Raw genomic sequence first — 72,089 nt, 5'->3', positions numbered from 1 at the left:
GCCTACGGTCAACATCCACGAATTTCTCTTCCTGTTCCTGCTACATCTCAGGTACCTGCAACTAACTCTGCATTCAGGCACTTTCTTGACATTTGGCAACAGACCAGGTCCTCTATTCTACTGGCAGTTGATTGCATGAAGAGAAAAGCTGATACACAAAGAAGAGAGGTGCCTCAGTTTCTTCCTGGAACCAAAGTTTGGCTGTCCTCAAGGAACATTCGTTTGAATGTGCCCTCATACAAATTTGCTCCCAGGTTCCTCTGACCTTTTGAGATCCTGCAACAGATAAACCTTGTCTCCTATAAGCTTCGGCTGCCTCCTACCCTCAGAATCCCCAACTCCTTTCATGTGTCCCTCCTGAAACCTGTGGTTCTGAATCGCTACAGTAAAGCTCCTAGTCCTGCAGTTGTTCCCAGCGGTTCTTCTGATGTGTTCGAGGTGAAGGAGATCCTAGACTATAAGAGAGTAGGAGGAAGGACTTTCTATTTGGTGGACTGGAGAGGGTTTAGTCCTGAGAGGTCCTGGGAATCAGAAGAGAACCTTAATTCCCCTACCCTGATTATAAAATTCCTCTCTCGTTCTGGATCCAATTAAGCAAGGGGAGGGGGTACTGTAGCGGCTGCGGACGCGGAACGCCGCCTCGCCGTACCTGCTGATGGCCCCGACCGCAGACCCCTCCCCCTTGCAGCCTAGTGGGTCCACATACCCACAGATCGTGACAGCGATAAACTCTATTGTACGTTAATGTCCTTGTTTGAGTGACGCATGTGCGGCATGTATTCTACAGGGTGGGCCATTTATATGGATACACCTAAATAAAATGGGAATAGTTGGTGATATTAACTTCCTGTTTGTGGCACATTAGTATATGGGAGGGGGGAAACATTTCAAGCTGGGTGTTGACCATGGCGGCCATTTTGAAGTCGGCCATTTTGTATCCAACTTTAGTTTTTTCAATGGGAAGAGGGTCATGTGACACATCAAACTTATCGAGAATTTCACAAGAAAAACAATGGTGTGCTTGGTTTTAACGTTGCTTTATTCTTTCATGAGTTATTTACAAGTTATGGGTGACATTATGGGTGTCAGGTCCGAGCATTCCTAGATGAACAGTTTCCTGGAAAGTGGATTGGTCGTCGTGGGCCAGTTGAATGGCCCCCTAGGTCTCCCAATCTGAACCCCTTAGACTTTTATCTTTGGGGTCATCTGAAGGCAAATGTCTATGCTGTGAAGATACGAGATGTGCAGCAACTGAAACTACGGATACTGGAAGCCTGTGCTAGCATTTCTTCTGCAGTGTTGCTATCAGTGTGTGAAGAGTGGGAGAAGAGGGTTGCATTGACAATCCAACACAATGTGCAGCACTTTGAACACATTTTATAAGTGGTCAGAAACTTGTAAATAACTCATGAAAGAATAAAGTAACATTAAAACCAAGCACACCACTGTTTTTCTTGTGAAATTCTCGATGAGTTTGATGTGTCACATGACCCTCTTCCCGTTGAAAAAACTAAAGTTGGATACAAAATGGCCGACTTCAAAATGGCCGCCATGGTCAACACCCAGCTTGAAAAGTTTCCCCCCTCCCATATACTAATGTGCCACAAACAGGAAGTTAATATCACCAACCATTCCCATTTGATTTAGGTGTATCCATATAAATGGCCCACCCTGTAGGTGTGAGGGACACATTTGCGGCTTCTATCCCAGGGTATTCATGTTTACAGTATATATGGCAGTATTATTCATGTGTACATTATATATATGGTGGCATTATTCATGGGTATAGTATATATAGAGGCCTTATTTATGTGTACAGTATATATTAGTGTTATTCATGTGTACCGTATATATGATGACAATATTCATGTGTATGGTATATACTATGCCATTATTCATTTAGTCCGTAATTGCGGACCATAATTACGATCCGCAATTACGGACCCATTCACTTCTATTGTCCACGGACACCTTCAAGTTTATTTACGGGAAGGTGTCCGGGCCGTAGAAGTGTACCGCAAAAGATAGAACATGTCCAATCTTTTGTGTTTTACATTCCGTGCTTCCATACTATGTGTGGGAGCACGGGTCGAGAATGCGGGCCGCTGAACGCAGGCATTTGCGGCTGGCTGTGCCATCAATCGCAGCTGTGTGCATGGGGCCTTAGTATGGGGCCACATTATATAGCGCCACTATAGAGAATTGATTAATTTGGTCAGTGAGGATCACTAAAATAATAATTTCATCCACCTAATAATTAAACCGATATCTCATTTATCCTTACTGCCCAAAATTATTTTACTAAACAAATTACGGACCCATGTAATATATCCTGGAATTGTAAATTGCATTTTGTTTAGTGCCCAGATATATTTTCAAATATTTCTGCAATATTTTATTTATTACCATAAATGATTGAAGAGAGTCCATTTTTGGGTGTTGTCACCATCTCCCAGTGGCGTAACTACCGCGGTAGCAGCTATAGCGACTGCTACGGGGCCCGCAGCTTGAGGGGACCTGTGCCGCCAGCCGACACGCCCCCCCATATGCCCAGTAGCGCCGCTAGCAGCCGTTGTGGCTGCTACAGTGGTAGCACCGCTACTACGGGGCCTGCACCGCCAAGTCTCTAACATGTATGGGCCGGGCGACACAGGCCCTCTCATGCCCGTAGGCCTCGCTAACACCGGAGGGGGCCCCGGTGCTAGCGACAGTCACCCCGTCTTGCAGTAATTGCACCTGCGTCTATAGTACGCAGGTACAAATGCATGCATTAGCGCTGAATGGCCAGGCATGTTCCGTGCCCGACCATTCAGCGCCTTACAAAGACGCTGATTGGCGGGGCAAAATTACTTGCCCCGCCAATCAGTGCCTTTCAACGATGCTAACGGCGCCGCTTCCGTGCTTGAAAGGCGCTGATTGACTGGGCAAGCTATTCTGCCTTGCCAATCAGCGCCTTTGAACGATGCGTCGTTCAGCTCCAGAAGACCTGGATGCATTGCCATCGTACGGCGCAGGAACGGGATCAGTTGAATATGTAAAGTTTTTAGTTTTTTTTTAAATAAAACTGTGAGTGGCATGATCTACAGGGGGGCTCTACACCGCATTCCAAATTATTAAGCAAATGTTATTTTTCGCTGATTTTCCTAAATAGTCGATGCAAATGACAGTTAGTATAATCTTCAAGCCATCAACCGTTGGAGTATAATGCTAATTTTATTGAACAAATCTCCTAATGATAACAGATTTTTTTTTAGAAGTAAAAAAACTCAAATTATTATGCACATCAGAGATCAAAACATTTTAAAAGTTGTAAAGAGAACTAAAATGGTAATTTGTTGAATTTGCAGCATCAGGAGGTCATATTTACAGAAATCAAAAGCTCTTTCAATCAAAAAAAACTTAGCAGGCCAAGTTACATGTTAACATAGGACCCCTTCTTTGATATCACCTTCACAATTCTTGCATCCATTGAATTTGTGAGTATTTGGACATTTATGCTTGAATATCTTTGCAGGATGTCAGAATAGCCTCATAAAGCTTCTGTTTTGATGTGAACTGCCTCCCACCCTCATAGATATTTTGCTTGAGGATGCTCCAAAGGTTCTCAATAGGCTTGAGGTCAGGGGAACATGAGTTTCTCTCCTTTTATGCCCATAGCAGCCAATGACACAGAGGTATTCTTTGCAGCATGAGATCGTGCATTGTCATGCATGAAGATAATTTTGCTATGGAAGGCACGGTTCTGCTTTTTGTACCACGGAAGAAAGTGGTGAGTCATAAACTATACGTACTTTGCAGAGGTCATTTTCACACCGTCAGGGACCCTAAAAGGGCCTACCAGCTCTATCGCCATGAATCCAACCCAAAACATGAGTCCGCCACCTCCTTGCTGACGTTGCAGCCTTGTTGGGACATGGTGGCCATTCACCAACCATCCACTACTCCATCCATCTGGACCATTCAGGGTTGCACGGCACTCATCAGTAAACAACACGGTTTGAAAATTAGTCTTCATGTATTTCTGAGCCCACTGCAACCGTTTCTGATTGTGAGCATTGTTTAGGGGGTGGCCGAATAATAGCTTTATGCACACTTGCAAACCTCTGGAGGATCCTACACCTTGAGGTTCGCAGTACTCCAAAGGCACCAGCGGCTTCAAATACCTGTTTGCTGCTTTGCAATGGCATTTTAGCAGCTGCTCTCCTAATCCTATTAATTTGTCTGGCAGAAACCTTCCTCATTATGCCTTTATCTGAATAAACTCGTCTGTGCTCTGAATCAGCCACAAATCTTTTCACAGTACGATGATCACGCTTAAGTTTTCTTGAAATATCCAATGTTTTCATACCTCGTCCAAGGTTTTGCACTATTTCACGCTTTTCGGCAGCAGAGAGATCCTTTTTCTGTCCCATATTGCTTGAAACCTGTGGCCTGCTTAATAATGTGGAACGTCCTTCTTAAGTAGTTTTCCTTTGATTGGGCACACCTGGAAAACTAATTATCACAGGTGTCTGAGATTGATTACAATCATCCAAAGAGCCCTAAGACACAATACCATCCATGAGTTTAATTGAAAAACTAATAATTAAATGTTTATGACACTTAAATTCAATGTGCATAATAATTTGGAACATGGTGTATCTACAGGGGGGGTCGTCTATATGTGGGTATGTGGGTCATTGTATACAGGGTGGTCTCTATGTGGGGATGTGGGGCACTATCTACGGGGGGTCTATATGTGGGGATGTGGGGCACTATATACAGGGGGTCTATATGTTGGGATGTGGGCCACTATATAAAGGGGGTCTATATGTGGAGGTGTGGGGCACTATCTACAGAGGGGGGTCTATATGTGGGGATGTGGGCCACTATATATAGGGGTGTCTATATGTGGGGATGTGGGCCACTATATACAGGGGGGTCTGTATGTGGGGATATGGGCCACTATCTACAGGGGGCTCTATATGTGGGGATGTGGGCCACTATATACAGGGGGGTCTATGTGTGGGGAAGTGGGCCACTATCTACAGGGGGGTCTATATGTGGGAATGCACTGTCTACAGGAGGGGTGGGCTATATGTGGGACACTATATACAGTGGGAGCTATATGTGAGACACTATCTACAGAGGTGGGCTATACGTGGAGCACTATCTATAGGGGAAGCTATATGTTGGGAAGTACGGTGGCTCAGTGGTTAGCACTATGGTCTTGCAGCTCTAGAGTCTATATGTGGCACACTATCTACAGGGGCTTCTATGTAGGGTACTATCTACAGAGGCTCTATGGGGGTCACTATCTACAGGGGGCTATGGGAGCACAATCTACAGGGTGCACGGTGTGTGTGTGTGTGTGTGTGTGTGTGTGTGTGCGTGTGTGTGTGTGTGTGTGTGTGTGTGGGACACAGTGTATGGTACTATTATAATCAGGGACACGTGTATGCCGTTATTATAGTTAGTGGTGCAGTGTGTGGCGCTTTATTATATTTAGAGGTGTTGAGAATTTTAACTTGGTTTATAGGTGCAGAAACGTTTTAAAAGTGAGAAGCTGAAGACATCTGAGTGGAAAACTGCAGAAATGGATCATAGATGTCTGGACCAGAGGGAGAAGAAAAGAACTGGAATTTGAGATGTCACCGATGAGTCACTGTTTATTCTGCCTCTAATTGTAATGAGGGGGGTAAGGAAACAGACAAGTGAGCCCTAATCTACCCGCCACTCAGTCCCTGCCTACTTGCAACGACCCGCCCTAGGCGACGGGGTACAACTGGGTGACAGTCCCTACGCTCAATAAGTGCACGACAGACAAACAGACAAGGGTACACAGAAGCAAGGGAAAAGGGGCAGTTGCCCACGGCAACACCGAGAGCAACAAGAGTGGTGAACGAGCCGAGTAAAACCAGGAGTGAACGAGGTATCAAACCTACCCCGTCATTACACTTGGTTCTAGAGACGTATTTATGTACTGAGCATGGTTGTGGGGCTGTATATATGTACTGAGCTTGATTCCGGGGATGTATATATGTACTGAGCTTTGTTCTGGTATTGTATATATGTACTGAGCTTGGCTCTAGTGCTGTATTTATGTACTGAGGTTGGTTCTGGTGCTTTATTTATGTACTGAGGTTTGTTCTGGTGCTGTATATATGTATGGGCTTGGTTCTAGTGCTGTATTTATGTACTGAGCTTGGTTCTACTGCTGTATATATGTACTGAGCTTGGTTCTGGTGCTGTATATATGTCAGAGCTTGGTTCTAGCGCTGTATTTATGTACTGGGCTTGGTTGTGGTACTGTATATATGTATTGAGCTTGGTTCTGGAGCCGTATATGTCAGAGCTTGGTTCTGGATCTGTAATTATATATGATATATTTATAATAACAAAATTGCAGGGCAGATGGAATTGTTCTCAATTCATTGTATATTTCATGGGAACCTGTCTGGTAGTTTTAACCCCTTGAACCGCCATCATGCGGTAATACATGACCTGACAATATTTACAAACATTCCCTTGTATGTTTTTTTCAGATGCAGCAAAATCTTTAAAATTCACTTTTGAAATGGCGCACACTATATGCTAATTACTCATTAAAGGGTAATGCGGCAATGCCGCTATCCTGAAGAGTCACATAGTCCTACCTCCAAACCCACCTTTCCATCTTTGATTGACATGGCTGATACAGGGGGACTGTGTGGCACTATACACAAGGGGGGGCTGTGTGGCACTATACACAAGGGGAAGCTGTGTGGCACTATACACAAGGGGAAGCTGTGTGGCACTATACACATGGGGGAACTGTATGGCACTATGTACAAGGGGGAGGGCTGTGGTTCTATATACAGTGAAGGAAATAAGTATTTGATCCCTTGCTGATTTTGTAAGTTTGCCCCCTGTCAAAGTCATGAACAGTCTAGAATTTTTAGGCTAGGTTAATTTTACCAGTGAGAGATAGATTATATATAAAAAAAAAAAAAAAAATCACATAGTCAAAATTATATATATTTATTTACATTGTGCACAGAGAAATAAGTATTTGATCCCCTACCAACCATTAAGAGTTCAGCCTCCTCCAGACCATTTACACGCTCCATATCAACTTGGTGCCTGCATTAAAGACAGCTGTCTTAAATGGTCCCTGTATAAAAGACTCCTGTCCACAGACTCAATTAATCAGTCTGACTCTAACCTCTACAACATGGGCAAGACCAAAGAGCTTTCTAAGGATGTCAGGGACAAGATCATAGACCTGCACAAGGCTGGAATGGGCTACAAAACCATAAGTAAGACGCTGGGTGAGAAGGAGACAACTGTTGGTGCAATAGTAAGAAAATGGAAGACATACAAAATGACTGTCAATCGACATCGATCTGGGGCTCCATGCAAAATCTCACCTTGTGGGGTATCCTTGATCCTGAGGAAGGTGAGAGCTCAGCCAAAAACTACACGGGGGGAACTTGTTAATGATGTCAAGGCAGCTGGGACCACAGTCACCAAGTAAACCATTGGTAACACATTACGTCGTAATGGATTAAAATCCTGCAGTGCCCGCAAGGTCCCCCTGCTCAAGAAGGCACATGTACAGGCCCGTCTGAAGTTTGCAAATGAACATCTGGATGATTCTGAGAGTGATTGGGAGAAGGTGCTGTGGTCAGATGAGACTAAAATTGAGCTCTTTGGCATTAACTCAACTCGCCGTGTTTGGAGGAAGAGAAATGCTGCCTATGACCCAAAGAACACCGTCCCCACTGTCAAGCATGGAGGTGGAAACATTATGTTTTGGGGGTGTTTCTCTGCTAAGGGCACAGGACTACTTCACCGCATCAATGGGAGAATGGATGGAGCCATGTACCATCAAATCCTGAGTGACAACCTCCTTCCCTCCACCAGGATATTAAAAATGGCTCGTGGCTGGGTCTTCCAGCACGACAATGACCTGAAACATACAGCCAAGGCAACAAAGGAGTGGCTCAAAAAGAAGCACATTAAGGTCATGGAGTGGCCTAGCCAGTCTCCAGACCTTAATCCCATTGAAAACTTATGGTGGGAGCTGAAGATCCGAGTTGCCAAGCGACAGCCTCGAAATCTTAATGATTTACAGATGATCTGCAAAGAGGAGTGGGCCAAAATTCCATCTAACATGTGTGCAAACATCATCATCAACTACAAAAAACGTCTGACTGCTGTGCTTGCCAACAAGGGTTTTGCCACCAAGTATTAAGTCTTGTTTGCCAAAGGGATCAAATACTTATTTCTCTGTGCACTATTTATATAATCTATCTCTCACCGGTAAAATTAACCTAGCCTAAAAATTCTAGACTGTTCATGTCTTTGACAGTCGGCAAACTTACAAAATCAGCAAGGGATCAAGTACTTATTTCCTTCACTGTACAGGGGCTGAGTGTGGCACAATCTACAGGGGTCTGTTTGCGGCACTATCTAGTAAGGGGGGGCTGTGCTGCACTATCTACTAAGGGGGGCTGGGCTGTGTGGCACTATATACAAGGGAGGAGGGCGGTGTGGCACTATATACAGTGGGAGCTGTATCACGCTATATACAGTGGGGGCTTTATGGCGATATCTACAGGGGGCTGTATGGCACTATCTACAAGGGGGAGGTGGGGGCGCCATCTACAAATGGGGTGTTACACTGTCTATAGGCGGGGCTATATAGCACTGTCTGCAGGGGGGCTGTATGGCACATTCTACAGGGGGCACTATTTATAAGGGGGGCTGCTTGTGGCACCCAGAGGGGGCCCTGGTCAAGAGTTTGCTACGGAGCCCAGTCTTTTCTAGTTACGCCCCTGCAATCTCCAATAGGTCCCATTCCTCCTGCTTTCCTTATATACTGCTCAAACATTTTGTAATGAATAATCAGACACCGTTCCTGTATGTGAGTTTAGACCAGTGTACACATTCCGTCCATCACATGCTGCTCACATTTAGTAGATTTGTGGGATATACTGATTTATGAAATATCTGAATAGCACAAATGGAAGGCAAGAAGGAGCATCAGAAACAATGTACAATGTTTTTGTGCAGCTGGTGGGTGCACCCGCAACCGCTCTAACATATTGCATGGATAGCAGGTGGGCCTGCTTGCTTTAACCCTTTCAGGACACAGCCTGTTTTGGCCTTAAAGAGGCTCTGTCACCACATTATAAGTGGCCTATATTGTACATGATGTGATCGGCGCTGTAATGCAGATTACAGCAGTGTTTTTTATTTAGAAAATCAATCATTTTTGACGGAGTTATGACCTATATTAGCTTTATGCTAATGAGTTTCTCAATGGACAGAAGTAAAGCAGTTTTTAAGGGGAAAAAGTGGGTTTTCCATTTTTTTCACATTTTTTTTTATTAACTTTATTAAACTTTTTTTTAAACTTTTTTACTAGTCCCACTAGGGGACTTTAATATGCGATTCTGCGATTGCTATTATAATACACTGCAATACTTCTGTATTGCAGTGTATTATGCCTGTCCGTTTAAAACGGACAGGCATCTGCTAGGTCATGCCTGCGGCATGATCTAGCAGGCATTCGCTCCAGGCAGACCTGGGGGCCTTTATTAGGCCCCCGGCTGCCATCTTATCGCCGGGTGTCGGTGGGATGAGAGGGAGCTCCCTCCCTCTCTCCAAAACCACTCAGATGCGGTGCTCGCTATTGAGCACCGCATCTGAGAGGTTAAACAGGTGAGATCGATACTAATATCGATCTCACCCGGCAGAGCAGGGACGCCCCCAGCCCTCAGCTGCCTCTGGCAGCTGAGAGCAGGGAGATTTGACAGCTCCCTGCTCTGTTTACTTATTCCGATGCCGCGACGTAAAAAGTCTATGGCATCGGAATAAGGCCCGTTAGTGACCGACGTAAAAACACTATGGGCCGGTCACTAACGGGTTAAAGACAAAGCCGATTTTTTTTAAATTTGACTTGTGTCACTTTATGTGATAATAACTCTGCAATGCTTTCACCAATCCAAACGATTCTGAGATTGTTTTCTTGAGACATATTGCACTTTATTTTAGTAAAAAAATGTGGTCGATAAATTCAATACTTATTTGTGAAAAACAGAAACATTTAGAGAAAATTTGCAAAAATTAGCGCTTTTCTCAATTTTAATGTATCTGCTTGTGAAACAGATAGTAATACCACACAAAATAGTTACTATTTCACATATCCCATATGTCTACTTTATGTTTGCATAATTTATTGAACATTCTTTTCTTTTTCTAGGATTTTACAAGGCTTAGAACTTTAGCAGCAATTTCTCACATTTCAAGGAAATTTCAAAAGGCTATTTTTTCAGGGACCAGTTCAGTTGTGAAGTGGCTTTGAGGGGTCTATATAATACAAACCCCATAAGTCACCCGATTTTAAAAAATGCACACCTCAAAGTATTCAAAACAGCAATTAGAAAGTTTATTAACCCTTTAGGCGTTTCACAGGAATGAAAGCAATGTAGGGGTGAAATTTACGAATTTCACTTTTTTTGCAGAAATTCATAGTTAATACTTTTTTTTTTTTCTATAACACAGAGGGTTTTACCAGAGAAACACAACTCAATATTTATTGCCCAAATACTGCAGTTTTTAGAAATATCCCATGTGTTGCCCTAGTGTGCTACTGGACTGAAACACAGGCCTCAGAAGAGAAGGAGCACCTAGTGGATTTTGGGGCCTCCTTTTTCTTAGAGTATATTTTAGGAACCATGTCAGGTTTGAAGAGGTCTTGTGGTGCCAAAACAATAGAAACCCACAAAAAATGACCCCATTTTGTAAACTACACCCCTCAAGGAATTTTTCTAGGGGTATAGTGGGCATTTTGACCCCACAGGTTTTTTGCTGAATTCAGTGGAATAAGGCCGTGAAAATAAAAATGTAAATCTTTTCCAATAAAATGTAGAATTTTTCAATCTTTACAAGGCATAAAGGACAAAAAACACCCCAACATATGTAAAGCAATTTCTCCCGATTACGGCAATACCCGATATGTGGTGATAAACTGCTGTTTGGACACACGGCAGAGCTCAGAAGGGAAGGAGCGGCATTTGGCTTTTGGAGCTTAAAGAGCTTAAAAACGCCCAGTTGTCCATAAGAAAGGCTCATTTGCATAAATATAAAAATGCTCATAACTTGGCCAAAAATGCTCGTTTTTGAAAAAGAAAAACATTGCTGTTATCTACATTGCAGCGCCGATCAGCTGCAATAGGAGATAGGGGTTTAAAATTCTGGTGACAGAGCCTCTTTAAGTTTTGTTGCAATGGTTTTTGGTTGTCATGTCACATTTACAAAGCCCCTCTAGGACCAAAACAGTGGAAAACCCCGTAAAGTGACGCCATTTGGGAAACTATACCCCTGAAGGAATTCATCTAGTGGTATAATGAGCATATTGACCACACAGGTTTTTTTGCCGAATTTAGTGGAATTAGGCCATGAAATTGAAAAGCTACATTTTTTTCTAATAAAATGTAGATTTAGCTCAGATTTTTCCATTTTCACAATAAATAAAGGAGTAAAAGCACCCCAAAATTTGTAAAGCAACCTCTTCTGAGCACAGCAATACCCCATATGTGGCAATAAACTGGTGTTTGGAACCACGGTAGGGCTTAGATGGGAAGGAGCACCATTTGGCGTTTGGAGCTCAAATTTAGCTGGAATGGTTTGCGGCACCATGCCACATTTGCAAAGCCCGTGCGAGACAAAATCAATGGAAACCCCCAAAGTGACCCCATTTAGGAAACTACACCCCTAAAGGAATTTATCTAGGGGTATAGGGAGCATTTTGACCCTGCATGTTTTTTGCCGAATTTAGTGGAATTAGGCCATGAAATTGAAAAGCTAAATTTTTTCTGATAAAACGTGGATATTTTCAATTTTTACTAGGCATAAAGGACAAAAAACAATCCAACATTTGAAAAGCAATTTCTCCCGATTACAGCAATAGCCCATATGTGGTAATAAACTGCTGTTTAGACACACTGCAGGGCTCAGAAGGGAAGGAGCGCCATTTGGAGCTCAAATTTTGCTGGAATGGTTTTCGAGTACCATGTCAGATTTCAAAAGCCCCTGCGGGGCCAAAACAGTAGAAGCCCCCCCAAAAGTGACCCCATTTGGGAAACTACACACCTTAAGGAATCTATCTAGGGGTATAGTGAGCATTTAGACCCCACAGGTCTTTTCAGAATTTATTGGAATTAGGCCATTCAACATTTTTTCCACTAAAAAGTTTCATTTTTTCATTTTCACAAGGGATAAAGGAGAAAAAGCACCCCAACATTTGTAAAGCAATCTCTCCCGAGTTTGGCAATACCCCATGTGGTCATAAACTGCTATTTGGACACACAGCAAGGCTCTAAAGGGAAGGAGTGCAATTTGGTTTTTGGAGTGGAGATTTTACAAAATTTGTTTTCTGACACCATGCTGCATTGAGCTAAGGTACCGGTACATTGGAAAGCTCCGAAAAATTAACCCATTTCTGAAACTACATTCCCCAAGAAATGAATCTAAAGGTATCGTCAGCATTTTGACCCCGCAAGTGTTTTGCAGAAATTAGTGCACAGTGGATGCTGCAGATTGAAAATTGCCATTTTTCCACTGATATGTCATTTCAGTGACCAATATGTTGTGCCCAGCTTGTGCTACTGGAGATACACCCCGTAAATTGTTAAACGGCTTCTCCAGAATAAAGTAATGCCCCATATGTGGTCATAAACTGCTGTTTGGGCACACGGTCAGGCTCAGAAAGACCGCCATTTTGCTTTTGGAGCGCAGATTGTGCTTGGTAGTAGTTTTGTTTGGGGTTTTACTGGTATTTCAGTTTATAATGTGGGGGCGTATGTAATCTGTGAGGAGTACTTCAGGGTATATGTAAACTGTGCGTAGTACATCAGGGTATATGTAAGCTGTGCGGAGTACATCAGGGTATATGTAAGCTGGGCGGAGTACATGAGGGTATATGTAAACTGGGCGGAGTACATCAGGGTATATGTAAGCTGTGCAGAGTACATCAGGGTATATGTAGGCTGTGTGGAGTACATCGGGCTATATGTAAACTGTATGGAGTACATCAAGGTATATGTAAGCTCGGCGTAGTACATCAGGATACATGTAAGCTCGGCGGAGTGCACCAGGGCATATTAGGATGATGTAATAATGGGGTGAATTAATAAAATTAATAATCCATGGATTGGTGTGGTTTGCTTTGAACCAATCCTTCATGCACAGGCCGGGTTTTTTTGGTGCATTGTACAAAATATCTGCTCTCGAGTATTGCTTAATCTTTGACTTCTTCACTAGCCCTATAAGGCCCTAAAGTTTCCTCATCTCTGCTGTATCTATGGGGTCCACCTGTGGAGTCTAGCAAATGATGATGTGGGGGTTTTAGTGAAAAACTACTGGACCTCAAATATTAGTCTGGGCCGTCATTTAGCATCATTTTGCATCATTAAGGCCCCAAGCACACGACAGCAAAAAACCTCAGTTTTTGCGGACCGCAATTGCGGTCCGCAAAAACGGAGCCATTCACTTTCATTGAACACTGACACCTTTCCGTAGCACAACGGAAGGGTGTCAGTGCCGTGGAAATGTTCCGGGAATAATGGAACATGTCCGTTCTTTCGCATTTTGCGGGCCGTGCTCCCATACTTTGCAATCGCGGGCCGTGCTTGCGGGCACGGTCGTGTGCATGGGGCCTAAGTTCTGAGAGTTATAAAGTTTTATTTTTCCGTTGACGGAGCTGTGTGAGACCCCATGCACACGACAATATTTTTCATTAGTAATTACGGACAGTAATTACTGACAGTAATTACGGACCCATTAATTTCTATTGGCCACGGATACCTTTCAGCATTTTTACTGATGGGTGTCCGTGCTGAAAAAAATCATAGAACCTGTCCTATTCTTGTCAGTAATTACGGCAAGGATTCTCCCATAGAGGTTTATGGGAGCTTCTGTAAATACGGACGGCTACTGACGTGCATCCGCAAACCGTCCATATTTACGGAAGCAATGCTAGGCAACATGTTGATGACATCATTTGCAACCTCCCTCTTTTTGTAAGGCGGAATTCACACGACAGGGATTCTCGGCCGGGTGCCGGCCGTTCATAAATCGGCCGGCACCCGGCTGCATTAGGAATAATAGACCCCTAATGGGGCTATTCACACGACCGATTTTTTGACGGCCGGGAAAACCGCCCGTCAAAAAATAGGACATGCTCTATTTTCAGCCGGGTGCCCGGCCGCCCGGCTCCCATAGAAGTCTATGGGGCCGGGTAATACACGGCCATCACCGGAATGTGTTCCGAGTGATGGCCGGGTCTACCGTCGCTCGCGCACTCTCTCTCCTCCTCCTCACAGTGCAGAGTGCATGTGAGGAGGAGGAGGAGGAGGGTCTTTTATTGCTCGCTGTAGGAGTCGGAATCCCCAATCCCCAGCTGGGGATTGGGGATTCCGCTACAGGAGAAGTGAGTGACTACACTGTCCATATATGGACACAGCGAAGTCACGCACTTCTGCAGCGGAATCCCCGACTCTATGGCCGGGGATGCCGCTACAGGAGAAGTGAGTGACTTCACTGTCCATATATGGACACAGCGAAGTCACTCACTTCTGCAGCGGAATCCCCGACTCTATGGCCGGGAATTCCACTACAGGAGAAGTGAGTGACTACACTGTCCATATATGGACACAGCGAAGTCACTCACTTCTGCAGCGGAATCCCCGACTCTATGGCCGGGGATTCCGCTACAGGAGAAGTGAGTGACTACACTGTCCATATATGGACACAGCGAAGTCACGCACTTCTGCAGCGGAATCCCCGACTCTATGGCCGGGGATGCCGCTACAGGAGAAGTGAGTGACTACACTGTCCATATATGGACACAGCGAAGTCACTCACTTCTGCAGAGGAATCCCCGACTCTATGGCCGGGGATTCTGCTACAGGAGAAGTGAGTGACTACACTGTCCATATATGGACGCAGCGAAGTCACTCACTTCTGCAGCGAAATCCCCGACTCTATGGCCGGGGATTCCACTACAGGAGAAGTGAGTGACTACACTGTCCATATATGGACACAGCGAAGTCACTCACTTCTGCAGCGGAATCCCCGACTCTATGGCCGGGGATTCCGCTACAGGAGAAGTGAGTGACTACACTGTCCATATATGGACACAGCGAAGTCACGCACTTCTGCAGCGGAATCCCCGACTCTATGGCCGGGGATGCCGCTACAGGAGAAGTGAGTGACTACACTGTCCATATATGGACACAGCGAAGTGACTCACTTCTGCAGCGGAATCCCCGACTCTATGGCCGGGGATTCCGCTACAGGAGAAGTGAGTGACTACACTGTCCATATATGGACACAGCGAAGTCACTCACTTCTGCAGCGGAATCCCCGACTCTATGGCCGGGGATTCCGCTACAGGAGAAGTGAGTGACTACACTGTCCATATATGGACACAGCGAAGTCACGCACTTCTGCAGCGGAATCCCCGACTCTATGGCCGGGGATGCCGCTACAGGAGAAGTGAGTGACTACACTGTCCATATATGGACACAGCGAAGTGACTCACTTCTGCAGCGGAATCCCCGACTCTATGGCCGGGGATTCCGCTACAGGAGAAGTGAGTGACTACACTGTCCATATATGGACACAGCGAAGTCACTCACTTCTGCAGCGAAATTCCCGACTCTATGGCCGGGGATTCCGCTACAGGAGAAGTGAGTGACTACACTGTCCATATATGGACACAGTGACGTCACTCACTTCTGAAGCGGAATTCCCGACCTGTGGCAGGGAATTCCTCTTCAGGAGAAGTCAGTGACTACACTGTCCATATATGGACATTGAAGTCAGTGACTTCTCCTGGAAGGGGGGGGGGGATGGGTGCAACCTACAGGGGACTGTGTGGCATCACCTACAGGGGGCAGGGTGGCATCACCTACAGGGGGCAGGGTGGCATCACCTACAGGGGGCAGGGTGGCATCACCTACAGGGGGCAGGGTGGCATCACCTACAGGTGGCAGGGTGGGTGGCATCGCCTACAGGGGGCAGGGTGGGTGGCATCGCCTACAGGAGGCTGGGTGGGTGGCATCGCCTACAGGGGGCAGGATGGGTGGCATCGCCTACAGGGGGCAGGGTGGGTGGCATTGCCTACAGGGGGCTGTGTGGCATCGCCTACAGGGGGCTGTGTGGCATCGCCTACAGGGGGCTGTGTGGCATCGCCTACAGGGGGCTGTGTGGCATCGCCTACAGGGGGCTGTGTGGCATCGCCTACAGGGGGCTGTGTGGCATCGCCTACAGGGGACTTGGTGGCATTACCTACAGGGGACTTGGTGGCATTACCTACAGGGGACTTGGTGGCATTACCTACAGGGGACTTGATGGCATTACCTACAGGGGGCTGGGTGGCATTACCTGCAGGGGACAGGGTGGCATCGCCTGCAGGGGGCTGTGTGGCATCGCCTGCAGGGGGCTGTGTGGCATCACCTACAGGGGGCTGGGTGGCATTACCTACCAGGGGGGCTGTGGCATTATCTACAAAGGGCTAAATTCATCCGATTTTAAAACGGACAGGGAAAAAAACGGATGCAAATCGGGTCCAAATCGGCCGGTAAAAACGGCAACTCGACCCGGAACGGAATCGGAACGGATGCAAAACGGATGCAAACCGGCCGGGAAAATCGGCCAAAAACGGCCGATTTTCCCGGCCGACACTCGGACCCTGTCGTGTGAATGAGGCCTAACAGGGATTGGTTAGTCAATGAAAAATTACTTTTTGTGCAATGTAATATAAAATGTATTAATCAAACAATAGTATCATATGTAAAAAGGGTAAACTAACGGTTACAGTAATTTAGGTTATTAGGGGCCTGTCCATGTAAACTGTGCACATACAATTTAGGCTTTATTCAGACGAACGGGAATCACGTCCGTGGAACGCGCGTGATTTTCACGCGCGTCGCACGGACCTATATTAGTCTATGGGGCCGTGCAGACATGTGCGTGATTTTTGAGCAACGTTACTCCGTTGCAAAAAAGTCACGACATGTCCGTTCTTTCTGCGTTTTCCACGCATCACGCACGCATTGAAGTCAATGGGTGCGTGAAAACAACGCACGGCACACGGAAGCACCTCTGTACGCACAGCGTTTTTCACGCAACACTTGTTAAGCCTATGTAAATGAGTTGACCAAACTAGACAAAACAAGCACAAACCAGGAAGTGGCTTTTCACTTTCTGGGCACAGGCGCACAGTTCCAACCGACATCTGCTGCAATGCCACGTGCGTGCAATGTCTAAAAACTGATCTGCTTGGTCCATGGGAGGCCACAGTTGTGGAACACCAACGCAGAGGCCTACCACGACCGCACGGGCAAGGAGGTTGGCTGGGATGAGGTCGCACAGAGCCTCTTCGGACAGGAGTGGGATAAAAGCACCACAAGAGACCGCAAAAACATAGGTAAGCGCAGATCTGTATTGATGCTAATGCAATCGGCCATGCTGTAGTGTATATCCTTGTGTTTCACATGTTCCTACTGTGCTGGGTCGCGGGTGTGTTACAGCATCATTAGGCAGGTGTATAATGTTTAGATGTGTTTAAGGAATGGCGACGTTTCGGACAAGTGCAGTTTTCTGTGATATCACTTGGTGTCCTTTTTTTGTTTGATTGCTGTTCCTATGTCCAGTTGATGATGTTAAAACCTGGTAGAGGAGCTGTCGGAATCAGTTCCGGAGGGAATTTGGAAGCAGAGGGCGAAGTGGAGATGGTGCGCCCAAAAAGCGGCCATACATATACATGAAACAACTAATGTTCCTGAAGGACATAATGGAGATGCGGCCGTAAGTACTAACTGTACCTTGATGACATGTGTGTGTTCACTGTATAATCGGCCAAAAATGATTGTTTGTCCCTTGTGGACATGTTAAAAGGAGTAACGCAAAATGTATCTGGCAGATGCAGTGATAATCTGAACGACACCGAGGAGGAGGCTGGCCATGCGGAGTCGCAGAAGGTCACGGAACAACATCCCGTGCTGCCCTTGACCCCCGAGCCAACGCAACCACAAGCAGCCACCCAGTCAAGCAGCCAACCACAGCTGCCACGGGACGTTGACAATCCCCGGACGCCACCAGCCAGGCGCCGGCGCAGCCAGGTTGCCACAACAGGTGCCAACGTGGACTCCAGAGTCCTGGAGTACCTCCGCCGCTGTTCTGAGGAGGATGCCTGTGACGCATTTGGCCGGAGCATAGCGCCGCTACTCCGGCGAGTACCGGACTACCGGATGGCGCGCGTCCAAGGCTCCATCCTTGCCATTATTGACTCCGCCACTCCTCCTAACAATCCACGCCAGTGCTTCCAGGTAATAGAGAAATGGCATGGATTGCCTGAGGATTCGGTGCCCTCTACTGCACCTCTCCCTTCCCAGCCTCCAGACCCCTTTCCACGCCCACAGTATCAACGGCCAATGGTGAGCATCATGTCACCTGGTCATGTGGTGCCTCGGGACCACCCTTTCGCCCCCTACGGCAGACCCCAGCCACCCTTTGCCCAGGGCCCCCCGGCAGGGTTCAACCCTCTGTATCAGCACCACTATGCTGTTGAGGAACATCCTCAGCAGGCCCAGGGACAGTATAGTGGTGCTGAAATGCTGAGCTATCAGTCGCCATCACAGAGATTTCAAGATTTGTAGCTGTGTGTAGGCAGATTATGGGGGGCTCGATGTTGTGAGCTAAACAGAGAAGACCGAGGAGGTTAATTTAGCATCATGTTGGTGCGTTTGCAATTTTTGGATGCCTGCTGGTTTCTGTTTAAAGTTACAGTTCTAAATTACACATTACAGTGTTTTTTTGGTTGCAAGTAAGATTTGATGTGTTTGCCTCCATCTATGTGCTGGAACCCAGGTTCCTCAACAGGTTCTTTTAGGTAACGTTCGAACATTATGCCCACGTACCAAGATTGTTTCATGCCATGATTGAGGTATTAGTGTATCTTTGGTGGTTTTGCTCAATTCCTCATATTGTGCTCGCCTGCATTGCAGTGGTGTGAGAAATGACGACCAAATGTCTTTTGGCTTGGGATTAGTGAACATTGGCTAAGGCAATGTGCCTCCCATGCTAATTTGTTTAGAGGACATGAAAACAAAACAGAAAAACCACCAAAGATATAAGCTCGCAACCCACGTCAAGGGTCATCATGTCTTGCGAGTCCCTAATAAAAATATCCCCTCCCCAAATAACGACAAATTAAAAGAACAAATGCTACATTGGGCCACTAATCTACACTAGGACACCCTTCACAGAACATCCTCCTGCCATGGCAGAGCTCCATCGGGGCTGTCAAAATATTGGGCAAATATGTTGCGTACTCGAATCCCAGATGTTTGAGCCCTTCCGAGTGGAATTTGCTGTGGAATGGTTGATGTTGAAACATTTTGCCTAATATATTCGGCATCACACCCGGCGTCATGTATGCGACAAAAATTATGAAGCACGACACACGCTTGGATGACACGGGTGACATTTTGCGGCGTCAGGTGCATCGTGGTGAGAAAAACACGCCATTTGGTGGACATTATGCCAAATGCACATTCCACACATCGGCGTGCTCTGCTAAGCCGGTAATTGAATATGCGCCGACGGTCATCCAAGCCTCTTCGAGCAAATGGGCGCATTACTTGACTTGTGAGTCCAAAACCCTCATCTGCCACGATTACATAAGGGACTGGTGGTCCTCGCGAGCCAGGCAGGAGGCTCGGTGCCGGCACGGAAAGTAGATTGCACATCAGACAATGGCCCATCCTGGATGTGCGAAAGATGCGGGCATCAGCTGAGCTTCCATAGGACCCTATATGTACAATGGTAAAACAATAATTGCTGTCGGACAAGGCCAACAAGACAATGGAAAAAAACTGTTTGTAGTTATAGAAACGGGATCCTGAGTGGGGGGCTTCTTGACGCGAATATGCTTGCCGTCTAGGGCCCCAATACAATTTGTAGATTGGGTGGTGGTGAGAAAATCCTCAGAAATTGAAAGCCAGTGCTCTGTCGTGGGCTGAGGCATCACTGTGGCCTTCAATCACTGCCACATCACAACACAGGTGCCTGTCACAATGCCCGAAATTGTGCTCACTCCAAGAAGGAATTCAAAATGTAACGAATGATAGCTGTTTCCGGTAGCAAGAAATCTACATGGGCGAGATGCAAAAACACAACACACAAATAAACGTGATGTAGGACATGACAACCACACACCATCCTGTAAGCTGCAATTGTTTAAAACACACATACCTCAACGTCACAAGGAGTCGCTCCTCGGGGGAAATGCAAAGCCGCATATTTTTATCCTGGTAGGTTATTCCTGTGCGAATCAGGTCCAGCAGAATATCAAAAGTCGACACAGACATGCGGCAAAACGACCGAAATTTCTCGGGGTGGCTGCGAAGGTCATCATATAGAGTATGACAATCGCCTTTGGAGGTGCGCTGGGCCACAAGTGGATGAACCCAAATCCTCCCTCTTCTCCGGGTTCCCTCCTGAAGTATGGGTCGGCGCTCACCAAATCTCCGAGAAACCATCCAGGATATCAGCACACGGCCCAGCGGAGTCAAGGGCATAGTGTGGATTTTATACCTGCAAAAATCCCAAAAAACAGCCTACACGACCAAAAGTAGTTTTCAAGGTTACACACTTGATGCGAACATGTGCTCACATCAAGCAGGTGTTGGAGAAGGTGTCTTTTTGTAGGCTGCCCTCTCCATTACTCCACCCTCCGTTGTTTTGACGCGCGTCAAAAACGCATGCCATACGCGCGTAAAAAATGCAATAACGCTGTCCTTACGCAGCCCTAATGGATGCCACACGCAACTACAATGCAACCAAGACGCTGCGTTTTTCACGCAAGCAAAAACGCAACGCTCGTGTCCTTACATGTACAATTCTCTAATGACATCCTCCCGACTCTCCTCCAATGGTAGTTGTCCGGGTGAAATAGTTGTTCGACCAAGAGTTATTTAATTTGTGCAGCCATCTTAAAGCGTTATATGTTACTTTTATTTTTTAAATAAATTTTTGTTATCTAATTTTGATCATCGGAAAAATCGCTGCATGCTATTGAATTTGAAAGTGAATTACAATTATCATGTTGTAAATCCACCCTAAGGCTGGGTTCACACGACCATGTTACGTCCGTAATGTACGGAACGTATTTCGGCCGGAAGACACGGACCGAACACAATGCAGGGAGCCGGGCTCCTAGCATCATAGTGATGTACGACGGTATCAGTCCCTGCCTCTGCGTGGAACTACTGTCCCGTACTGTAATCATGATTACAATACGGGACAGTTGTCCTGCAGCGAGGCAGGGACTCCTAGCATCGTACATCACTATGATGCTAGGAGCCCGGCTCCCTGCACTGTGTTCGGTCCGGGTCTTCCGGCCGAAATACGTTCCGTACATTACGGACGTAACATGGTCGTGTGAACCCAGCCTATGGGTATTTTCACATGTGACAGATTTGTGGCCGAAACTTCTGCAACAAATCAGCTGCATGTGAATATACCCTTAGCTTTTCTTTTCATTACCTTGAGGTTTGCATTCAATTTGCAAAATCAGGGCCACCTCTAGTAATAACAAAAATTAGAGCCTATACTTAACCCCTTAGTGCTGAAGTCAGATTTTTAGTTTTTTTAAATTTTTGTTTCTTCATCTCTGCATTCCAAGAGTCATAACTTTTTTATTTTTCCGTCGACATTAGCGGGACGAGTTGTATTTTTTTAATGGGTTGGTATGCGAAAACACTGCAGTAAAAATGTTTTGTTAACGTTATTCTACAGGTCAGTACGGCAATACCAAATTTATATCTTTTTTTATGTTTTACTGCTTTACAAAATAAAAATATTGTTAAAAACAAATTTGTGCTGCCATAACTTTTTTTTACTTTAATGTGTGATGGCTTGTGTTTTGCAGAGTGGGATATCGTTTTTATTGGTATCATTCGGGGTACATACGGCTTTTTGATCCGTTTTTGATCCGTTTTTCTGGGGAGGCGAAGTTAGCAATTCTAGTTTGGTTTTTTTACTGCGTTTTACTGTGTATTTCTTAGCTTGACCAATAGCAATTATGTTTTTTTAATATTATTTACATTGGACTCAATGGCAGCCCCCATAGGGAAGAAAAAGTGTAAAAATAGAAAAAAGTAACACACAAACACACAAATAAATATAAACGTTTTAAATAAAACCCTAACATAAAACTGATATAAAAAAAAAATTTTGGTGACACTGTTCCTTTAAGCAGGCCACAGGTTTCAAGCAATATGGGAAAGAAAAAGGATCTCTCTGCTGCCGAAAAGCGTGAAATAGTGCAATACCTTGGACAAGGTATGAAAACATTGGATATTTCAAGAAAACTTAAGCGTGATCATCGTACTGTGAAAAGACTTGTGGCTGATTCAGAGGACAGACGGGTTCGTTCAGATAAAGGCATAATGAGGAAGGTTTCTGCCAGACAAATTAATAGGATTAGGAGAGCAGCTGCTAAAATGACATTGCAAAGCAGCAAACAGGTATTTGAAGCTGCTGGTGCCTCTGGAGTCCCGCAAACCTCAATGTGTAGGATCCTCCAGAGGTTTGGAAGTGTGCATGAAGCTATTATTCGGCCGCCCTTAAACAATGCTCACACGCAGAAACGGTTGCTGTGGGCTCAGAAATACATGAAGACTAATTTTCAAACCGTGTTGTTTACTGATGAGTGCCATGCAACCCTGGATGGTCCAGATGGATGGAGTAGTGGATGGTTGGTGAATGGCCACCATGTCCCAACAAGGCTGCCACGTCAGCAAGCAGGTGGCGGAGTCATGTTTTGGGCTGGAATCATGGGGAGAGAGCTGGTAGACCCCTTTAGGGTCCCTGACGATGTGAAAATGACCTCTGCAAAGTACGTAGAGTTTATGACTGACCACTTTCTTCCGTGGTACAAAAAGAAGAACCGTGCCTTCCGTAGCAAAATTATCTTCATGCATGGCAATGCACCATCTCATGCTGCAAAGAATACCTCTGTGTCATTGGCTGCTATGGGCATAAAAGGAGAGAAACTCATGGTGTGGCCCCCATGTTCCCCTGACATCAACCCTATTGAGAACCTTTGGAGCATCCTCAAGCAAAATATCTATGAGGGTGGGAGGCAGTTCACATCAAAACAGAAGCTCTGGGAGGCTATTCTGACATCCTGCAAAGATATTCAAGCAGAAACTGTCCAAATACTCACAAATTCAATGGATGCAAGAATTATGAAGGTGATATCAAAGAAGGGGTCCTATGTTAACATGTAACTTTGCCTGTTAAATTTTTTTTGATTGAAAGAGCTTTTGATTTCTGTAAATATGACCTCCTGATGCTGCAAATTCAACAAATGACCATTTTAGTTCTCTTTACAATCTTTAAAATGTTTTGATCTCTGTTGTGCATAATAATTTGAAACAGTGTATTTTGAGTTTTTTACTTCTAAAAAAAATATCTTATCATTAGGAGATTTGTTCAATAAAATTTGCATTATACTCCAACGGTTGATGGCTTGAAGATTATACTGACTGTCCCTTGCATCGACTATTTAGGAAAATCAGCGAAAAATAACATTTGCATAATAATTTGGAATGCGGTGTATTCAAATCTCCTACATGCTGACCATAGCGTCAGTTTTAAGTGTGTGTTCCCTATCCTGGTTTTGCTATATCTTGAACTTGAGCTTTATTGTTGTGACCTGTTTCTGTTCCTGACCACACTTTTGGATAATCCCGTGTACCATAAACTCAGCCCTGCTACATCACCATTAACCAACCCTGGATTGCCTGACTACCCTCTTGACACTTGCTTCTGTACCTCGTACCCAACTCTGCTACATCACATTACCGAACCCTCGATGGATGGACTTCTCTCCTGACTACTGCTTCTGTACCACATATCAAACTCTGTTACATCCCCGTTTCTGAGCCCAGAACTGCTTGACTTTGCTACATCATTGTCCTGATGCGAGTTATAGACTTTTACTACTATAATAATAATAATAATAATCTTTATTTATATAGCGCCAACATATTACGCAGCACTTTACAATTTAGAGGGAACATGAAACAAACAATATCAGACATTACTATTGCCCACAGCAACCATATCTCCCACCTCCCTATGGTTTGGTTCCACTTCCGCTGATGTTATCCAGGAAATCAACCACCTGGCAAGTTAATGTACCAAAGTCCTGGGCCAGCTGAGTTTCTCGACCCTCACCGAGCTTACCGCAAAGGGGGTGATAGAGGTGAATTGTGCCGCCCGTTTTATTTTTCTTAGGATCGTAGGAATCAGACCGTAATAACAGTTCAACAAAAGTGTACGATGACATAAGAAGTGTTACAATAACACAAGAGTCACAGGGTGATAAAATCCCTCCCTGAAGGTGGTGCCATGGATAGCAGAGGTGGAGTCAGTTTTAAGGCTCAATATGCACACGGTTTGGTCTCTTCTCAATGTGAAAGGAAAGGCTTTAGGGACGGCTCTCTGGTGACAGGTGCACAGTGTGTGTGGTAGTGTGAGTGTCTGCTATCATTGTGCCCTGTCTGTGCCTTGACGTTCTCGCTGCTTGCAGCAAGATCACAGCTTGAGACCACATCTGACCTACAAGGGTAAGCAGCCCTGAAACTTTTATTTGGTTTTTGTGTCTGTTCCTTCTTTTTATATGTCTGGCATCTGGAACAATTTCTCATAACTCAGAAAACATGTACTAGGATGTCATTAAATGCATAAGAATCCCTATAAAATACTATAGGGAATATTAGAAGTATTAGTTTAATATTAGTTTAAAAGCACAACTTTTATAGTGTTATGTACACTATACAAGTTCAGTTTTCCTATTTTTACACTATGTGTAAAAATAGAAAAAATTTGTAAGCAGGCTCACCACACTTCCTTGTTGGTATTTGTAGTCCTTCAGGCTTGGAGTGCACGGAAGAGGCTTTCAAGGTTGATTTGTATAAGGACAAATTTTTCTCCAGAACGTCTTTTTTCTTTTGTTCACTATGTGGCTATTAATTACTAAGCAAGTTATTTAGGTTTATTTCTACAGTATGATGATGGATGCACAACATTGATGCTTAGAAGAGGCCAAATACAAAATATTCACCAGCCTAATAGCTGATACTGATCTAGAACTGCTTCTTATTCATGTTATTTGTCTAGAGATAGGAATTGTGTTCTGTAAAGTTATGTGTTTTGTCAAGTCATATTTTTATACTTCATATTTATTAACATATTAATGTTTAAAAGAAAATATAAAAGGTTTCATTCTGCGATTTTATGCTCCTATACTTTAATTTACCATTTTAGTTAGTTAGGCCAGAATAAGAGAATATGTTTGTTTATCTGCTGAGTGTCTATCTATCTATCTATCTATCTATCTATCTATCTATCTATCTATCTATCTATCTATCTATTTATCTACACATCTACATCTATAAAAATATATATATACTTTTTGCGCTCAGCCATAAGACAATTACATTTATGCTGTGTACATAAACTCCTAGTGACTTATTGGAATTTGTTCCTGTTGAGAAGACTTGAGCCGTGACCTATCTTTGGATGTGCTCTATCTGGGCACTCTATGCTGCTATTTCTGGAACTGACGCTGATCTCTTGTAACAGATGCCGCTAGAGGAATGTGAAGTAGGGGGGCTAAAGCACAGTTTTGGGAGGTTGGGAAGGATAGCAGTTAGCAGCTGAAGCCTTTAATACCCTTACTCATTAAAGGCAAAACACCTAAAAGAAGCAAATGCACAGAAGTAGTGTCTATATATAACATGTGGAATTCCTGCTTTTCAATCCATTTTTCTCCTCATTATATAAAGTATATAAGTGTTAGGCTGGGTTCACACACCCTATTTACGGACGTAATTCGGGCGTTTTAACCTCGAATTACGTCCGAAAATACGGCTCCAATGCGCCGGCAAACATCTGCCCACTCATTTGAATGGGCTTTACGATGTTCTGTGCCGACGGTCATTTTTTTTACGTGCCGCTGTCAAAAGACGGCGCGTAAAAAAGACGCCCATGTCAAAGAAGTGCCTGTCACTTCTTGGGAAGTAATTGGAGCCGTTTTCCATTGACTCCAAAGAAAAACAGCTCCAATTTCCGTCCGTAATGGACGCTGCGAAAAACGCCTGCACTTGCCATTACGTCTGAAATTCAGGAGCTGTTTTCTCCTGAAAACAGCTCCGTAGTTTCAGCCGTAACGGACGTGCACGTGTGAACATACCCTAACTTTAGATGCCCTGTCATAGTTAATTGTCAACATTTTAAAATAATGTGAAAGGATATTGATGCTGACATAGTGAATCCAAGTACCGTGTATCATGTAGAAATTCACCTGGAATATACAGGACCATGTCCTCTATTACAAAATAGCTATCGGTTTGGAATATTATATTGGTTTTTGTTTTTTTTACCTTTTGCTGTAAATGGTCTAGTTCAGAACATGTTAAAATATATAGCCTAAGGCAAGATTTACAGGAATGAGTGCAAACTCGGACGTGAAAAATGGCAGTTTTTCACGTCCGAGTAGCACACGTGCGGGTCCAATTTTCACGGATCCCCATAGACTTGAGTCTATCGAGGGATCCGTGAAAACGGAAGAAAATAGGACATGTTTTCTGTTTACGGCCCCATTGAAATACATGCGTCCATGTGACGGCCGATGTTTTAACGGCCATTACACGGATGTATTATACGTTCGTCTGAATAAGCCCCAAGGATCATGATTTTATAGTTACAATTGAATTGAACATTTCCACAAAAAACAGGGAAATGTCAAGGGACAAATATTTCCAAGGAGACTAGTTTGAAACCGGATACTTTCCCTTGAAATTTGGGACAGCTGACAACCCGGCTTGGTCGTATGACAGCATAGGCCTAAACATACGGATAGCTACACAGTTTAAAAAATGTTGTAAACCATCATCCATATAAAAATAGAACATGAAAGAAGTGATTTACATTGAAATTAAATTAAGTACACAATATGATAATAATAATAATAATAATAATAATAATAATAATAATAATAATAATAATAATAATAATAATCTTTATATAGCGCCAACATATTCCTCAGCACTTTACAATAGAACAGCTTATAGCCTAGGTATAAGCATGATCATGATGTATACAGCATGATCTGCACCTTGTTGTAGTTGTACTACAACCATATGCAACTCCATTTAGAATTGATCACATGTTGTAAGGAGTAATGCATGTCCATCAAATATATATATATATATATTTTAAAAGTATGTATTTATCCTTAGGCTTTGTTCACACAGTCTTATTGACTTCTGTTTAAAATGGAAATCATGATGCTGTGACTGATGCATTTTTTGATGAACCCCATTGACTTTAATGGGGTTTGCCGTATTTTTGACAGCAATAATAATGGAGTAGACTGCCGTGTTTTTGTTGCAAAAAAAAACAAAAATTCTGACAGAACCCTCAATGGAGGCTCTCAAGTTTCAACAGAGCCTAATTGTTAACGCAGTTCTGATCTGTAATATTAACCTTATACTATACATTTTTGACAGAATTGCTTTAAGATGACTGTAGATGTAAGAATACGGGTATGTTCACACAGAGTGTTTTCAGCCGTTTTTCGGGTCGTAAATGTCCCGAAAAACGGCTGAAAAATCGGAAGCAGAACGCCTCCAAACATCTGCCCATTGATTTCTGCTTAAATTTACAGAAGTTTTCTTGCGAAAATCACGTACATCACATGGACTTATGCAAGTCAATGGGGCCATTAAGACATTCCGTGTTTTTCACGCAGCGTGTGTCCGCTGCATGAAACTCACTGCATGCCCTATACTTGAGCGTTTTTTGCACATCACGCACCCATTGAAGTCAATGGGTGCGTGAAAATCACGGACAGCACACGGACACACAACCATGTGCTGTGCGTTATTCGCGCAACAGTTGCTCAAGAAACGATGGGAAAAAGAAAACCACCTCGTTCATTTCATTTTGTAAACGTCAAAACCGAGTGACATAAGGATGCCATACGCGCGAAAATAACGCAGACACGACCAAACACTGATGACACACGGAACTGCAACACGTGCAAAACTCTGCATTTTTTACGTTCGTGTAAATAAGGCCTTATAAAACTATAGTAGAATTGCTGTTTTTTAGTCACAACACCTCTTAAAAAATAGAATAAAAACTGATCAAAAAGTCGCATGCACCCCATGAAAACTTCAATGAATTGCCCAAGGGGTCTAGTTTCCAAAATGGGGGTCACTTTGATGGGGTTTCCCCTCTACTGGTACCTCAGAAGCTTTGCAAATTCGGCATGGCGCCCAGAAACCAATCCAGCAAAATCTACGTGTCAAATAGCTCTCCTGCCTTTCTGAGCTCTGCCGTTTGTCCAACTAGCAGTTTATTACCACATATGGGGTATTGCCGTAATCGGGAGAAATTGCTTTACAAATGTTGGGGTGCTTTTTCTCCTTTATTTCTTATAAAAATAAAAATAAATTGTACCTAATAGGGTCACTTTTGGGGGGTTTCCACTGTTTTGGCACCACAAGACCTCTTCAAACTGGACATGGTGTCTAATAAAAAGGAGGCCCCAAAACCCACTAGGTGCTCGTTTGCTTCTGAGGCCTGTGTTTCAGTCCATTAGGACACTAGGGCCACATGTGAAATATTTCTAAAAACAGCAGAATCTGGGCAATAAATATTGAGTTGTGTTTCGCTGGTAAAACCTTCTGTTTTACAGAAAAAAACTAAATAAAAAGGATTTTCTGACAAAAAAAAGAAATTTGTACATTTCACCTCTATTTTGCTTTAAATTCCTGTGAAATGCCTAAGGGGTTAAGAAACTTTCTAAATGCTGTTTTGAATACTTTAAAGGGGTTCAGTTTTTAAAATAGGGTGTTTTATGGGGGGTTTCTAATATAGAAGGTGCTCAAAGTCACTTCAGAACTGAACTGGTACCTAAAAATAGAGGCTTTTGAAATTTTCTTCAAAATGTGAGAAATTGCTGCTTATGCCTAGTAACGTCCTATAAAAATAAAAGAATGTTCAAAAAATGATGCCAACATATAGTAGACATATGGGAAATGTGAACTAGTAACTATTTTATGTGGTATTAGTATCCGTCTTACAAGAAGATACATTTAAATTCAGAAAAATTCTATTTTTTCTAAATTTTGCTATTTTTCACAAATAAACACTGAATATATCGACCAAATTTTACCACTTACATAAAGCCCAATGTGTCACAAGAAAACAATCTCAGAATCGCTTTATAAGCATTCCAGAGTTATTATCACATAAAGTGAGACATGTCAGATTTGAAAAATGGGCTCTGAGCCTTAAGGGGTTAATAACCACAGTATCACTGTGCTTGATTGGCCAGCAAACTCGCCTGACCTAAACCCCATGGAGAATCTATGGGGTATTGTCAGGAGGAAGATGAGACAAACCAGACCCAACAATGCAGACGAGCTTAAGGCCGCTAGCAAAGCAACCTGGTCTTCCATAACACCTCAGCAGTGCCACAGGCTGATGTAATGTCCGTGGCTGCGGGCCATCAGCTCCAACCTCCCCCTGACAGTCGCGTCCACTCAGCTCAGCTGGATACCGTAGGGTGCGCGCACACGCTTGTGCCCGCTCTTAAAGGGGCAGCGCACACCGGACATTCTGATGAACTTTGACCCGTGAGTACCCTGGACTATAAGAGGGGTCCAGCCCCCTGCCTCTATGCCTGAGCGTTGTTGTGTTCCCTATAGTTTGTCTATGTGATGGCCTCCTAGTGTGTTTCCTGTACCGGTCCCAATTCCTGTTCCTGTACCTGTACCTGTTCCTGTTCCTAGCATTCCATACCATCCTGGTCGAGCACTGTGCTGTGCCAAAGTCGTGTCGTGCTGTATCCACGTCTGACCTGTTTCACCTCGCCTGACGTCTACTTGCTGCCTAGTCCTAGCCGAGCCTGCCGTGCTGCTGTCTGAGCTGCCACAGGTACCTATACGAACTATAGACATTCACCTGCAGCCTGTTGGCCAGCTGCCTTACCGCCAAGATGGTACGGCCCAGTGGGTCCATAGAACCTTCGTGACAGTACGCTCAGGCCATGGACCCCGCTTGTCGATTTAAGACTATGACGACGTCTCAAGAGATGCGAGCGGATATGCTAGACCTCCGGTCTCGACAGGACCAACTCCTCCAGGCGTTGAACATTCTTGCACGTCGGCAGAAGGCACAAGCTTCTGTTCCTCCTACTACACCTCCTGGCAATGTTGATCCTCAGACTACACCTCTTGGCAGTATAGACCCACGTGTTTCTTTGCCACTTCCTGACCGCTATGATGGAGAAGCAAGTACCTGCCGTGGATTTCTTAATCAATGCCAGATCCACTTCTGTCTGTATGCTAGGACATTTTCGTCTGATGGCGCCAGGGTCGCTTTTATCATCTCTCTCCTCACTGGCAAGGCTCTTGCATGGGCGAACCCTATCTGGGAGAGACAAGGACCAGAGACCCGAGACTTCCCAGCCTTCCTCCAGACTTTTCGCATGGTGTTTGAGGAGCCTGGACTCATCTGCAGCGGCCTCTTTGCTTAACCTGTGCCAAGGAGACACCTCCGTGAGTGAGTACGCCATTCACTTCCGCACCCTGGTGGAGGAGCTGTTATGGAACAATGAGGCTCTGGTGGCTGCATTCTGGCATGGACTATCTTCTAGAATTAAGGACAAACTTGCCACCCGGGATCTGCCGTCTACCCTGGATGACCTCATCCTTCTTTCTGCCCGGATTGATATACGAATCCGAGAACGCCTCCAAGAAGTTCAACAGGAGGGAGCCCTTCCTAGTCTGGTCCCTACTTTGCAGCAACCCCAGCTGTCTTCAGATGTCGATCCTCCTAAGGAGTCTGATGATGGACCAGTATAAGTTATCTACCCAGGAGAGACAACGCAGGCGCACATCTGGACTCTGTCTTTATTGCGGTCTCGATGGCCATCTTGTGCGCCTGTGTCCCCAAATACCCCAAAGCCTAGGGTTGCTACGAGTGACAACCTTGGGTAAAGATGGACTTCCATCTAAATTATCCATACCTGTGACCATAGTGTCCGGCGAGAAAACGCATCTGGTCTCTGCGTATCTGGACTCTGGATCCGCTGCTAATTTAATCCGCAGAGATCTGGTGGACCTTCTGCAATTACCCACCACCCCTCTGGAGAGGCCATTGACAGTTGCCTCAGTGAATGGACTACCTCTGCCAGACCCTGTTACAGCTGTGACCAAGCCGCTGAGGCTCCAAGTGGGAGCCCTTCACTCCGAACTTCTGTCTTTCTATGTCCTGTCCAAAGCTGTTAACCCTGTGTTGCTGGGCCTGCCTTGGCTCCAACCGCATGCCCCAGTCCTGGACTGGAATTCTGGAGAGGTTCTCCAGTGGGGCTCTGAGTGTCAAGGTCGTTGCCTGGTGCAGATTCGTTCGGCTCAGCCTTCGCTGCCTCGGTCATTGGCAGGATTGCTGAGTCATTATGCTGCATTTTCGGACGTCTTCAGCAAGAGGTAGGCGGAGACATTGCCTCCACATCGGGCGTATGACTGCCCTATTGAACTGATTCCTGGTGCATCCCTTCCCCGTGTTAGGGTATATCCTCTCTCCTTGCCAGAGACTCTGTCCATGTCTGCCTATGTGAAGGAGAACTTGGAGAAGGGCTTCATACGAAAGTCTTCCTCCCCGGCAGGAGCCGGGTTCTTCTTTGCCAAAAAGAAAGATGGCTCTCTTCGTCCTTGCATCGACTACCATGGTCTCAACCAGATCACGGTGAAGAATAAATACCCGTTGCCTCTGATCTTTGAACTGTTTGATCGTATACATGGTGCCAATGTTTTTTCTAAACTAGACATGTGTGGGGCTTACAACCTAATCTGGATTCGTCAGGGTGATGAATGGAAGACTGCATTTAACACGCGTGATGGACACTATGAGTGTCTAGTAATGCCCTTCGGCCTGTGTAATGCACCCGCGGTCTTCCAGGAGTTTGTGAATTACATTTTCCGTGACCTCCTCTATGTTTGTGTAGTAGTCTACCTTGATGACATCTTGATTTTTTTCTCAAGATCCTATGACGCAGCAGAGACATGTCCGTCAAGTTCTGCTATGGTTAAGGGAGAATCGTCTGTACGCTGAGTTGGAGAAGGGTGTATTTGACCAAGATGCTCTACCCTTCCTGGGCTACACAGTCTCGAATCGAGGTCTCGAGATGGATCCTGAAAAGGTAAAGCCTGTTCTGGAATGGCCACGCCTTCAAGGCTTCAGGGCCATACAGCGCTTTTTGGGATTCGCTCATTTTTACAGGCAGTTTATTCCAAACTTCTTACTGACTTCTCCCATCTCTAACCTTACTAAGAAGGGTATGAACGCCAAGGTGTGGACTCCCGAGGCAGAGTCCACACTCAATAGCCTGAAGAGTGCCTTCACGTTAGCCTCTATCCTCCATCATCCGGATGTCTCTCTGCAGTTCTCGTTGGAGGTGGACGCGTCCTCTGTCGGTGCTGGTGCACTCCTGTTCCAGAGAGGTCCCAAGGGCAAGTCAAGGGTATGTGGATACTTTTCCAAGCTCTTCTCTTTTGCAGAACGCAACTACTCGATTGGGGATCGGGAGTTACTGGCCATTAAATTGGCTCTGGAAGAGTGGAGACATCTACTAGAGGGCGCAGCTCATCTTATTTTTACGGGCCACAAGAATCTGACCTACCTCCAGACGGCCCAACGGCTGAACCCTCGTCAGGCCAGGTGGTCACTGTTCTTTACAAGGTTCCAATTTGAGCTTCATTATCGCCCGCCGACAAGAATGTGAGGGCCGATGCTTTGTCCAGGTCTTTCAAGACAGAAGACACCATAGAGAGTCCACTGATCCATAGTTACATAGTTACATAGTTAGTACGGCTGAAAAAAGACACATGTCCATCAAGTTCAACCAAGGGAAGGGAAAAGGGAAGGAAAAATTTCTACACATAGGAGCTAATATTTTTTTGTTCTAGGAAATTATCTAACCCTTTTTTAAAGCCATCTACTGTTCCTGCTGTGACGAGCTCCTGCGGTAGGCTATTCCATAGATTCACAGTTCTCACTGTAAAGAAGCCTTGTCGCCTCTGCAGCTTGAACCTTTTTTTCTCCAGACGGAGGGAGTGCCCCCTTGTTTTTTGAGGGGGTTTTACAAGGAACAGGATTTCACCATATTTTTTGTATGTGCCATTAATATATTTATATAAGTTAATCATGTCCCCCCTTAGTCGTCTTTTTTCAAGGCTAAATAGGTTTAATTCTTTCAATCTTTCTTCATAACTTAAATTCTCCATGCCCCTAATTAGCTTCGTTGCTCTTCTTTGTATTTTTTCCAACTCCAGGGCATCCTTTCTATGAACTGGAGCCCAGAACTGAACTGCATATTCTAGATGAGGCCTCACTAATGCTTTGTAAAGTGGTAATATTACATCCCTGTCCCGCGAGTCCATGCCTCTTTTAATACACGACAATATCCTGCTGGCCTTTGAAGCAGCTGATTGACACTGCATGCTGTTATTGAGTTTATGATTTACAAGTACACCCAGATCCTTCTCAACAAGTGAATCCGTCAGTGTAGCTCCCCCTAGGACATATGATGCATGCCGGTTGTTGGTACCCAGATGCATAACTTTACATTTATCTACATTAAACTTCATCTGCCAAGTGGACGCCCAAACACTTAGTTTGTTTAAATCTGCCTGTAATTCATGAACATCTTCCATAGTCTGAACTATATTACATAGCTTGGTGTCATCTGCAAAAATAGAAATAGTGCTATTAATCCCATCCTCTATATCACTAATAAATAAGTTGAATAATAGTGGTCCCAGCACTGAACCCTGGGGTACACCACTTATAACCGGTGACCATTCAGAGAAGGAATCATTGACCACAACTCTCTGGATACGGTCCTTGAGCCAATTCTCAATCCAATTACAAACTATATTTTCTAAACCTATAGTCCTTAATTTACCCATTAGACGTCTATGGGGGACAGTGTCAAATGCCTTTGCAAAGTCCAAAAACACTAAATCCACAGCGGCCCCTCTGTCTAGACTTCTGCTCACCTCTTCATAAAAACAGATTAGGTTAGTTTGACAACTTCTGTCCTTAGTAAAACCGTGCTGGCTGTCACTTATAATGCTATTTATTGTCACATAATCCTGTATATAGTCCCTCAATAGCCCCTCAAACATTTTCCCCACGATGGATGTTAAGCTTACTGGTCTATAATTACCTGGGGAAGACCTAGAGCCCTTTTTGAAAATAGGCACCACATTTGCGCTGCGCCAGTCCCTTGGCACTATACCAGTCACTAGAGATTCTCTGAATATTATGAAAAGGGGGACAGAAATAACTGAACTAAGCTCTTTAAGAATTCTAGGGTGTAACCCATCTGGTCCCGGGGCCTTGTGCACATTTATTTTATTTAATTTAGCTTGGACCATCTCTACATTCATCCAATTCAGTATATCAACTGATATATTAACAGCACTGGCAGCGGCTACATCAGCTGCTCTTTCTTCAGTTGTATATACAGAGCTAAAGAACCCATTTAGTAACTCTGCCTTCTCTTGATCCCCTGTGATCAACTCCCCATTACCATTATCTAGGGGTCCTACATGTTCAGACCTGGGCTTTTTTGCATTTATATACTTGAAGAATTTTTTGGGATTTGTTTTACTATCCTTGGCCACCTGCCTTTCATTTTGTATTTTTGCTAATTTTATTACATTTTTACAGATTTTATTAAGCTCTTTATATTTTACAAAGGCTACAGCTGTACCCTCAGATTTGTATTTTTTAAATGCCCTTTTTTTGTCATGTATTGCCCCTTTCACAGAAGGTGTAAGCCATGTGGGGTTTAATTTGAGTCGTTTATACTTGTTACCTATAGGAATACATTTTGCACTATAATAACTCAAAGTAGATTTGAAAATCTCCCATTTATCATTTGTTCCATTATTTGACATTAGTTCTTCCCAGTCCATATCCTGAATTGCAGCCCTCATCCTGGGGAAATTGGCTTTCTTAAAATTAAATGTTTTTGCCCTCCCAGCCTGCGTTTGTTTTTTACAGTATAGGTAAAATGTAACTATATTATGTTCACTGTTACCGAGGTTTTCACGAACATTGACATTCCCAACAAGATCTGCATTATTAGAAATGACCAGATCCAACAGAGCTTCACCATCCGTCTTGCATTGTCTCAGTCAATCCCCTGCAAGTTGGGGACATTCCTCCAGGGAGGACTTTTGTGCACCTGGCTGATCGTGGAAGAAACCTCCGCTGGGGACACTCCTCTAGACTGGCAGGTCACGGGGGGGGGGGGGGTATGTAAGACCCGGGATTTGATTGCTCGTCATTTCTGGTGGCCCACGCTGCCCAAGGATATTGTGGACTTCGTTTCTTCCTGTTCTGTATCTGCAGCCAACAGGGCCCCCACTCCAGACCTGCTGGTCTGCTCCAGCCATTGCCTGTGCCCAATGCTCCCTGGCAGCGTATAGCTATGGACTTTATCACGGACCTGCCTCTCTCTGCTGGATGCAGTGCTGTCTGGGTGGTGGTGGACCGATTTTCGAAGATGGCCCACTTCGTTCCTCTGACCGGTCTTCCTTCTGCTCCTCAGTTGGTCAAGTTATTCATCCAACACATCTTCCGCCTGCACGGCTTGCCACAGCATATTGTGTCTGATCGGGGGGTTCAGTTCATCTCGAAGTTCTGGAGAGCCCTCTGCGGACTCCTCGGTGTGAAGTTGGACTTTTCCTCAGCCTACCATCCTGAGTCTAATGGTCAGGTCGGGAGGATCAACCAGATTTTGGAGAACTACCTACGCCACTTCATCTCCAAGCAGCATGATGACTGGGTGCAGCTGCATCCGTGGGCTGAGTTCCCATATAATAATCACACCAGCGAGTCTACTAGGAATACACCGTTCTGTATTGTCTATGGCCAGCACCCACGAATTCCTCTCCCAGTGCCTGATACTTCCGAGGTCCCAGCGACGTTTAGAGACTTTCTGCAGATCTGGCAGCGGACTCGATCCTCCATCCTAATGGCAGTGGACTGCATGAACGGAAGGCTGTCACAAGGAGAAGAGAGCCTCCTTGGCTTCTTCCTGGCACAAGGGTCTGGCTGTCTTCCAGGAATATCCGACTGAGGGTACCGTCATGTAAATTTGCCCCCAGGTTCCTCGTACCATTCGAGATCCTGCAGCAGATCAACCCTGTCGCCTACAAGCTTCGGCTGCCTCCTACCCTCAGGATTCCCAACTCCTTCCATGTCTCCCTCCTGAAACCGGTGATTCTGAACCGCTATTCGAAGACTCCCAGCCCTGCGGTTGCCTCCAGTGGCGCTTCAGACATCTTTGAGGTCAAGGAGATCTTGGACACCAAGAGAGTGATAGGAAAAACCTTTTATTTGGTGGATTGGAGGGGGTTTGGTCCTGAAGAGAGGTCCTGGGAGCCAGAGGAGAATCTCAATGCTCCTACTCTTCTGAAAACATTTCTCTCTCGCTTAGCCCCAAGAAGAGGGGGCATAAGAGGGGGGATACTGTAATGTCTGTGGCTGCAGGCCGTCAGCTCCAACCTCCCCCTGACAGCCGCATCCCCGAGTCGGCAAGCGCTGGCCACAGCATCCTCCTCAGGAGACACCAGCGCTCGCGTCCATTCACCTCAGCCGGATCCCGCTCCTGCCCTCTCTTAAAGAGGCAGCGCGCACCGGACATTCTGATGAACTTTGACCCGTGAGTACCCTGGACTATAAGAGGGGTCCAGCCCCCTGCTTCTATGCCTGAGCGTTGTTGTGTTCCCTATAGTTTGTCTATGTGATGGCCTCCTAGTGTGTTTCCTGTACCTGTCACAAATCCTGTTCCTGTATCTGTACCTGTTCCTGTTCCTAGCATTCCATACCATCCTGGTCGAGCACTGTGCTGTGCCAAAGTCGTGTCGTGCTGTATCCACGTCTGACCTGCTTCACCTCGTCTGACGTCTACCTGCTGCCTAGTCCTAGCCGAGCCTGCCCTGCTGCGGTCTGAGCTGCCACAGGTACCTTTACGAACTATAGACATTCACCTGCACCCTGTTGGCCAGCTGCCTAACCGCCAAGACGGTACGGCCCAGTGGGTCCACAGACCCTTCATGACAGCTGATCGCCTCCATCCCACGCCATATTGATGCAGTAATTCATGCAATAGAAGCCCCGACCAAGTATTGAGTGGATATACTGTACCTACTTTTTAGTAGGCCAACATTTCGGTATTAAAAATCATTTTTGAAATTGGGCTTATATAATATTCAAATTTTCTGCAAGACTAAATTTTGGGTTTTCATTAACTGTTAGCCATAATCATCAACATTAAAAGAAAAAATGCTGGAAATAGACCATACTGTGTAATGAATCTATATAATATATGAGTTTCACTTTTTGAATTGAATTACTGAAATTTACTTTTTGATGATGTTCTAATTAATTGAGAATAATTGAGATAATAAACCAGTGTAATAAACCAGTCAACCCAACCCCACTAATAATACATCGTGCCAAAAACACACACATATACGCTTTTTATTTTTATTTTAAAAATGGGGGAGGTCCTCAGGAAATTCCCACTGTCACCGGACCTCCAACTGGGCTATTTTTAAAGTAGAATTTTTCCGCTGTTAAAGCCTAGTGGCCAACCAGCAACCGAATCCAGGTACTGGGCAGAATAACAGAACCTTCTGGAAGGTGTTCGAAAATTCCACAGGTACTGTACGTACTAACTGAAATAAAAGAGGGGGAAGAGAAACGTGGGAGAATCCAAAAACGAACCACAAAACACCATCTTAAAATAACTTTCAAAATAAATAACTAATTAATACCTGTGCCATCATGTGCCCTCCAAGCAATACTGCTCTGGGGGCCCCTATCCAGGCAGTCGAACCCCCACAGATAAAAAAAAAAAAGTGATGGCGTATCTTAGAAATATGCCATCACTTTCCATGATGGGAATAACCCTTCAACATGAAACTCTTTCTTGTTTCAAATTGTAAATATATTCAGGTTTCTCATAGGCATTTAGTGTTTATTATGATGTTTGTTGTATTTTTTCTCCTAGATCCCATTTCTTCCTGCTGTACACATAAGCACATTTCATTTATTCTTGGAGCTTACATTCACCAGACTGAGAGAAGCACAAAATGATTTGATAAGTGTTGAAACCATTACTAATGCAGATAGGAGCTTGGAGAGCTTGCAATGACGCCAGTCCATCAGAAAGCTGCCAGTCAGTATATCTTATGCAACAAAAACTTTCTTAAACATACTAAAGGAGCAAATGGGCAGCAGCTAGTGTTGAAAAGGAAAATGGCACTGCAAGTAATAGGTGTCTATTTGAAATATGATCATATTTACACTTTACATTTAAATGTTGTCACTATACTTTTACTAAAGAGGGCTTCATAAATATGGCATTTGCCCCAAACACCATATTTTCCATTTATTTATGCAGAAAAATTGGTGGAAATACATTGATTCATCTGCCCCTAGCTTGATGTCATGGTGATTGTTGAATAAAAAAAGATGACAGTTGGGACAGATATTTATAAAAGAACTGATAAATGTTTAGGAGGAACTATTTGATTTTACCCAGTTATATTAGTAAGAGATGGATGTGTGCTTTTAAAACGTAATTTTCGAGAGGGGAGATATTTTTTTACTTAAAAGGGTTGTCTTATAATGACAACTTGTGTTAATTGGCCCTATTAGGAAATATGGAGAGCTTGGGACCCTTTTCTATGAGCCAGAATGATGAGGTAGACCCAGCATCAATACAATACATGAACAGCCATCAACTGATCAATTTCATAAGAGCATTGGCCACATCCAGTGAATGACTTGTATAGGATGCTGTTTCGTGTTTAGGTCTCCACTGCCTTGGGATGGTACTACATACTAATTCCCAATAGGACAGCACTACATGCTTGAATGAAGGCAAATTGCTTTAATTCGATATTCGTGCCATACGGAGCATGTTTATAGTTGTAGCGACATTTTGGAAATTGAGTCTTTTATCTGGCTGGTATAAGACCGCTAGCTCCTGTGGCCGTTGGGCTTTAGAACTTCCATGACCAGCTGAACCATATGCTGATCACACCGCTAGCTTCTTTTTAATCAACAAATAAGTTTTGTCTTCATGAGAAGATATCCCAGTTGCAAATTTTATGCCAAATGTAGGATCAGATTCAACAGGAAAGAGAGTTGTAAAGCAAAATATTTATTCCCATCCTGCCTGCTGGATCAGATCCTGTTTTTTGCAAGAGTGGTGCATAACCATGGCCTTGAAGTCGATCACTAGTCAGGTCACAAAACAAGGCATTTTATACAATGAAATATTTTTTTTAAACGAAAAGTATTGAAGATAGATAGGCAGGCAGGCTGGCAGGCAGACAGACAGACAGACAGATAGACAGACAGATAGATAGATAGATAGATAGATAGATAGATAGATAGATAGATAGATAGATAGATAGATAGATAGATAGATAGATAGATAGATAGATAGATAGATAGATAGATAGATAGATAGATAGATAGATAGACAGATTAATAGATAGATAGATAGATAGATAGATAGATAGATAGATAGATAGATAGATAGATAGATAGATAGATAGATAGATAGATAGATAGATAGATAGATAGATAGATAGATAGATAGATAGATAGATAGATAGATAGATAGATAGATAGATATCTTTATCATAGACACCACAAACTTTCCTACTTACCCATAAAATAAACTAGTGCATTGTGGATTGAGAAAGGCTCTAGTGGATAGAGCTGAAACGTCGCACTTAGGGTTAATAAAGTACCCTCTTTTTCACTAAATCCGATGGTGTGCTGCCTACTTTTTTGATCACTGTAGATAGATAGATAGATAGATAGATAGATAGATAGATAGATAGATAGATAGATAGATAGATAGATAGATAGATAGATAGATAGATAGATAGATAGATAGATAGATAGATAGATAGATAGATAGATAGATAGATAGATAGATAGATAGATATCTTTATCATAGACACCACAAACTTTCCTACTTACCCATAAAATAAACGAGTGCATTGTGGATTCATGGTTCGATTTTTTTCCCTTCTCATTCATATTGTAGCTGGCAAATGATTTGAATATTGCTTATTACCGATGAGATATATGGGATCAATGCTTCCAGAATAAGAACTTTAATTAAAAACGACACGGCAAGTTTATTCCCTGCAATAAATATTTATATAACTTTGATGGGAGTGAAGCTTGATATATCAGTTTAAGGGGCACAGGATATAATTCTGTACCATAGTGATCACATTAACTTAGTACAAATGACAACTATAGAAGTGAAGATAGCTCCTTGCCAATTATCTGAGAATTACGCCCTTGCAGTCTTGTCAACTGTCTTCAGAAATGTTCTTTTTCTTTATAAACATAGTGCAAGAAGCCGCAATAACCATAGTGCTATCACCCAACAGAAAATACAAACCTTGCTAGAAAGAGTAATGAGGATAGCTCTGTTCATAAATGCAAAATATATAGATATTTTAAGAATCACAGGGTAAAATGTAATCTCTTGCTGTTCATATATATGCTGACCCCATTGCACAGCTATGGGTTATATGTGGATTTCATGTGCCTTGTACATTCCCTGCTGTGACATAGAAATGGTAATGTTATATGGCAATGGACAGCTGGGGTTGAGATTGTTACACATCTTGCTTAGGCTGCGGTCACGACAGCATTATATGTGTTCAGAGCACTCCTAAATAATAGCATTCAAGGAAAGCTACATGGAGAATCTTAATTGGAAAATGTTACTATATTTCATACTTGGTGCTGTTCTCCATAAGCGCTCAGCACATCATTAGTTTTCATTATACTTTGAAAGGACCTCAAAGCTTATATAATTATTATTTATATTATGTATTTCTGCTTCTAATTTCTAGAATGGGAATATATTTTAGTTAAATGTGATCCTGAGTACTTTAGTCTAAATCCATAGCATACTTGCTTTATCTTTCCTCTATGATACTCCTAATCTCCTACAATAAATATGTATCACCGGCACTCAGCTGTTTCTGTAACTCTCATAAAGTTTACATGGAACAGCTATGCGCATGCTCGACCTTAGGTCCATACAAACTCATCCTCACTGCAGTTGTGCTGATGAGGCGAAACTAGGGTCTCGGGTGATCAGTGAGGTCCCAGCGATCAAACTTTTATCACCTGTCCTCTGGATAAGTGATATGTGTTCATTGTGGGAAAACTCCTTTAACACAATTAGATTATAGATATTCCTTTTCAAGTACAGATAAAGTTATTAATGAAAACAAAACATTAAATAACTTATCTAATTTTAATGCGTATTTGGGGAATGCCTGTCAAGGACCCCACTCTAGTTGTTAAAGGGAATGTGTTGCCAGAAAAACATGTTGTTTTTTTTTAAATTAAACATTTAGTGTGTGGGTGATTAAACATTGTTCAAATTTTTTTTATTTTTTTCACGAGTCAGGAAATATTATAAATTAATTCTAATTTATAATACTACCCATTTTTGGTCACTAGATGGAGCTATCCCCAAAATTGCAGCTTTGCAAAATTGGGTAAAAAGCCCTCGCTCTAGTGAGCTCTCAGCATCCCCCCCTCCTTTATCCTGGCTAGTGCCGGGATAAACGAGGGGTTTGAACGGTGTAACCTCCTACACTGTGTGTCGCCATTTTTTGAGCTAACACACAGTGTAGTAGGTTTACATACAGTAGTAAACACACACAAACACGAACATACATTGAAATCTCTTACCTGCTCCTGCCGCCGCGGCTCCCTCCGGCCCGTCCGCTGCGTTTGCTGCCGCTGGTCCAAGTGCACAAATCCGGAAGCCGCGACCGGAAGTAGTAATATTACTGTCCGGCCGCGACTTCCGGTCCACAGGAAAATGGCGCCGGACGGCGCCAATTTCGAATTGGACTGTGTGGGAGCGGCGCATGCGCAGTTCCCACACAGACGCCGTACACTGAAGTCAATGGGACGGGAGCCGTTCGCAGTCCCTATGGGACTGTGGCTGCCGTATTCCATGTCTGTATGTGTCGTTAATCGACACACACAGAAATTGAACAAAAAATGGCAGCCCCCATAGGGAAGAAAAAGTGTAAAAATAAGAAAAAGTAAAACACAAACACACAAATGAATATAAACGTTTTTAATAAAGCACTAACATCTTTAACATATAAAAAAATAATTTGTGATGACACTGTTCCTTTAAACTTGTCTTGCCTCATTCATCACTGCTTCAAGCACTGGACAACTCCAAGTTACCCGTCTGTAAACAATAAACAGCATACAGTAAATGTCTTAATTTCCATATGCACCTACAAATATGTTTATTACCTTATAGTGGCAGGAGGAGGTGGGACAAACAAGGCCCTGTGTGGTCAGCTTAGCAGAGAACCTCCATAATAAAACTGGGTGCTAAACATTGGAGAACCCCGTCTAAGGATTTGTCACAACTGGACAAACCCTTCTCAAAATGAGTCTCTAACTCCAGATGATCAGCTGTTATTGCTGGGAAGGGGGTAGAAGATAAGTGCAGCCACTCACATGAGTTGCAGTGACCACTGCAGGAAATGTGCAGTATTACGCAGCACCCATTTAAATGACCGGACACTCTGAAGTACTGTTCACATCTTTTCTTCACTAAGCGTAAACATTAATAAATTCTGTCATCTTCAATGTTCACCGCATAGTCCTGACATATGCAACTGTATGCCATACAGTTGCATATGTCACCCATTGACCTTGCATTATAAATAAAATGTATACCGCACAAGATACATTTTTCTGTGGGATTCCCTGTACTAAAAAGCAATTAATACAGTTTAAAAAAAGGTACAATAGACGAGACTCTTTTGGAATACTTTGGGCCTATTATACCATATGGACATGTATTCGTCGAAAGATATTCCCCCTGAAGGTAGGGAAAATCAGGGTGTGAACATAGCCTAATAATGATCGTGCCGAGTCCACCAGAGCAGACCCTCTTCTCTGATGACCATATTCCCTTAATAGGGCATATGTAAAAGTGTTGTACAGGTGGCACAGCCATAGACTAAGCAATCATTAACTTAACAAATGCAAAAGAACATACTACAACTACTTTTTAATCTTGATGTGTATTAATTTATTAATGTCATTTTCTTTCAATGTATGATTAAAGAGGATTTACACACAAATTGATGAGTTATTGATAAGCTAATTCAACAGTGACAACCAACAAAATGGTTACTTCCTGTTGTCACTTTTGCAAAAAATGGTGATGACAATAAAAAGAAAAATGTGGATATTGTAAAATACACATAATCACCAAACATTGGCTATCGCTATCCCTTCTGGTTTATTAATTTATTTTCAAGCTTTGGTTGGAAATCCACTTTAACCTCTTGTTGCCACAGCCAATTTTCTTTTTTCTTTTTTGTTTTTCACTCCCCCCCCCCCTTGCAATAGACATAACTTTTTTATTTTTCCATAAATTAAATAGTGTGAGGGCTTATTTTTTGTGGGAGGAGTTGTATTTTCTACTGGCACTATTTAAAGTACCATATAATGTACTGGGAAATTCAAAACAATTTCTTTGTGGGTGCAATTGGAAAAACCTGTGATTCCTCCATTGTTTTTTGTGTTTTGTTTTTACGTCTTTTAATATGCGGTAAAAACATAAATGTAACTGTATTCTGCTGGTAAATACAATTACGGTGATACCAAATTTATGTCATTTCTATTATGTTTTTCAACTTTTACAAAGAAAAAACTATTTGCTAAAAAAATATATATTTTGTTTCGCCCTAATCTGAAAGCCATAACTTTTTATTTTTTCATCGATTAAGCAGTTTGAGGGCTTATTGTTTTGCGGGACAAGCTGTATTTTGTATTGCTACCATTATTTGGTACATACGACTTTTTGATCACTTTTATAAAAAAAATTTTTAGTGCTAAGGTAACCAAAAAACAGCGATTCTGCCATTTACATTTTTCTTTTTACGGTGTTCATCGTGCGTGTTAAATAATGTTATATTGTAATAGTTCAAACTTTTATGGATGTGGCAATACCAATTTCTTTTTTTTTTACAATGCATTGGAGGAAAAATTGGAACTTTTCATATTTTTAATTTTTTATACAGTACTGAAAACTTTACTTAACTATTTTTAACATGTTTTATTAGCCATCCTAGGGAATTTGAACCAGCTGTCGTCAGATCTCTGGTACAATACAATAAAATACTAATATATCACAGTGTATTGTCATTTTTATAGGCTCCTGTTAAGCCCTGTCAGATGCAGAGCTTAATAGGAGCAGAAAGAAGACAGACCTTGGGGACTTCATTAGGCCCCCAGGCTGCCATGACACTTTTCGGCACCCCACGATCACACTACCAAATCAATGAATCCCAAATTGGGAATTAAAAACTGGAATCCAAAACTGGGGCATAATTGAATGAACAAGGGGCTAGAAGTCATTAGGTACCAAGGGCTGGGATAACTGAACATGAAAGGCTGAGACACAAAGCAACGGAGACTGGGGCACTAAACAAGTAAATATCAGTGACTGAGGAAACTTTACACAAGTGACATCAAGTTAACAATTTTTTAACACTGTTTCTGCTTCTCTGTTGTTTTTGCTGTACTTTACCTTAAAGTTAAACGTAGGTCTAATGTGAATGTTGATGGTGGAATATTTGGAGGGTGATCTTTTTCTTTTAGTGCATGAAATTATTTATACAAGTGATGTTACACATGCAATGTGATTGAAGTTAAATAGGTTGTACAGGATTAAAAATGTATGGCCGCTTTCTTTCAAAAACAGCACCACATCTATCCACAGGTTATGTGTAGTTTTGCAGCTCAGCCCATTCGCTTCAATAAGGGTGAGCTGCAATACCAAACACAACCTGTACACAGGTGTGGTACTGTTTCTGGAAAAAAGCAGACCTGTTTTTCTAATTGTGTACCACCTCTTTGAATCAAAAAGGTTGGACAATCTTTAAAATATTCTTTTTTGATACTTTTTACAGCATCCCGGATTTCTTTTCAACATTCTTAGCTTGAAAATTTCAATCATCCAATCTATATTAGATAAATCTAAGACTAACCTTTCAAATTATTTTGTTCATTTTTGTTGTATCTTAAATCATAATTGTTATTAATTTGTATCTTACAGAAAGGTCTTGGCTGTGATTTCCGTACTGCAGTTATGGCACCAAAAAAGAAGAATGTCAAGAAAAGCAAATCAGACATTAATGAGATGACTATCATTGTAGAAGATAGTCCTCTATGTAAACTCAATGGGCTTAGTGGCTTAATTGATGGAGGCAATGGCTTTAGTTACATCTCCACAGAGGTTTCTGACGCATCATATGGAACCAATCTCATGGAAGGGTTAAGCAGAATGAGACAGGACAGTTTCCTGTGTGACCTCACCATTGGTACCAAAACAAAATCATTCATGGTCCACAAGGTTGTGATGGCATCTTGCAGTGAATACTTCTACAACATTCTGAAGAAGGATCCTTCCACTCAGCGAGTTGATCTTAATGACGTATCTCCTCTAGGTCTAGCTACAGTAATAACCTATGCCTATACTGGTAAAATTACTCTGTCTTTGTACACTATTGGTAGTACCATATCTTCAGCCACCTCCCTTCAGATAAACACACTTGTGAATATGTGCTGTGACTTTTTAATGCAAGAAATCAATGTCGAAAACTGCATGTATGTAGCCAATATTGCAGAAACCTATGGACTCAAAAGTACAAAAGAAGCTGCACAAAAATTCATCAGAGACAATTTCATTGAGTTTTCTGAAACCGATCAGTTCCTAAAGCTAACATTTGATCAAATAAATGAACTTCTTATAGATGATGAGTTACATTTACCATCTGAAATTGTTGCCTTCCACATCGCAATGAAATGGTTAGATCATGATGAAAAGAGAATAAAATATGCCTCTGGTCTTTTAGGCAATATTAGATTTGGTACTATCTCAGCTCAAGACTTGGTTAACTACGTCCAATCAGTGCCAAGAATGATGCAAGACACAGATTGCCATAGGCTTCTGGTTGAAGCCATGAATTATCATCTGCTTCCATATCATCAAAACACCTTACAATCAAGAAGAACAAAAATACGTGGAGGAACAAGGGTCCTCGTAACTGTAGGAGGCCGACCAGCATTGACAGAAAAATCTCTCAGCAGGGAGATCTTGTACAGGGATCCTGAGAGTGGATGGAAAAGACTCACTGAGCTGCCAGCCAAGAGTTTTAATCAGTGTGTCACCGTGATGGATGGCTTTCTCTACATTGCTGGTGGTGAAGACCAGAATGATGCCAGGAACCAAGCGAAGCATGCAGTCAGCAATTTCTGCAGGTAATTGTATATTCTAACAAGTAAAACTAACACGCGGCATTTGAGATATTCTGCTACTTACTTTTTCCATGAGATTGTATTTCAGTACTGCTGAAAATCCTTACAGTTCAAAAAGGATGAATATAATTGATTTCCCATTTAGATACCACTACACTTGGACACATCCATTTGGATTTTTTGTACATGAAGTGCAAATACATCATTCTTGTCTTTAACTGGTCTTTTCCAATAGTAAAAATAATCAAGGTTTTGGGAAGGCTTATGTTAATTAATTTTTGTTATGTTGTATTCACTTTTTAAATTTTATATTTTTCTGTATTTTTAGGTATGACCCACGTTTCAACACATGGATTCACCTTGCAAACATGAGCCAGAAGCGTACTCACTTTAGCCTGAATGTTTTTAATGGTCTCCTTTATGCAATTGGTGGTCGCAATTCTGAAGGTTGCCTAGCTTCAGTTGAGTGTTATGTGCCTTCAACTAACCAGTGGCAGATGAAAGCCCCACTGGAGGTTGCAAGGTGCTGCCATTCCAGCTCAGTCATTGATGGTAAGATCTTGGTCGTAGGTGGATACATAAATAATGCATACTCTCGCTCTGCTTGCATGTATGACCCATGTAATGATAGCTGGCAAGATAAGGCAAGTCTGAGTACACCAAGAGGATGGCATTGCTCTGTTACACTTGGTGACAGAGTGTACGTGATGGGTGGTAGTCAACTTGGTGGCCGTGGCGAGAGAGTTGATGTTCTCCCTGTTGAATGCTTTAATCCTCACAATGGTCAGTGGAGCTATGCTGCTCCTCTGCAGAATGGAGTGAGCACTGCAGGTGCTTCGACACTAAATGGCAAAATCTATTTGGTGGGCGGCTGGAATGAAGTGGAAAAGAAATACAAGAAATGCATTCAGGCCTACAACCCTGATCTTAATGAATGGACTGAGGAAGACGAATTACCCGAGGCAACAGTAGGAGTATCTTGCTGTACAATCACCATGCCAAATTTTAAAACACGGGAATCCAGAGCAAGCTCAGTTTCTTCAGTGCCAGTCAGTATATAAATGTTTACTACTGACTGACAGAAATTAAATGAATCCACTACTTCTACTGTAGCATATTGCTTCTCAGGCACCAGTCCAATATAACAAAATTTCAAATAAATGTTGTAATTATATTATTTTATAAGTTGTCTCAGCTGGCCCATTTGCTTTACTTGGTGCATGAAATGTCAAAGAGAACCTAATGTAGACGAAGCACTGTTTTTACATAACACTGGCAGAAAATATTAAATGTTCCATCAAAACGTGTATCCATAACAACTTAAATATTGCTTTGGAAATTGTAGGCTGATGTATTACATTATAATAATCTTCCCATTAGGCATTGTAGAATGTTTTTCATTTACAATGAAGATCAAAAAATTAAATAAATAAATTCGACTGATATTTTATGATCTTAAGGAAGTGGAAGCAACAGTTAATGTGTAGGTTATTTTGGTGCATGAAAAGTGATTCTTTTTCCTGTACATTAGTATTATTAGTGTATGCTGTGAATGTTTTCTGGATGATTTTATTTGTTAACAATAATCTTAATTTCAAAAGGCATTTTTAAATGTTTGTGGCTTAGATAACATTTGATTTCTAGTCTACAATACTAGTAAGAAGGGGTATTATGGTTAAAGGATTGCATTCTTTTAGTGTAATAACATTATGAATTATAACCAGCTATGGCCTTGTTCACATCTGCGTTGCTATTTCCATTGTTCTGCTCTGTCAGAGGCGCAGGACGACAAAAATACCAGAAATGCTGATTTCATTGTACAATGACACCATCGTCACCCGGCAGCACCCATTGACTTTACTAGGTTTCCTAGGGTTTCCGTCGGGTGTCCGTTGTTTTACCAGAAACAATAGCGCAGCATTCTGCGCTGTTGTTTTCAGTATTTTCAGCCGGATCTGCAATGAAAGCCCCTGGCGGAGCCTCTAATGCAGATGCAAACTGGGCCTATTTATAATCAATGTCTAAACCTCAATGACTTCAAGCCTAAGGGTCCGAAGCTTGATCTTCTACAACCCCATGTCATACTTAGAGTGGTCCAGGACACTTATATATGTAGAGGGGTCAGTGGATAGTTTGAAGATATCCTTACACTGTAAGGCTACAATAACGGTTCCGTTGTCTATGGTCACTTCTAATTTTTATTTCCCAGTTCTGAAGGCTCAAAAACTCAAATATAGGTTTTATGTTCCCCCCTCAGAGCCACTGCATTCACTACTGACTTCCTTGTTCCCTGCATGGCACAGACAGACATGGGAACAGCTAAAGTAGGTCTGCACTATAAAGACCCAACCAAAGAACTTCCCATAATTTAACTTTCTGGACCCTTATGACATGGGTGGAACGGGATCTTGTATTTAACTGCTCTCAAACCTTAAGCCATAAGAAACAGTAGCCAATATAATTTGATAAAGTGCATGAAAAGTTAAATGCAAAACATTTTCATCTTTCAACATCTAGGTTAAGAGTTGCTTAAGCTTACGGAATATCATTAGCATATGCAGTCATTTGATAAATAGTAACATTACATTAAGTTTGGCAAATTTGCTATATTTTTCAGAACCTAACCATGACATGTCCTTGATGTTAAAGGTGTTTTCCACTTTCTGAAAACGGATGACTTATCCAACGGATAGGTCATCAGTATATGATCGATATGTGTCTGACACCCGGACCCTGCACCGATCCAGCAATACGGTTGCCTCCGGCCGCCAGACGATGTTGCCGGAAGCAAAGAATAGTGGCCGAGCTGCAGTATTGCAGCTCTGCTCCTATTCAAGTGAATAGGAGCAGAGCTGCAGTTCCGCTGAACGGCCGCTATGCAGTGGTCGGAGCCATCTGCTTCCGGCTCCAACTACTGCATCCCGTTACAAATATCCGGTGCACGGAGGCAGCTGGAGTTACGGATCAGTGCGGGGTCCAGATGACGGACACACACCCATCATATACTGATGACATATCAGGTGGATAGGTCATCCATTTTCAGATTGTGGACAACCCCTTTAACTATGTTAGAAAAGCAATCCAGCAAATTATTATTTTTTGCACATATTATTCTAACTCACCAGCAATATTCTCGCAGTGCCATTTGTTTCTTCCCAGCTCAGTTGTATCTATACATTTTGAACCCTTTTACTATGGGAAGCTGTGTCATGTGATCTCAGGCTGACCACTAGTATAGACCATTCTCTCATGTGTAGAGAGTAGGTAATTTCTCCTGTGTGGCTGAGTCCATACAATGATTAGCTACAGAGTTCTAAAACTCCACTGACTCGCACTGCCTGTCTATACTATCTGTATAGTATCCTCTGCCTCTGCAAAGTCAGAAGCATCATGGGAAATGTAGTCTGCATTAGGGGAACCATATCAAAGGGGAAGAAGTAACCAAGATGACAGACAACCCATAAATGGCACATCAACTAAAACAGATATACACAAGGCATACACAAGAGCTTCTACATTATTGTTTAAAAGTAGCCGCTACACTATATAGGCAAAAAATGTTTTTGCTGGAGTTCTTCTTTAAGTTATTTAACATTAGTTGTCATTGAGTAAAAGTGAATTAAACAAGCATGTTGGGCATGGAGTTGTTTTTGTTTTTAGACAAAGCAGCAGAGGTCATATTATTAGTGACCATATCCAGGTGCACTGTAAACTTCATGGTAAATAAAATTATTATTGCTAGCATTTCCCACCCCAATTTAATGAAATAACCAATGATTTGCAAAGCAATATAATGTTGATTTGTAGCTGTACTGCAAAAAGCAAAATAGGAAATGCATTCATAATGCAGATATTAAATTCAAAGGACTGCATTTCCATATCTTGACTTTGAGTGCTTATTGGAATCTCAAACAGGCTGAAAATGTAATAAAATGTTATACTTGGCTATGTCGTTTTCTTAAAGTTTACAGATGAAACATTGTCACAGTAATACAACATAAAAATACATGAAATCCATTGAAATCCCCAAAAAACACTCACAAGATGATGAAAATACAGAATATAATTTAAATGTTGCGAAAAACACGATGACAAATGTACCAAAATTCACAAAATATGGAAAATGTACTATTATGTTTTTACAATACAAAGTTTCATCCTTATTTTTCTATACATCACAAAAATTGGCTGTAAATGAAAAATGGTGATAAAAAAGATATCAGAAAAATAAAGTTCTGCAGTGTCCTTATGAAGAAGAAAAGTAGATCTTTCAATGAAAGCAGGAGGCACTCAATTGGGAGTTAAGCAAGTTAATTTTAAGTTTTGCTTGTTCTTTGAAATTCATAACTTTTATTTTTAACAAGGGCGTATCAACACAGCCACATTTTCAGTTCTAGCTACTTCAATATTTTTATCTTTCTTAAAAAAAAAAAAAAAAAAAGAAGGCAGATCCAATCAGAAGAAAGTAGGAAAACAATTCCCAAAAGAGAAGTTTTCCTACTTTCCTTTGGTGGAATTTGTTCCTATTTTTGGCAAGAGATATGATAATGTACTATGAACCAAAAACATGGCTATGTAAATGCACCTCCAAGAACATATTTGGCCTTGCCTGATGCAGTTTGTGTTAAGTAGCTATTTATTAAATATGCAAATTAAAGTATCCCAAATAAATGTGAATGATATCCTATTATTTTGTTGGTACCAACCCTTAAAAGAGTTTTTCCACTACTAACATTTTATTAACTATTTACAGGATAGGTGCTAAATTTTGAAATGCTGGAGCCTCACAGCTGAGAAGCCTTGCATTTACTATTGCCCGTTCCTCCTCACCAGCATGCCCACAGTGAGGAGGAGTTGTATGGAACAGTGATCGAGCATGCTCACTGCCACTCCATATGACACTATGGGAGATACAGGGACAGCTGAGTGACAAAGCTAAATGAGTCACCAAGTCATCTAACATTTATTGCTTTTCTTATCAATAGGTGATACATGTTATAGTAGGAAAACACCTCTAAACTATTTCCTTTTAAAATAAAAACATTTCTTGGAAATTTATGTACTTCTTTTCAGACACTTGTGGGTTATTTAGTTATTTTTACATACTGTGGGTAACAGATGTTGTATCACAATGACTAGTATTCCTATGGTTGTCACTGAGGTTTCCACACAGCCTGAATGGGCCCTGTTATAGAATAAATCGACATGACATTGGAAAGTCTATGGGTACTACAACATAATCCACTAATGGTTGTCACAACGCATCCATTACCTGTCTAGGAGAAATAGAGTTTTTTTTTATTTTAGGAGGCATATGCTTTAATATCCATAAATACATGTACATTCATTTGGATAAAAAAAAAACACATTACCAAAACAGAGATAGGTGTTGAATTCAGGAAATCAATCCAAGGCAGGAGGTGTGGAATAAGATATAAGTTTAATAGGTAAAATAGCTACGTGTTACGAGATCGAACCGATCTCTTCATCAGGCAAAACAACATATATTATGTGGAGATGTATGTTTTTTTTGCCTGATGAAGAGATCGGTTCGATCTCGTAACGCGTAGCTATTTTACCTATTAAACATATATGTTATTCCACACCTCCTGCCTTGGATTGATTTCCTGAATTTAACAATACTGGACAGCGCTGGAGAATATAATCCTTTTATCTTCACCTATCTCTATATTATTGAGGGAGTCTTGACGGCCCCTGCACGAATATACCAGCTGCAGTCTTTTAACATCTTACAGGTCCAATGGGTCGGGGGTAAGCATAACCGCTTACCCCGAACCATTTGAACTATAAACAAAAGATGATGCACGATGTGCGCTGAGCGTTCTTTGTTTTTTCTCCCTTTCCTGTAGACATTACCAAAACAGCCATTTAGTGCCGTAAATGAAATTTCTTTAATTCCCTGTTTACAGAATGTTGGATTAGAGGGTCAAGCATGTATTGACTTCCCTAAATGAATGTCTCTTTATTGAAATTAATGTTCCTATAATGAACAATGTTGTCTACTTGGGTTATATTTCAATTGGATGACAGGAAGGAGTTGGCATTAGACAAGTAGTAAGAGAGGCATTAAGCAGCCGTATATGGATTGGGCTGTATAGGTCATAGATAAAGAACACTTCTGATTATCAGATGTGTTGACTATCACAAACCCACAGATTGTATAACAGGTTGGAGAAATCTGTGTTACTACCTGATCCTTTCCCCTCATAGGGTGCAGCAGATTTCTGGTATGGCTGCCCTAGCTGAATGTCCAGTAACTGCAATGTAAAAAAGAATCTGAACTCTGTCCACACTTTTGGTATTTTCTTTATTAGTAAAGCAAATGCAATGGAACATAGGGATCCTCCCTACAAAGAAATATACCTTGGGCAGCAGCACGGAAATTTGGAATTGCATGACATTGTTGGTGATTGATAAGTGAATGATATCTGTAAAAGTTTATTAATTGGGAGTTAAAGAAACAAGTCTTACAGTATACACAGGATGAAATTATAAGGCTTCTTTCACTCTATTGTTGACTCTGAGCTCTGTTAGGCAAATAACACTATTCAATAGATTTATAAGCAGCACAATAGAATAAGGCGCCTACACGTCTCCACTTTACCTGCCCATTTACCCACTTAGAATTCCCAACTGACAGTGTTTTTTTTAACATGATGTAATCAGATTGTAAAAGTTTTTGTATTCATTTATATTTAAACAGTAACCATTATTTGGCACATACTCTAGGGTAGCTTAGGTTTTGCTGCAATTGACTGATTCTATAAAACCTTCTAACAATTTTAATTTATGGTTTACCGCAACTTGCGATTAAGTACATACACATTTGTGCACTATAGTAGTCATCAGAATTTACCTAGGAGGCTGGTAAATCATGGGTGTTTTTTCTTTCCTTCTTTAATTTATAAAAAAAAATTCACACTGGCATAATGGCTTTATAACGGAAGCCATGATGCTGTGATGGATCCGTCGTTCGACATATCTAAATGATGACTGACAAACCCCATTGACTCTAAGAGTTCACATACTGTACAGTTTTTAAAAAAAAAAGTATGTATCAAGTTAAATAGGTTGTCTGGTCTAGAAAACCAATTTTTAAATCCCTTTTTATGGAATTCTAACTTAATAGAGCGGGGTTCCTCATCTATTATCCAGAGATACAAAATATGATTTTTGTCTCTCTCTGGCACATCCATGATTTACGGATTTTAAATGGGAACTGTGTAATTCTTTATTTCTACTCTGGTGGGGCTGTGAGACGCCCTATAATCACCTTTTTTTTTAGGGGACCCTTCCAGCAAAAAGGTGTTGTCCAAAGCAGACAACCCCTGCTTATTTGTATGCAAGATGTCTCTGCAGAAATAGGCTACCTAATATTAATATAAAGATTCATTCAAAATATCTATGCTGCAAAGTGTGAGACTAGCCTTATGATTTATCCTCTAATGACACTAATGATAGTAACATGTAAATACATTTGTGAAATGCTCTTATAATTTAGAAATATAGATAATATAAGAACACAAAACAATTTGAGACTAGTACCTACAGAATATACTATACTGAATAATTTCTGCTTAAATATCAATTGTAACCAATTATATTTGAAAAAAAAATCATAAAATTTAATTTTACCACAAGGGAACAGAAAGCTTTATATTGTTTAGTATATTGCAATATTTTTTTTTTAGTTTTTTTAAAGGACAGTATTATTTTTAGCTTGACAAAAACATGATTAGAATTACCCTGTATAAATATATGAAGATTCAAAATTATCTACAGTATCTATCTGGATTTGTTAGCTGTCATGCCACATTGTTGTAAGCAGCGATGAAAAATAAACATCAGTATAAATCGGTTTTGTATACCGTATGTTTTTATTGAATTATACATTGCCACATTGGTATAGTTATAATGACTACTATATACAAATATTCTGAATATAAAGAGTATAAAGAACATAAACTGTGGAATAATCTTAAAGAAAAAACAGATAACTGTTTCAATGTTATTCACGAAAATAAATGAAAACTGAAATACATATTGTATGTGTGTCTGTGTATATATAAGCTAATGGTAGTTCTGTAGTGAGCCAATGATGTAAGGAGGCTTCCCCCAAATCACCCCAATATCCTTGGAACATACTTGGTTCACAGACATGAAAAGGTAGGAGTTTCCAAATTAGTTATGTTCCTGTAGGAATATGGGTATAGCTGGGTGATTCAGCCTGTGGACTTGGAGGACCAGTTAGTTTATCTGGGGTTATAACTACAAGACTTGCCACAACTTGAACTTGACTGTCAGTAGCTACAGCTCCATATTGTATTATACCCCCTCTGTAAGGATATTTGGGATTTATCAACCTATTTGCGATGCCAATTGCGACTTTTGGCCTTTTAACACCGTCCTCGCCACTTTTGTGAAAAGGGGACGTGGCTTCCCGGAAAGGGTTGGTGGCCACACCGGCCCAACAAATAAGCTGGTGTAGATTTCACTCTGTGGGGTGTTGTTAGGTAAAGCCCCGTGCCTCTCGACTACACCCCCACCATCGCACAATGAAATAAAAAAAATTATGCGCACCCCACCGCTGCTCTTCTCTTCTTTGGCTACCTCACCATTTTGCGACTCGTATAATGTACTGACGTTAAGTGCTGCATCACATATACGGCCTGGTCACTGCTCGGCGTCAGGACCTTGTAAGAGACACAGCATGCTGAGGGAGCCCTGAGGAAAGAGGAGGAGCGGTGATGCGAGTATACTTATTTTTTATTTTACAGAATGTCCGAAAGGACAGGAGGGAATGGATGGTATATGACAGCGGCCATTGCACCACAATTGTGGCGAACGATTTGATGAAAGATGCGACACATTTATTAAGAGGCGTAAGCCTCTTAGAAAATGTGCCACATCTTACTCTAACTCTCCTTATATTAAGGCTGGCATATGAAACACCACTCTTAATAGCCCCCCCCCCCCCCCCCCATTGTGCTTTCATGAGCATTTGAAATAGATGTTTTTATGTTTAGTGGATGACAATATGCACATGCACATGCACAGGCTTAGGAGTGGGAAAGCCTATCACAGCCTGGCCAGACGGAGCTAGCTCCCGCCCTCTGTCTATTTATACCTGCCTTTCCTGTTCCTCCTTGCTTGTGATTTTTCTCGTTTTGTTTCCTGGCCCTGCTGCAGCTTCTTGAACCATTTTACCCTGCTTCATATTGACCCTGGCTTACTGACTACTCTCCTGCTCTGCGTTTGGTTCCTCGTACACTCCTGGTTTGACTCGGCTCGTTCACCACTCTTGTTGCTCACGGTGTTGCCGTGGGCAACTGCCCCTTTTCCCTTGCTTCTGTGTACCCTTGTCTGTTTGTCTGTGAGGCACTTATTGAGCGTAGGGACCGTCGCCCAGTTGTACCCCGTCGCCTAGGGCGGGTCGTTGCAAGTAGGCAGGGACTGAGTGGCGGGTAGATTAGGGCTCACTTTCCTTACCCCCATCATTACATAATCACAAGCCCATATACCTACTCTACCCTGGTCCCTCACACTACTATGGACCCCCTTGAGACCCTGGTTCAGCAAATGCAGGGTCTCTCCCTACAGGTCCAGGCCCTGGCTCAGAGGGTCAACCAGCCTGATGCTACCATGGTAGTGCCCCTCACCTCACCTCTTGAACCCCACCTCAAGTTGCCTGACCGGTTCTCAGGGGACTGGAAGACTTTCCTCTCCTTTCGGGAGAGTTGTAGGCTCTATTTTCGTTTAAAGCCCCACTCCTCAGGTTCTGAGAGCCAGCGGGTGGGTATAATTATGTCCCGTCTCCAGGAAAGGCCCCAAGAATGGGCCTTCTCCTTGGCTCCTGACGCCCCTGAACTTTCCTCCGTTGATCTTTTCTTTTCTGCTCTCGGACTCATTTATGACGAGACTGACAGAACTGCCTTTGCCGAGAGTCAGCTGGTGACCTTACGTCAGGGTAAGAGACCTGTTGAGGAGTATTGTTCTGACTTTAGGAAGTGGTGCGTAGCTTCTCGGTGGAATGACCCTGCCTTAAGGTGCCAGTTTAGGTTGGGTCTGTCGAACGCCCTGAAAGACCTGCTAGTTAGCTATCCCTCTTCTGACTCCCTAGACCAGGTTATGGCTTTAGCGGTACGACTTGACCGACGTCTCAGGGAACCACAACGTGAATGTTTTTGTGTTTTCTCCTCTGACTCCCCCATGATGCCTCCCGAGGTTCCGTTGCTTCGTTCTTCCACGGAAGACTCGGAGGTACCTATGCAACTCGGGGCCTCCGTGTCCCCCCAACAACGTAGAGAGTTCCGCAGGAAGAATGGTCTCTGCTTCTATTGTGGGGATGACAAGCATCAAGTGAACACCTGTCCTAGGCGTAAGAATAAGCAGCCGGAAAACTTCCACGCCTAAGTGATCATCGGGGAGGTCACTTGGGCGCACAGGTATTTCCCGTAAATATGAAACGTAATAAAATCTTGCTTCCCTTTCAGGTCTCTTTTGGTGGTAGGTCTGCTACCGGCAGTGCCTTCGTGGATTCAGAGTCGTCTGCTAATATCATGTCTGTGGAATTTGCTATGTCTCTAGCTATGCCTTTGATTGATTTGCCTAAACCTGTTCCGGTAGTGGGTATCGACTCCACTCCTCTTGCTAATGGTTATTTTACACAGCATACCCCTGTTTTTGAACTCCTTGTTGGCTCCATGCATTTGGAGCAGTGCTCTGTACTGTTGATGCAGGGATTATCGTCCGATTTGGTTTTAGGCCTTCCCTGGTTGCAGTTGCATAATCCCACGTTTGACTGGAATACTGGGGATCTTACCAAATTGAGTAATGAATGCTTGACGTCATGTTTTTCTGTTAATTCTATTTCTCCCCCTGAGGAGGTGAACACGCTACCTGAGTTTGTTCAGGACTTCGCTGATGTTTTCTCTAAGGAGGCCTCCGAAGTGTTACCTCCTCATAGAGAATACGATTGCGCTATCGATTTGGTACCAGGAGCTAAGCACTCTAAGGGTAGGATATTTAATCTCTCTTGTCCTGAACGTGAAGCCATGAGGGAGTATATCCAGGAATGCCTGGCCAAGGGTTACATTCGCCCCTCTACTTCTCCGGCAGGTGCTGACTTCTTCGTAGGGAAGAAGGATGGTGGTCTTAGGCCATGCATTGACTACCGTAACTTGAATAAGGTCACTGTAAGGAACCAGTATCCCCTTCCTTTGATTCCTGATCTCTTTAATCAGGTTCAGGGGGCCCAATGGTTCTCTAAGTTTGATCTACGGGGGGCGTATAACCTTATCCGCATCAAAGAGGGGGATGAGTGGAAGACTGCATTTAACACGCCTGAAGGTCATTTCGAATACCTCGTCATGCCCTTTGGGTTGTGTAATGCTCCCGCGGTCTTCCAGAATTTCATAAATGAGATTTTAAGAGATTACCTGGGGTATTTCTTGTGTACCTTGATGACATACTTGTGTTTTCCAAGGACTGGTCCTCCCACATTGAGCATGTCAGGAAGGTGCTCCAGGTCCTTCGGGAAAACAAACTGTTTGCGAAGACCGAAAAATGTGTGTTTGGGGTGCAGGAGATACCATTTTTGGGTCAAATCCTCACTCCTCATGAATTCCGCATGGACCCCGCCAAGGTCCAGGCTGTGGCGGAATGGGTCCAACCTGCCTCCCTGAAGGCGTTACAGTGCTTCTTGGGGTTCGCTAATTATTACAGGAGATTTATTGCTAACTTCTCGGTCATCGCTAAGCCTCTTACGGACCTCACTTGCAAGGGTGCTGATCTCCTCCGTTGGCCTCCTGAGGCTGTCCAGGCTTTTGAGGTCCTTAAGAAGTGCTTTATCTTGGCCCCGGTGTTGGTTCAGCCCAACCAAATCGAGCCATTTATCGTGGAGGTTGACGCGTCCGAGGTGGGAGTGGGGGCTGTCTTGTCCCAGGGTACCAGGTCCCTCACCCATCTCCGTCCCTGTGCCTACTTCTCCAGGAAGTTTTCGCCCCCACTGAGAGTAACTATGATATTGGCAACCGCGAACTCTTAGCCATTAAATGGGCATTTGAAGAGTGGCGCCACTTCCTGGAGGGGGCTAGGCACCAGGTAACGGTCCTTACTGACCACAAGAATCTGGTTTTCCTAGAATCTGCCCGGAGGCTATACCCGAGACAAGCTCGATGGGCGTTATTTTTTACCAGATTAAATTTTTTGGTTACATATAGGGCTGGGTCTAAAAATATTAAGGCTGATGCACTGTCGCGTAGCTTCATGGCCGGCCCTCCTTCGGAGGAAGATCCTGCTTGTATTTTGCCTCCAGGTATAATCATTTCCTCTATTGATTCTGATTTAGCCTCTGAAATTGCTGCTGATCAAGGTTCAGCTCCCGGGAACCTTCCTGAGAACAAGCTGTTTGTTCCCCTGCAATTCCGGCTAAGGGTACTTAGGGAAAATCATGACTCCGCACTATCTGGTCATCCAGGCATCCTGGGTACCAAGCACCTCATTGCCAGAAACTATTGGTGGCCTGGGTTGCCTAAAGACGTTAAGGCCTACGTCGCCGCTTGTGAGGTTTGTGCTAGGTCCAAGACTCCCAGGTCCCAACCAGCAGGCTTACTACGTTCTTTGCCCATTCCCCAGAGACCTTGGACCCATATCTCCATGGATTTTATCACCGATTTGCCTCCATCTCAAGGCAAGTCGGTGGTGTGGGTTTTAGTAGACCGCTTCAGTAAGATGTGCCACTTTGTGCCCCTCAAAAAACGACCCAATGCTAAGACGTTAGCTACCTTGTTTGTCAAACACATCCTGCGTCTCCATGGGGTCCCTGTCAATATTGTTTCTGACCGAGGGGTACAATTTGTTTCTTTGTTTTGGAGAGCCTTCTGTAAAAAGTTGGAGATTGATCTGTCCTTCTCCTCTGCCTTCCATCATGAAACTAATGGCCAAACCGAGAGGACTAATCAGTCTCTAGAACAATATTTAAGGTGTTTTATCTCTGACTGTCAATATGATTGGGTCTCATTCATTCCCCTCGCCGAATTTTCCCTTAATAACCGGGTCAGTAACTCATCAGGTGTCTCCCCCTTTTTCTGTAATTTTGGGTTTAATCCACGGTTCTCCTCCGTTTCACCTGGTAGTTCCAACAATCCCGAGGTAGAGGTCGTTCATCGGGTACTGTGCACAGTCTGGGCCCAGGTTCAGAAGAACCTAGAGGCGTCCCAGAGCATACAAAAAACTCAGGCAGATAGAAGACGTTCTGCTAACCCCTTGTTTATGGTCGGGGATCTGGTGTGGCTATCATCAAAGAACTTGCGCCTTAAAGTCCCGTCCAAGAAGTTTATAGGGCCGTACAAGGTCATTGAAGTCCTCAATCCTGTCTCCTTCCGACTGGAGTTGCCCCCATCTTTTCGAGTACACGACGTGTTTCATGCCTCCCTCCTTAAACGCTGCTCCCCGTCCTTGGCTCCCTCGAGGAAACCTCCTGTCCCCGTTCTCACCCCTGAGGGGGTAGAATTCGAGGTGGCCAAGATTGTGGACAGCAAGATGGTCCAAGGCTCCCTCCAGTACCTGGTCCATTGGAGAGGATACGGGCCTGAGGAGAGGACTTGGGTACCCGCCCGGGATGTTCACGCTGGGGTATTGGTCAGGAGGTTCCACCTTCGTTTCCCCAATAAACCAGGTCCATCTAGAAAGGGTCCGGTGGCCCCTCATAAAAGGGGGGGTACTGTTAAGGATCTGCCAGGCACAGCTTCTGTATCCACGCCCATAGGTAATCAGTCTGCACCTGCTTCTATGTCTGTGAGACTGACTCCATCTTCCACCACTCAGGATGGCAGGCTTAGGAGTGGGACAGCCTATCACAGCCTGGCCAGACGGAGCTAGCTCCCGCCCTCTGTCTATTTATACCTGCCTTTCCTGTTCCTCCTTGCTTGTGATTATTCTCGTTTTGTTTCATGGCCCTGCTGCAGCTTCTTGAACCATTTTACCCTGCTTCATATTGACCCTGGCTTACTGACTACTCTCCTGCTCTGCGTTTGGTACCTCGTACACTCCTGTTTTGACTCGGCTCATTCAGCACTCTTGTTGCTCAACTGCCCCTTTTCCCTTGCTTCGGTGTACCCTTGTCTGTTTGTCTGTCGGGCACTTATTGAGCGTAGGGACCGTCGCCCAGTTGTACCTCGTCACCTAGGGCGGGTCGTTGCAAGTAGGCAGGGACTGAGTGGCGGGTAGATTAGGGCTCACTTGTCTGTTTCCTTACCCCCATCATTACACATGCATTCATTTCCTTTTGCTCTCAAGCTCATAGAAAATTTCTGCGCTCTTTCTATTAATTACGCAATATTGTTACTAGGCCAACATGCATTTCTATAACCTAATCAGCTTCTTCTACTGAAAACAAAAGCACTATACAATTCTTAAACTCATTGGAAATATTTTAATCAGGTAAGAACAGATTAACAAGTTAAAACTACAATACAATATTATCTCTGATTAAATCTGCCTAAAAATATAACCCAGAGAGATGTATTTGAATACAAGATGTCAGTTTATGGACTATGTTGTCTTGTTTTGCACTTTGGAGACTGTTACTTACTTGGAGCAAACCTGGTAATATAAGATTATTTAAATACAGGCCATTTCCCACATAGGGATAGTGGCATTGCTACGGGACCCACGGCATCAGGGGGCACGTGCCCCCCAATCCTGCACATAACTCAGGGCCAGTGGCGTAGCTAGCACCAAAGATCCAGGGCCCCAGGGCGACTGCCACATTCAATTGTATCTGCGTCCTTATGATGCACATACAACTAAATACTTCGGCGGAGCAGGGAGCTAGCTCCCTGCTCCACCATCCACTAAGCTACAAGCCACGTTAGACCTGCAGTTTATAATACTCTGGGACAGGATGCCTGCGTAGGCCGTGTGATGACGTCACTGGATCACGCTGGCCTACGCAATAGTCCCATCTCGGAATCTCATAGGCTGCTAGCCTAGCATGGCTGAGGAGGCTGTGGAGCAGCTCCATTCATCACAGGAACGGGGCTAAGTGAATACAAGATTTCTCTTTTGTTGTTTGGGGGCACTATCTACAAGGGGGGACTGTGTGGCATTATCTACAAGGGTGTGTGTGGCACTAACCACAAGGGGGTGTGTGGCACTATCTGCAGGGAAGTGTGTGGAACTCTCTACAAGAGGCACCGTCTACAAAGGGGCGGTGTGTGGCACTATGTACAACTGGGTGTGTGGCACAATCTACAAGGTGGGTGTGGCACTATCTACAAAGGGGTGTGGCACTATCTATAGGGGTGGGTGTGGCACTATCTACAGGGGTGGGTGTGGCCCTATCTACAGGGGTGGGTGTGGCCCTATCAACAGGGGACTGTGTAGCACTATCTACAGGGGGTGTGTGTGGCACTATCTACGGGGGCTGGGTGTGGCACTATCTACAGGGAGCTGTGGGATCATTATTAATGGGTTCTCATAAAATAGGGGGAGGGGTAGATGATCTATCCTCCCAATATTTTATGAGATCCATTAATATAAATCTACCATAGATCAATTGTGTTGTAAATAGGGCCCAGTCAAAAGTTTGCTATGGGGCCCAGTCTTTCGTAGTTATGCCCCTGCATTGGGCATATCATTTAATGCCTTCGGCACCCTTAAAACCTCCAGCCATCCAGACAATTCACCCTCTAAATTCCAACCCCTTGTCAGGCACTTGCTATCTTGCATGCCTCCAAGTTAGGGTCCCATTAAAATGAGCGCCTGCATTGTTGACAGTTTTACGTAACCCCTTGTCATAAATGCTATGTGAAAAGTAAACAATCTGACAATAAAACTTGATTGTTAACAATTAACATTATGTTTATAAAACTAAAGTGTTTGGCTCACAGGGGAATTCTATTAGTCGGAACTAGTTTATCCCTTATTATAAATTTATTTTACCTCTTACTGATTAAACCCTATGATCATTGTATTTAATAAGTTTCCTATTAGAAAATACATGAGCAACAACTCACACAAACAATATTTCCAACAATCAGAATATTTTCCACATCGAGAATCATTCCAATCATTGCATTTATTTTGCACTGTTTGTACTTTTAAAAACCAGGGAACATGTTGAAATATTGGTCAGATTGGAGGAACATGTATGGCTATCTTAAGACTTCTGAACACAATTCCAAGAGCACATCTAAAGACCACACATAGGGTCACACAGCTCATCGTCACTAATACATTCATGCCATCAGCAGTGGTCCCAAGACCAGATCCCAAGAACCGATCTTAGACGTCTTAGTATGGAAAAATTTTAACTATTCAGGTCCAATGTCAAGTGTTCCACATGAACTCCTTCAATACTGTACAAACGTTTAAGGCAGTTGTGGAAAAATGCTGCAAAGTAAAAATGCTTTCAAAAATAGAAGTGTTAATAGTTTTTTTTATCAATTAAGAAAATGCAAAGTAAATGAACAGAAATTAATCAAATCAAAATTAATCAAATCAATATTCGGTGTGACCACCCTTTGCCTTAAAAACATCATCAATTCTTCTAGATACACTTGCACAAAGTCATGAATTTTGTAAGGTTATAGTATGACCAATTAAACCAAACAAGTGATAATGATCATCATTTTCATATGTAGGTTGAAACACAGTGTGTAGGAGGCTTAAAACTGGGTGAGGAACAGACAAACTCTATTACAAAGGTGAGGTTGTCCAAGACAGTTTCTTGTAACAGGTCCACCATGGCAAGACTGAGCACAGCAATAAGATACATAGTATTTATACTGCATCAGCAAGATCTCTCCCAGGCAAAAAATTGCAAAGCAGACTGGGGTCTCAGGATATGCTCTTTTGAAGAATCACAAAGAAACGGGCAACGTTGAGGACAATAGACACAGTGGTTGGCCAAGGAAACTTAGTGCAGCAGATTAAAGACACATCATGCTTACTTCCCTTCAAAATCGGAAGATGTTCAGCAGTGTCATCAGCTCAGAACTGGCAGAAACCAATGGGACCCAGGTACACCTACATCTACAGGGTGGGCCATTTATATGGATACACCTAAATAAAATGGGAATGGTTGGTGTTATTAACTTCCTGTTTGTGGCACATTAGTATATGGGAGGGGGGAAACTTTTCAAGCTGGGTGTTGACCATGGCGTCCATTTTGAAGTCGACCATTTTGTATCCAACTTTAGTTTTTTCAATGGGAAGAGGGTCATGTGACACATCAAACTTATCGAGAATTTCACAAGAAAAACAATGGTGTGCTTGGTTTTAACGTTACTTTATTCTTTCATGAGTTATTTACAAGTTTCTGACCACTTATAACAAGTGCCTGTTGGATTGTCAATGCAACCCTCTTCTCCCACTCTTCACACACTGATAGCAACATCGCAGAAGAAATGCTAGCACAGGCTTCCAGTATCCGTAGTTTCAGTTGCTGCACATCTCGTATCTTCACAGCATAGACAATTGCCTTCAGATGACCCCAAAGATAAAAGTCTAAGGGGGTCAGATCGGGAGGCATTTCTTCTGTGGTGTTGCTATCAGTGTGTGAAGAGTGGGAGAAGAGGGTTGCATTGACATTCCAACACAATGGGCAGCACTTTGAACACATTTTATAAGTGGTCAGAAACTTGTAAATAACTCATGAAAGAATAAAGTAACGTTAAAACCAAGCACACCATTGTTTTTCTTGTGAAATTCTCGATAAGTTTGATGTGTCACATGACCCTCTTCCCATTGAAAAAACTAAAGTTGGATACAAAATGGCCGACTTCAAAATGGACGCCATGGTCAACACCCAGCTTGAAAAGTTTCCCCCCTCGCATATACAAATGTGCCACAAACAGGAAGTTAATATCACCAACCATTCCCATTTTATTTAGGTGTATCCATATAAATGGCCCACCCTGTACAGTTCGGGGAACTCTGGCCAGATGTGGTCTACATGGAAGAATTGTGCCCAAAAAGCCATAGCTTTGACGTGGAAACAAGGCCAAGCGATTCAACTATGCAGGAAAATATAGGAACTGGGATGCAGAACAATGGCAGCAAGTGCTCTGGAGTGAGGAGTCAAAATGTGAAATATTTGGCTGTAACAGAAGGCAGTTTGTTCACCGAAGGGCTGGAGTGCGGTACAATAATGAGTATCAGCAGGCAACAGTGAAGCATGGTGGAAATTCCTTGCAAGTTTGGGGCTGCATTTCAGAGAATGGAGTTGGGGATTTGGTCAGGATTAATGGTGTCTCAACATCATCGAGCCTGTCTGGGATTAAATGAAGAGACATAAGGATTTGACGAAGCTTACATCCATAGAAGATCTGTGGTTAGTTCTCCAAGATTTTTGGAACAACTTCCCTGTCGAGTTCCTTCAAAAACGATGTGCAAGTGTACCTAGAGGAATTGATGCTGTTTTGAAGGCAAACGGTGATCACACCAAATCTGGATTTGATTTGGATTTCTCTTCTGTTCATTCACTTTGAATTTTGTTAATTGATTAAAAAAAAAAACTATTAACACTTCTGTTTTTGAAATAATTTTTACTTTGCAGCCTTTTTCCCACAACTGCCTAAAATTTTTGCACAGTACTGTATATTCCACATAACATAATATACTAGCGTTAACATATCTGAATTCTGTATTAGCAAGGTTTCCATTTCAAAGTCATATCCTGTAAATTTTATTTTCTATGCATTTCTGCATAGATGATATGCACCATGACTGTCTGGATTTGTCACAATTCTGAATTGCATTGAAGTAAAATGAATTAGAATGTAATATAAAAAGATTTGTTGTTAAATGCTTTGCTTAAATGGCATTATTTACAGAGGTATATTCTCTTTTTTTATAATCTCATAATACATGTTTAGTAATTCAATTTTAAATCTAATGCAGTTATTCTAAAGGACCACCAGGTGTCGCAATTTCCCTAAGAAACATTACCACCTTGTTGCTACGCTGTTTAAGTGGAAGTTAGGTTTTCTTCTATAAATAATTCTAATTACCTTTAAAAAAAAGCTTGTCAATAGATATTAGCAACATATGAATAGAACCAGGAGCAATATCTTCATGTAGTTTGTATTTTCGTAGTCCTTGTGTTGGTTTTCTCTGGGTACTTTGGTATCTTAATTTCTAAAAACATTAATTGTGAGTCTGCAGATTACAGACTGGTACAAAACAGTTCCCTGGTGAGTCCTTTGACACTGGCCATGGGGAAGTTAAATAGGGCCCATTAGAGCTGGGTACCCCTGTCTTCAATAGTCTAGATGCTGCATGGACGAGTCAAATAATAACACTGTGGACTGCTCACATCATAGTGCCTTACACTACCCACATAACAATGACACATGGTAACCACATACCTCTAAACACTGCAGTGCTAATTAAATCAACACTCGCCTATTACTGCCATAATGCCCAAATAACATAGACCAGGGGTCTGCAACCCGTCGATCGTGATCGACAGGTCGATGGTTAATGGGTCCTAAGTAGATTGTGGGCCAAGAGTAACTTTCAACTTTATCTGCATCCTCTGAATGCGGATGGAGTTGAAAACTGTGCTATTACAAACAAATCACAAAAATTAGCTATATTAATTTAAAATCACAGAAAAGGCCATACTTACTCACAAGGGTAGATATACACACCAATTCCCAACAGGATGCACACAAACCACAATGCTACATAGAGGGAGATTGCTCAGGTGTAATATACTAATTAACATCCACTCTCACACCAACTGTTCATGAGGGGGGTGGCTGCTTAGTATTAACATTGCACACAGATATAGCTTCTATAAGTGTGCCAGTCACACGAGTACACCATGCTGGCATACAGCCAAGCATCTTCTAAGCAGTGGCAGATCCTCATTAGGGCGGTTCGTGCTGCCCAAGAACCGCACGGGCTCCCTCATGCCCAGTGGCGTTGCTAGCACCGGAGGGGGCCCCGGTGCTAGCGACAGCCACATTCACTTGTCCTCCGGACTCAGATACAAATTAATATTATAGGCTGCAGGCCACGAACTACAGCCTATAAGGCGCTAGGAAGACTCCCTGCTCAGGCCAGCGTGATGACGTACTGCCTCACGCCGGTCTGCGCATGCGTACGGCCCGCAGGATGCGCATGCGTCTGGCCAGAGCAGACGTTGTGGGAACGGGGCATGGTAAGTACAATATATTATTTTTTTTAGAGGGGAAAGCGCTGTGTTGCCCTATAAAAAAAGGGGGAGGTTGCTGTTTAGCACTATATATAAGGGGAGGGGAGCGCTCTGTGATACTTTATACAAGGAGGGAGTGCATTGTGGTACTATATACAAGGGGGAGCGCTGTGTGGCCCTATATACAAAGTGGGAGCGCTGTGTGGCCCTATATACAAGGGGGGAGAGTGCTGTGTAGCACTATATACAATGGGAGGGGAGCGCTGTGTGGCACTATATACAAGGGGGAGTGCAGTATGGCACTATATACAAGGGGGAGTGCAGTGTGGCACTATATACAAGGGGAGCACTGTGGCACTATATACAAAGGGGGTGTGCTGTGTGGCACTATATACAAGAGGAGAGCACTGTGTGGCACTATATACAAGGGGAAGCGCTATGTGGCCCTATATACAAGGAGAAGAGTGCTGTGTAGCACTATATACAAGGGGAGGGGAGCGCTGTGTGGCACCATATACAAAGGGGCTGTGTGGCACTATATTCAAGAGGGGGCTGTGTGGCACTATATTCAAGGGGGGCTGTGTGGCATTATTTACAATAGTGGGACGGCTGTATAGCGCTATCTACAGGGGGCTGTGTGTGTCGCTGACCACAGGCATATGTGTGTGGCATTATATACAAAGGGGGGAGCACTGTGGCACTATAAACAAGGGAGGAGTGCTGTGTGGCTATAGATAAAAGGGGAGAGCGCTGTGTGGCACCATATACAAAGGGGAGCGCTGTGTGACACTATATACAGGGGGCAAAGGGAGGGGGCTGTGTGGCTCTATATACAAGGAGGAGCTCTGTGTGGCCCTATATACAAGGGGGCTGTGTGGCAATATATTCAAGGGGGGGCTGTGTGGCACTATATTCAAAGGGGGCTGTGTGGCACTATATTCAAGGGGGCTGTGTGGCACTACATACCAGGGGGGAGCGGAGCGCTGTGTGGCCATATATACAAGGGGGAGCGTGGTCAGGGCCGGCCTTAGGAGTGTGCGACCTGTGCCATTGCACTGGGCGCACCACTCCAGCAGGTGGAAGGAGGCGCTTTCTGCCCTGGTGCTTCTTCACTCAGTGGCGTCGCTACCGCTGTAGCAGCAATAGCGGCTGCTGGCAATGACAACTGGCATGAGGGCGCCCGTCCCTCCATGGCCAGCGGCGCCGCTAGCAGCCGCTGCTAGCGCCACTGTAGCTTCCTGAAGGAGCAGAATCCCCGTGTGGCCAGAGATTCCGCTCCTGGACGGAGCGCTTGATGTCTCTGTCCATATATAGACAGTGACATCAGGGGCCAATGGCGGATTATAATATGGGCAGTTCGGGCGGTCGCCTGGGGCCCGAGGCTGCCAGGGGGCCCATCGCGGCCCGAACCGCACACAATCATCAAAAACTATGCAGCGCTGCCCGCTTCCAAATGAATCTGCATCCGCAGGACGCAGATTCAGTTGGGTTGAATGCTGGAGCCTCGCCCCAGCATTCACTCTGCCGTGAGCGGCTCGGTGCAGGCAGGCGCGATGTAGTGACATCATCGCGCCTGTCTGCACGGAGTCACTCACAGCACAGTGCAGAGGAGGAGAAGCATCCCCCACCGTCGTGGGAACCGGGATAGGTAAGTAATTATGTTTTCTTTTTTATTAGGTACGTACATATGGAGGCATTATACTGTGTCAGCTATGGGGCATTATACTGTGTCAGTTATGGGGCATTATACTGTGTCAGCTATGGGGCATTATACTGTGTCAGCTATGGGGCATTATACTGTGTCAGCTATGGGGCATTATACTGTGTCACCTCTATGGGGCATTTTACTGTGTCACATCTATGGGGCATTATACTGTGTCACATCTATGGGGCATTATACTGTGTCGCAGCTATGGGGGCATTATACTGTGTCACAGCTATGGGGGCATTATACTGTGTCACCTCTATGGGGCATTTTACTGTGTCACATCTATGGAGCATTATACTGTGTCAGCTATGGGGCATTATACTGTGTCACATCTATGGAGGCATTATACTGTGTCGCAGCTATGGAGGCATTATACTGAGTCGCAGCTATGGGGGCATTATACTGTGTCGCAGCTATGGGGGCAATATACCGTGTAGCAGCTATGAGGGATATAATACTGTGTCGCAGCTATGGAGGCATTATACTGTGTTGCAGCTATGGGGGCATTATACTGTGCCACAGCTATGGGGAATTATACTGTGTCGCAGCTATGGAGGCATTATACTGTGTCGCAGCTATGGAGGCATTATACTGTGTTGCAGCTATGGGGGCATTTTACTGTGTCATAGCTATGGGGGCATTATACTGTGTCGCAGCTATGGAGGCATTTTACTGTGTCACATCTATGGGGCATTATACTGTGTCAGCTATGGAGCATTATACTGTGTCACATCTATGGAGGCATTATACTGTGTCGCAGCTATGGAGGCATTATACTGTGTCGCAGCTATGGAGGCATTATACTGTGTTGCAGCTATGGGGGCATTATACTGTGTCATAGCTATGGGGGCATTATACTGTGTCGCAGCTATGGAGGCATTTTACTGTGTCACATCTATGGGGCATTATACTGTGTCAGCTATGGGGCATTATACTGTGTCACATCTATGGAGGCATTATACTGTGTCGCAGCTATGGGGGCAATATACTGTGTAGCAGCTATGGGGATATTATACTGTGTCGCAGCTATGGAGGCATTATACTGTGTTGCAGCTATGGGGGCATTATACTGTGTCATAGCTATGGGGGCATTATACTGTGTCACAGCTATGGGGAATTATACTGTGTCGCAGCTATGGAGGCATTATACTGTGTCGCAGCTATGGAGGCATTATACTGTGTTGCAGCTATGGGGGCATTATACTGTGTCATAGCTATGGGGGCAATATACTGTGTCGCAGCTATGGAGGCATTATACTGTGTCGCAGCTATGGGGATATTATACTGTGTCGCAGCTATGGAGGCAATATACCGTGTAGCAGCTATGGGGATATTATACTGTGTCGCAGCTATGGGGGCATTATACTGTGTCGCAGCTATGAAGGGCATTATACTGTGGGGGCAGCTACAGGGGACATTATACTGTGTCACAGCTATGGGGAATTATACTGTGTCGCAGCTATGGAGGCATTATACTGTGTTGCAGCTATGGAGGCATTATACTGTGTTGCAGCTATGGGGGCATTATACTGTGTCATAGCTATGGGGGCATTATACTGTGTCGCAGCTATGGAGGCATTTTACTGTGTCACATCTATGGGGCATTATACCGTGTCAGCTATGGGGCATTATACTGTGTCACATCTATGGAGGCATTATACTGTGTCGCAGCTATGGAGGCATTATACTGTGTCGCAGCTATGGAGGCATTATACTGTGTTGCAGCTATGGGGGCATTATACTGTGTCATAGCTATGGGGGCATTATACTGTGTCGCAGCTATGGAGGCATTTTACTGTGTCACATCTATGGGGCATTATACTGTGTCAGCTATGGGGCATTATACTGTGTCGCTGCTATGGAGGCATTATACTGTGTCGCAGCTATGGGGGCATTATACTGTGTCGCAGCTATGGGGGCAATATACCGTGTAGCAGCTATGGGGATATTATACTGTGCCGCAGCTATGGAGGCATTATACTGTGTCGCAGCTATGGGGGCAATATACTGTGTAGCAGCTATGGGGATATTATACTGTGTCGCAGCTATGGAGGCATTATACTGTGTTGCAGCTATGGGGGCATTATACTGTGTCATAGCTATGGGGGCATTATACTGTGTCACAGCTATGGGGAATTATACTGTGTCGCAGCTATGGAGGCATTATACTGTGTCGCAGCTATGGAGGCATTATACTGTGTTGCAGCTATGGGGGCATTATACTGTGTCATAGCTATGGGGGCAATATACTGTGTCGCAGCTATGGAGGCATTATACTGTGTCGCAGCTATGGGGATATTATACTGTGTCGCAGCTATGGAGGCAATATACCGTGTAGCAGCTATGGGGATATTATACTGTGTCGCAGCTATGGGGGCATTATACTGTGTCGCAGCTATGAAGGGCATTATACTGTGGGGGCAGCTACAGGGGACATTATACTGTGTCACAGCTATGGGGAATTATACTGTGTCGCAGCTATGGAGGCATTATACTGTGTTGCAGCTATGGAGGCATTATACTGTGTTGCAGCTATGGGGGCATTATACTGTGTCATAGCTATGGGGGCATTATACTGTGTCGCAGCTATGGAGGCATTTTACTGTGTCACATCTATGGGGCATTATACCGTGTCAGCTATGGGGCATTATACTGTGTCACATCTATGGAGGCATTATACTGTGTCGCAGCTATGGAGGCATTATACTGTGTCGCAGCTATGGAGGCATTATACTGTGTTGCAGCTATGGGGGCATTATACTGTGTCATAGCTATGGGGGCATTATACTGTGTCGCAGCTATGGAGGCATTTTACTGTGTCACATCTATGGGGCATTATACTGTGTCAGCTATGGGGCATTATACTGTGTCGCTGCTATGGAGGCATTATACTGTGTCGCAGCTATGGGGGCATTATACTGTGTCGCAGCTATGGGGGCAATATACCGTGTAGCAGCTATGGGGATATTATACTGTGCCGCAGCTATGGAGGCATTATACTGTGTTGCAGCTATGGAGGCATTATACTGTGTTGCAGCTATGGGGGCATTATACTGTGTCATAGCTATGGGGGCATTATACTGTGTCACAGCTATGGGGAATTATACTGTGTCGCAGCTATGGAGGCATTATACTGTGTCGCAGCTATGGAGGCATTATACTGTGTTGCAGCTATGGGGGCATTATACTGTGTCATAGCTATGGGGGCATTATACTGTGTCGCAGCTATGGAGGCATTATACTGTGTCGCAGCTATGGGGATATTATACCGTGTCGCAGCTATGGAGGCAATATACCGTGTAGCAGCTATGGGGATATTATACTGTGTCGCAGCTATGGGGGCATTATACTGTGTCGCAGCTATGAAGGGCATTATACTGTGGGGGCAGCTACAGGGGACATTATACTGAGCAATTACAAGAGCTGCAGCTCCAAGGGGGGAGACGCTGTGTAGCACAATATACAAGGGGGGATTGTTGTATAGCACTATATAGAAGGGAGCGCTGTGTATCACTATATCTAAGGGGGATTGCTGTGTAGCACTATATACAAGAGGGGGAGGGCTATGTGACGCTATTTACAGAGGGGGAGGACTGTGTAGCGCTATTTACAGGGGGCTGTGTGTGGTGCTAT

The 72,089-nt window shown here is 43.4% G+C and overlaps 1 protein-coding gene across 1 annotated transcript; it reads left to right on the top strand.

Moving 5' to 3' along the window:
- The first annotated feature begins 24,550 nt into the window (after positions 1-24,550).
- Positions 24,551-48,135, top strand: KLHL31 (kelch like family member 31). The gene is made up of 3 exons (XM_075864132.1): positions 24,551-24,674; positions 45,359-46,563; positions 46,889-48,135. The coding sequence occupies exons 2-3, from the start codon at positions 45,392-45,394 to the stop codon at positions 47,619-47,621; spliced, it is 1,905 nt and encodes a 634-aa protein (XP_075720247.1). The 5' UTR covers positions 24,551-24,674; positions 45,359-45,391; the 3' UTR covers positions 47,622-48,135.
- The last annotated feature ends 23,954 nt before the right edge of the window (positions 48,136-72,089 follow it).

The sequence above is a fragment of the Rhinoderma darwinii genome, chromosome 4 (genome assembly GCF_050947455.1).
Source record: "Rhinoderma darwinii isolate aRhiDar2 chromosome 4, aRhiDar2.hap1, whole genome shotgun sequence".
Taxonomy (NCBI): Eukaryota; Metazoa; Chordata; class Amphibia; order Anura; family Rhinodermatidae; genus Rhinoderma; species Rhinoderma darwinii.
The sequence above is the reverse complement of the archived record's forward strand: the minus strand, read 5'-3'. Positions and strand labels throughout refer to the sequence as shown.

Coding starts and splice junctions, on each gene's coding strand:
- KLHL31 (XM_075864132.1), top strand. CDS start 45,392: ATGGCACCAAAAAAGAAGAATGTCAAGAAAAGCAAATCAGACATTAAT. Junction 46,564..46,888: donor GCAGTCAGCAATTTCTGCAG/GTAATTGTATAT, acceptor CTGTATTTTTAG/GTATGACCCACGTTTCAACA.